Source organism: Myotis yumanensis, unplaced genomic scaffold, assembly GCF_028538775.1.
Source record: "Myotis yumanensis isolate MYYU_CA2020_CCGP unplaced genomic scaffold, mMyoYum1.0.hap1 SCAF_15, whole genome shotgun sequence".
Taxonomy (NCBI): Eukaryota; Metazoa; Chordata; class Mammalia; order Chiroptera; family Vespertilionidae; genus Myotis; species Myotis yumanensis.
Window position 1 is genome coordinate 4,667,863 of NW_027223766.1, and position 72,089 is coordinate 4,739,951.

General features: G+C 40.8%; 1 pseudogene; it reads left to right on the forward strand.

Moving 5' to 3' along the window:
* The first annotated feature begins 12,805 nt into the window (after positions 1-12,805).
* LOC138993467 (ATP-dependent RNA helicase DDX54 pseudogene) lies at positions 12,806-30,095 on the forward strand (annotated as a pseudogene).
* The last annotated feature ends 41,994 nt before the right edge of the window (positions 30,096-72,089 follow it).

The window sequence follows — 72,089 nt, forward strand, 5'->3', positions numbered from 1 at the left end:
GCATGGACATAGCTATTATAGCAATAAGATTTAAATCAAGTTATATTGATAAAACACTAAAAATTAGAGAGTATTGTTTAAATGAGATTACACTTAAAGACATCAAAGCAGAAGAAAGCCATTCAAGCAATTTAAAATATATTGGATGTAAACCGTAATGGTTGCTAAATTGTACTAAGTCATAATGCATGAGCAGCCTGAGAAATGATACCCGTGCTTCTGTGTTACTTTGAGTACCATCTACACTGTGCCTGTGCAGTATGGGTAAGAAGCTAAAGGAAAAGGGACCAGATGCCTCAGGTCTGTGCTGTTTTTGTTTTTGATTCTATTATCATGCCTAGTACTTATCTAGGCACTGTCTGTTTTTTCATATGTCTGGTAACTTATTTTTTTAAAATATATTTTAACTAGAGGCTTGGTGCAGGAATTCATGCATGGGTGGGGTCCCTTGGCCTGGCCAGCGATTGGAGCAATCAGGGTTGTCTCCCACCTTGATAAAGATCTGGGGCTGCTCAGGGTGAGCTGGCTGAGGGGAGGAAGGGGGTGCCTGTGGGAGTGCACTGACCACCAGGGGGCAGCTTCTGCATTGAACATCTGCCCCCTGGTGACCAATGCACATCATAGTGACTGGTCAACCAGTCGTTCAGTTGCTTAGGCTTTTATACATGTAGATTGATTTCAGAGAGGAAGGAGAGGGAAAGAGAAATAGAAATATCAATGATGAGAAAGAATCATTGATTGATTGCCTCCTACACAACCCACAAAGGTGATCAAGCCAGCAACCTGAGCATGTGCCCTGACCAGGAATTTAAACATGACCTCATGGCTCATAGGTGACTTGAACCACTGAGTCAACTCAGCCAGACTGATAACTTTATCTTTAAATGGAATTTTCATTTTGTCATGTGTCCATTATTTGGGGTGGGAAGAGGGCAGCATGGGGGGAGAAGTTAAACTCTCCCAGAGGGTGAACTTTGTACAGCCATCTTCACATCTGGTATTCAGTCCATGCCTGTGCCAAGAGCTGTGCTGCAGCCCCACTTGCAGATATACTCTCTCAGCAGGACTGATTCCAGGGCTGCAGACACTCATTTAACTGAGCATTTATTTTACTCTGTGGATCAATGCAGCCAAATACAGGGTTTAATTTCTTTTATTTTTTGCTGAATGAATCTTTGAATTGATAGCATTAAACATTTTTATCCACATTGAAAAGCCAGATATAGACTCAAAATCACTTAAATGAATATCCTATATAATAAAGAGGAAATATGCAAATTGCATAATGCCCTTGCACAAGATGGCCGTCCCCATGTGGTTACAAAATGGCCACCACACATGGCCACCAGCGGAGGGCAGTTGTGGGTAATCAGGCCAGCATTGGAGGGCAGTTAGGGGTGACCAGGCCTGCAGGGAAGGGCAGTTGGGGATGACCAGGCCTACAAGGGAGGGCAGTTGGGGCAACCAGGCTGGCAGGGGAGGGCAGTTAGCGGTGACCAAACTGGCAGGGGAGGGTAGTGCAATCGGGCTGGCAGGGGAGCATGTAGGTGTCGATCAGGCTTGCAGGGGAGTGTTTAGGGGGTGATTACGCTGGCAGGCAGAAGCGGTTAGGGCAATCAGACAGGCACACAGGTGAGCAGTTGGGAGCCAGCAGTCCCAGATTGTGAGAGGTATGTCCAACTGCCGGTTTAGGCCTGATCCCTCTGGGGCGACCGGGCCTGCAGGGGAGGGCAGTTAGGAGTGACCAGGCCAGCATGGGAGGGCAGTTGGGGTGACCAGGCTGTCAGACATCCCCTGATGGGTCCTAGATTGGAGAGGGTGCAGGCTGGGCTGAGGGATACCTCCCCCCCAGTCACAAATTTCATGCACTGAGCCTCTAGTTTTAAAATATGTTAGGTTAGGTTAATCAGATAACTTATGAACTGAATTTTAGACTATTTTTATTTACTGTTAGACACAAGTAAAAATAAGTAGAAAGACAATATATTCCCATGAGAGAACCAATGAATTCTCTACGTACACATTGGTTAAATTAAGACTAAAATATAAAGGTGGACACAACCAGACATAACCTGTCATTTTCTGAGGCACAATCTGATCAGCTCAGGAATGAAACTCTTAGCAACCATCGGGTCTCTCCTAAAAAAAAAAAAAGTTCATTTGTTTGAAGTGATAGTGCAAACCTGTCCTTCTGCCACTAAGAATTTTCTCTTCTCTTGAAAAGTTTTTGAGTATGACGCTCTAAATCATCATCGACAGATTCTGAGAAACAATAACAACAATATTTGGCAATATTTTATTTCAGTACCGTTGGTCCCAGCAGAGCCCAAGACAGGGCTTTATTTATTAATTCTCCTCCCATCTCAGACTGTCTCCCGTGTCTAGTTCCAGGAGTTGATTTATTGAAGAGCACGTTTTCTCCCCAGGTAATGCTAACACCACTTTCTATGACATCTAGTTTTTAAATTCCATCTTCACTATCTTGAAATTAAATTCACAATAATATAATCTAGCTACAAGTATACTTTACCAACAAGTATAACTGTAACACAAGGGAGAAATACAACAAGAGCAATTGGCAGTGAACTAATATGTATCCAGTATTTCAATGTTTGGGCAAAAATACACAATACACATAATGAGGTAGTCTGATGCTTGTATCTGTGTGCAGGTCACCACAGATGAGTTTTCAACAAATGTACAGAAATACAGGTTTGGTTAAATTAAGTTGGGTGTGTGTGTGTGTGTGTGTGTGTGTGTGCATGTGCGCTTGTGTTGATTGATTGGGAGGGGAAGCTGTTGGATAGTAAACATAAACAATTGAGAAAGACATATGTAGGCTTTCTTTTAAAAAATATTATATCTCCTGTGTAAATACAAATAACCAGTAGCTCCATGAAAATATTGACAAAAATGAGGAAATTGAAGAGTTCCAAGTTTGGTTTTACTTACCTTCTGATATGTACTACATGTAATGCTTTAACATATTAAATAAAATTTTAGATAAGATTAAATTTAAAAATCCAAAGTTAGTGTTTATTTCTTGCACCTGTTTGAACATAAACTTGTGTTTTCTGTAAGCCGTGTTTACTTAAGATAATGAGAGATGTCCTAACTTCTACTGTAATCTAGGCAACACTCTTCTGTTATGCTCACCATTTTTATGACAGTAACTGGGAGATCGGTATGTGATGGAAAGTTTGAGAGTTTGGCTGGCTGAGTCTCAGTTTCCAAATGGCTATACCCTTGTGGGGGGCGGGGGGGGGGGGGAGGTGTAAATGGTGTGGTGATGGAGCCAGAATGTCTTATATGAGCTCTTGATTTAATTCTCAATAGTACATCTAAATTGTGATCTCCAATAGGTGCTTTGATATATATATAGCGCCTTAGAAAATGACAGGTTATGTCTGGATGTATCCACCTTTATATTTTAGTCTTAATTTAACAAATGTGTACATTAGAGAATACATTGGTTCTCTCATGGGAATATATTGTCTTTCTATTTATTTTTACTTGTGTCTAACAGTAAATAAAAATAGTCTAAAATTCAGTTCATAAGTTATCTGATTAACCGAACATAACATATTTTAAAATATTCATTTCATTGATGTTGAGTCCATGACTGGCTTTTCAATGTGGATAAATCTGTTCAATGCTATCAATTCAAAGATTCATTCAGCAAAAAACAAAATAAATTAAACTCTGTATTCGGCTGCATTGGTCCACAGAGCGAAAACAATGCTCAGTTAGAGGGGTGGCCGCAGCCCTGGAATCCGTCCCGCTGAGAGTGTATCTGCAAGTGGGCGCAGCGCAGCGCTGGGCACAGGCGTGGCCGTCTCCGACATCCGCTACAGTTGCCCTCGCTCTGCTTAGTTGTCCTCACAGTATCTAAGTGGGATGTTTACCATGGCGTGTCCCACCCAGGGCGCCAGGCCCGGCAGTGGCAGGGCGGGGGCTGGAGAGAGGCCAGGGTGAGCCCGAAGGACAACAGTCTGAGGGCGCTGGGAAGGACCCTGGGCATTTTGAAGTGGCTCCTAACCCTTCTCCTTCGAAGGACTGGGAACGTTGCTACTGAGGGGGATTCCTTTCCCAGGTTCATCAGCCTTCCTTTCCAGACCTGCAGTCTCACAAGCCCCCGCTGCCAGTGCCCTGGCCGTCCGCGCATCCGAGGTTCGCTGTCCAGTGTCTGGGCACAGACTGGGCCCCGCGTGGGTCCAGCGAGGCCAGATCCATCTGAGCGCTCTCTCTGCCAGGCTGTCCCTGGGCAGCACTTCCTCTGCGCCCACCCCCAGCAGCTCAGCTGGATTTTAAATCCACCCACAGATTAACCTGGAGGAGTCTATCTTTTCTAGGGACTAGAACTCAACACAGTGCTTGGGAGAATGAGGTGAACCCAGGGCTCAGTCCTGTGTTCGAAACACGGAGACTTCATTCTCGTTTGCCCCTGGGTAGTTCAGAAGTTGTTTTATCAGGTTTTGCTGAATATACAATGTAACTGAGTGTTAAAATACACACACACACACACACACACACACACACACAGCAAATGGCTTTCTCTGAGCATGATTGCATGCGAATGCACCTGGTTTTTGAAGCACAAATATATTAATTAAATCTGTTAATATACTCTTCACATTTTATCCTCATACCAAGCCCCTCCCTCTAGTTCTGGGTAGAACAGACTGTTTCACTCCCAGTGCCACCAGGGCCATGGTCTGCAGAACTCAAGATTTTTGCTTGTGCATGTTTGTTTGTTTTTTCTTGAATTTGTTTTCCATTTTAATTGCATTGTATGTGGTTTGAAGTTGAAAAGAATCATAATAATTTAGATGCCTTGGAGGACAAACTTAATATACTCTACATTTATCAACGAAATTGTTCCAAATACATTTTTATAAATGCAGAATGAAGCCTTAGAAGTCAATTATGATTCCTTCAAAACAGAAGTTTTTAAGCCACTGTCCTTAGTTAAAGGGCAAACGGCCGTCCAGTTAACGTGCTATACTGCAGGGTGCTGTGCTTCAGAGAAACGGAGTGGATGGGTCATGGGTGGAGTCTACAGAAAACATCGCTCCATTTGCAGCCTCTTCCATAATCTAACATCACGCTTGTCTAGCTTTCTAGAGAATGCTCCGGGCCTTTGTTTCCACAGACATTCCATACGGGTCCCACATCCCATGCCCTCGCTATTTATAAAATGCAAACCAGCAGTGGCAGCTGCAGGGGCCCTTGCTCACACCTTCCTGTGCTCATGGGACTCACGCGTCAGCTGCCTGAGACGCTGCGTGCCGGCCACCAAACCACAAGTGAGTGTTCAGTGCTCACCGGTTTCCTCAGGCTGTTTGTAAAAGTGCTTGCATGTTCTGGTTGGCTTCTCTTCTCTTGGAGAAAATGAAAATATATCTCACTTTAAAAGTCCTTTTATTGATGACAGCAGGATGTGGACAGATACAGAAATCACTAGGCATGTCCAAAGTGCTGACATTTAAGCATTAATTAGAACCACTTTGGACAGAGCTTGTCATTTGGATTCACTTTTGGATGTAAAAATAGAACATTAAGGAATGCTAGAAATATAGAGAATTTGAGAATGGGTTTCTCAGGAAAGTGCCTGGAGTGCCTGAGGCTAAGGATGGCGGGGACTCCTTTTATCCACTCTGTTCTCCACTACAGAGAAACAAGCCAGTCGGTTCTCGTCACTGAATGACAATTTCCTTCACATTTCAACTTTCCTTTCATCAAAATAGATGCCACTGGAGTTCCGATGTTTATCCATGTGTTCGCCTGCTCACCAGAGGGGCATCTGCTTACACTGGCACTGTCCCTGCAGCACTGACCAGTGGGGTTTGGCAGTGGTTACGACGAATAGCTGACTCCAAAGCAGATGGATTCTGCTTAAATGGCCCTTCACATCTCAAAGAGGGTGCTGCTCAAGCTAAAATATAATCTCAACAAAAACAAGCCCATTTACATTTTCTACCCTATTACTTGGCTTGGAATAAACAGGCGAGCAGCCACCCTCACCGACACAGAATCCCGTAAACACACCCCGGATCACAGGCTGGTGCATCACTCGGCTGTGAAAATGCTGGCTCACTCCCTGCTTCCTCCTGGGAAGCGTGCAGCTCCGTCCTGGAACGCCACGAACACAGCAGACACACAAACAGTTCATGTAACTGGTTGGCACTTACTATAAACTTCAAATCCGCTTGTGTCTTCTTTTATCCACATCTACACGGTGCTTGGTTATGTTTCCAAGTGTGTTAATAACTAATGTGAAGCTGGAACACTGAGAAATCTTAAAGTAAGTGTTCTTCAAAGAGCCCAGTGGCACAGGTTCCCTTTAGACACAGGACGATTTAACTAAGGAAATCAGACTTAGGGACATGTGTGCTCTGGGGACTTGCTACAGGAAGTGCGGTTCCCTGAACAGGTACTGGATCACCCTGAAGGTTGTCAGCACAACCTCAGGCTGGTTGTTGTGCCTCCACAACCAGAGGGCATTTTCAGAAGGTCCCTGGATTATTCTAAAGCAGGTTCACATCAAGGGCATCCTGCTCTATCCAACACTTACGTATTTAGAATTCAAACCGAAATTCTACTTACCTCAAATCAATGTATTCTTTGTCCCCCGTTCAATGGTGTCTCTGTGTATTTAGAGAGAGAACAACAGAGGATTTTGTTTGTTTCTTTATTTTAGCATGGATTCTGGAAGCATGTCCTAGGTATGTTTTGTGGGGGCCCTGGCTGGTGTGGGTCATACAGACATGATGAGACTGCTCTACCGAGTAGGCGCCCCATGTCCAGGGCAAGAACAGGTGGAGAAAGGATTGCAGTGCTGTGTAGGTCCTACACTGTAGGAGGTGCTCCTTCTAACAACTCACAGGTGAGAAATTCACCTCCACATGGCCAAACTACTTTAAAAAGAGGTAGAAATAATTTGATAGACGGGCCTCCTTATAAATTGCCTCCTGAAGCTAAGTAAGTTTTCTTAACTAGTTGACAAAGATGATGCTTAGCAGATTGTACACTCAACTTCACATAGATACGTTTGTGTCTATATTTATATAGTTTAACCTATATGCAGTGGAAATACAAATAATATAGTGCACATATTTAGTAGATCCCAAACACACATTTTAAATTTAAATTTTACAGACAGTGTGATTAAGAACAAAAGGGTCAACTAATTACCCCAAGGTCACAGAAGGTGTAACAAATCAATTTGGAATTCACATTTTTTGAGAAGGAATTAGAGAGTGTTTAAGGAATTGACATTATCATAATTTACTTTCTTTTGCAACAGTTTGTGAGTTTGGTTATATTGGCAACAAAATCTTCGATTAAGGCATCACAGGGATGCTTTTCTGTCCATATATGTAACATAGATGGCCCAGGTATCTCATAGCAGACATTCCGTAAACATGACTTAGAACACCTGTTCCCGAAGGCATTTGCCTCAATGGAAATTGGTGGAAGAGAAAAAAGAGCTCAATTATGCATTTCACAATTATGTTAAAATATTTTAAAGGGTTTTAATTTTGTTTTTTAATTGTGATCTACCTTTAAAACATCAAAATTATGACTTCCTACCTGTTAGCTGTCCAGGGAGATCTTGCTTCATTGCCTCCAAGTGGCATAAACTGGAGCCACTGGGGCTCCAACCGAGCAGATGGCCTTCCTGAGGCTCTGAAGCCAGAAAGCAATGGACGGTGTTCAAACCCCGAATGCAGGAAACAGGCACGCTTTCTGGGGTTTGTTTGGTAAACTCTGTGACAGCTGGGCTTCTGGATATCATATAAAGGAAGCATTTTAAAACTCTCACTGAAACCTGTCCATGTGAATTAGCAGGCCCATTCTCTGTAATTAAGACTAAGTAGTGGGTGTCTGTCAGGAGCCAAATGAATAGAAATGAATTAGAAAACCGTAGAAGGGACATGGCAGGCTGATCTGTGTGGCCTGACCCTGAAGAGGGCATTTCGTTAGAGTAAGATTTCACTGTCAGAAAGACATGCCACTCCTGCAAATGCTGAGGACGGCAAGCAGGTTTTTCAGAGGGCACAGTGCTTATCAATTACATGCAAATGAGCATGTTCAGGGTACCATCTGAGAAATAAATGGCTGCTTCCAGAAAACCAAATGGTACCCTCTGGCATCAAAGTCATTCACTCGAGGGTGAGGACACTGTTTTGGAAGCCCAGTCTATTTATTTTGCAATCCTATTTGCTTCCTCTTTCATTTAAAGAATGGCACCGTGTGTCCTGGCTGGTTTGATTCAGTGGATAGAACATTGGCCTGCGGACCAACGGGACCCAGGTTCCATTCCGGTCAAAGGCACATACCTTGGTTGCAGGTTCCTCCCTGGCCTGGGCCTTGGTCAGGGCTCATGCAGGAGGCAACCAATCAATGTTTCTCTCACATTGATGTTTCTCTCTGTCTTTCCCTCTCTCTTCCACTCTCCCTAAAAGAAAGTCAATGGAAAAATATCCAAGGGTGAGGGTTAACAAAAATTAAAAATAAATAAGAAGATAAAGAACGGCATCGTGTGGTTAACATACCCAGTGGTATCAGGGTCATGAATGAAAGCTGGATTGTTGAGGACCCAGCGAACACCCCCGGTGTATTTTCAGCAGCACCTCATGGTACAGCCATGGGGGTGGCGAGCTACCAGAGGGACCCAGCGCTGATCAAACCAGTGATATCGCTGCACCGCAGTGTCTAGAGCTGCCCCATCGCCTCAGGGCAGAAGCTCCGGAAACTGTGGCGAACGATCCGACATCTGTTTAGCCCTGCAATTCTGGGCTTCGGGAGCCTGTTATTTTGTGCATGAAAATTTCAGTTCAGCTCCAACAATGTTAAAATCATACTAACGATTATTTTCTTATGAGAATGAGACAAAATTGTGAATTGGTTTCTATCCTTATAAAATCTGCCAAGAAATGTTAGCACAGGCTCCTCCACATCTACTGATTTTGGGCTCTAGACTTCGCTTATATGTTTTCCCATTTTTTTTCTTTCTCTTTAATTTGTGCCTTTTTATATACATATATTTTGAGTGTGTGTTTTTTAAATATAGTGATGGCTCTTAAATTTTTCCAGCTTTATGGAGATATTGATATGTAATAATATCAAGTTTAGGTGTACAATATGATAATTTAATACCTGTGTATGTGGAGGGGGAAAAAGACCACAATATGGTTACCGAACACATTCCTCCGTGCCCTCACATAATTTTCATTTTTTTTGTGTGTGTGACAATAATATTTAAGGTTTATTCTCTTAACAACATTCAAGTATATAATAAGCCATTGTTAATGTAGTCATCATGCTGTACAGAAGATTCTAGAACTTACTCATCTTACAACTGGAAGTCTGACACTTTGACCACCGTCTCTTCATCCCCCCCAACCCGGCCCTGGTAGCTACCCGTCTACTCTGTCTCTTTTTACATTCCACATATATGTGAGAACATGCAGCATGTGTCTGTCTCTGTCTGACTTATTTCACTGAGCATCATGCCATCTCGGCCCACGCCGGTGCAGATGACACAGTTTCCTTCTTTGCACTCCCATTCTGTGTTGTGTCAGTGTTTGTGTGTGTGTATGTGTGTGTGTGTGTGTGCTGGTGTTGTGTTTCTTTGCTGAAATTGGAGGTGCTGGGATGTTCCTGCAGCCTGGTATGTGGGAGTCCATTGGGAATCTGGGCCACAATGGCCTCCTGGAGTGGTGGAAGCTGGCAGGTGCCAAGATGGATTGGATTCCTGGTTAAGGGGGGCCTCTAGGAGCCTGGAGCTGAGGAAGCTCCTGAGCCACCAGGGGCTTCTGGAAGAGGCAGGTGCCCATTGGGGGCTGGGATCCTGGGTTCCCAGCATCCTCTGGAAGCCTGAAGCCAGGGGTGCTGCCTGGGTCTGCTGGGCCAGCAGGGACCAGGGTGAGCCAGGGACCTGCACTAACAGGATCCTGCTGGGATCCTGGTGGCAAAGCTTTATGTTACCTCTATCTCATTTTTCCCCTCTTTTCAACCTGTGATTGCATTTACTGCAGTTGATATTCCTAAGACCATCTTCCCTCTCTCACTCTCCTATCTTACTTCTACTCTTCTGTCTTCCATCGCATCCCCCTTTCCCTTGTCCTCTGCTTTTCTTTCTCTGTCCACTCCTCAGTGCTCCCCTTCTCCCTTCCTCTCCTTCCCACCCCTAGGTTATCCTCTCCATCTCCTCTCCTTCAGCCAGGATGACCCCGTCCCAACCACACTGTTTTCAGCATCTTGCCTGTGGGGGACTAGGAAGGCTTCCATGCCGTCTTGCCTGTCTGACTGTCTGAACCCAGGGCCCAGTCATAGATCTGCGATTCTTTTTGGTTGTTGCTGGTTCTAGTTAAGGGAAACTTATTATTGCTTCAAAATCATATGTTTTTATTTTATGTTGAACAAAGGATAAAAATAAACCTCCTGTTCATCCTTACATATGGGATATATATTCCCAGACAGTAAAGGCTGGTTTCTCAAAATTCTCTGATGACATATTCGGGAAAAAGATGGAAATCATGGAAGAAGGCAGTCATTCCAACTCATTTCTCTCCTTCTTCCTGAACTAGATCCTGATGAGTGGCAAAATGCAGATGGACCTTTAGAGACTATACTGCTGCTGAAACTCTGTGGTTTGAGTTTAGCCACATTTCCCTTAAAAAAAAGAGCATTTGTTTAATAACACAATCTTGAATGTTACTTTAAACAAATTTCAACACAATATATGGAAACTCAAATATAAGATAACCTTTTTAAGGATTGAATTTAGTCTTTGTTTCAACATGTCCTGAAGGTAATTAGTGCGCAGTTAGCTACACTGTTGTAATTAATTGCATTGTATGGTAGATGTAAATGATTGAGATAATTTCCTATTGAAATTCCATTGTAAGACAATTTAGGAGGTGAGTCCTAGTACCAAATTATTAACATTCACCAATTATTCCAAATGCTTTCTCCCTCCAGTCAAAACCTCCTTTGGCTTCATGACCATGAAATTATGTCAAAGACAAGGAATCTATGCCTGCTAGTTCCTTGGTGCAAGGGCCACGAGTGTTAATGAGTGCATATCGAGTTCAACCTGCAGACTTAGCAAATGTGAGAGTGACATTAGACATGAATGAAATAATAGTTGATGACGGGAGTTTAATGAGATATTGATTTTCCTACAGTTGTGAGATTTTATAGATTTTGGTTGACCTTCCAAATGGCAACGTTCAGTGACCACTACTTTTAGTAGCTAATTCATGCTTACGGGTTCCAATTCAAATCAGAGGAGGTCGACTCCGTGTGAGTGTACACTTATGATTTTGCATTTTGTCAGTTGCCTGCACCTGTGTGTGGACAAAATAGGCGTCTTTATAGATTAAAGGTGAATAGGGAGAAGTGTGAAATCAAAGGAAGTTTCAGAGACTCTGAAGGAAATTTGCTCGGGGAGTACTTTGGGGACACAAAAGGCAGCATAAAAAACATATCTTACTCTAAGTCAGTATTTTGGCTCTAAACCACTTGCTTTCCACTATTTTTTCCAAATGTCCTGGAACTCCTTTGGATATGTAACTTTGAATAACAACTAAATATATATTTAAAAATTAAAGAAAGGATTAAAGGTTATTATTAGTAAGAGAAGCACTGCTCATTCATAAATCCAAATTGGTTGATCTTTTTGTTTTGGAAAATTTTGAATGTGTTGTTTGAAAGCATCCTGCATCAGTGAAGCTTCTTTAGTTCATTTTATGAAGTGGAACAACAAACATTTGAAATTAAACCACATTACCTTTAATTGATCAATAGGTTTGTAAATTACATTAAAATATATATACCATCCAATTGAGTATTTCAACCCTGTTAAGTGTCCAGGGAATGCATCTGGGGAAGGAGGGGGCAGGCCTGGGCAGAGAGCAGCTGAGGGTAATTTAGTCTGGCCCCTGGCTAAGCAAGCCCACAGAGGCCTCGGGAGTTGTCCTGAGTCAGGGAGAAGGCCCGCCTTTATGTACCTGTGACAACTGGTAATCCTGCGAATGGGGTGGGACGATGGACCCGAGGAATCTCTTTGGCCCAATCTATTCCAATGTAACAGCTGAGGGCTGTCTGAGGGCAGCGACCCCCCAGCAGGAAAACAATGTTGGTCCTGAAAGGTCACCTGGGCAGCTGGTGGCAGAAACCCTTCCGTGAAATTCGCACCTGTTCTTGGTGCAGGCGGTTACCTCACAGGAAGCAGGTTAACCAGGGGGATTAGGGTTACACTACACAAGGAGCGCTTTCGTTTTATTAACTGCAGAATTAGCCATGTTACATTAGCGAAGGAAAAGTATGTAAAAGTGGGCACTTATTGACAGTTTATCTTGTAGTAACAATGATTTTGAGTAATTTGATGCTAAGAGCAACAAAGAAAATAAAAGCAGAAACAAATTTCTGGTGATTGATGGGGAAGCTCAGACCTCTTGCTGTGATCCAGCATTAATTCTGGCTAATATCTGCATTTAAATGTTTACAAGCCACTTAGTGGGAGGTAACTAGCGGTGAGATAGCTCCTAGAGATTTTTCTTTGTCCATCACTCTTTACCACCACCCCCCTCCACACACACACACACACACACACACACATTTTTGTGCGCTTTCTGGTACTAAAACTTCTGAGCGTCTCCTGCTGAGAAATGAAGGTAGGCACAGTGGTGCATCATGTTTTTGACAAGCTCAAGCTCTGCGACCCCTGAAGAATATACTCACCTGCCTCTTCCCCTCAACATCTTGACAAGGTCACTGTGCATTAGAGTCCAGCATGCGTTCAGGCTCTAACACTGTAGTGCTCACTTTTCCTGAAGAAAGTGTGCAGAAAGGTATAATTTTAACACATCGCCATCACTGCTGACTGCATGGTAGGCAGTTTTATTTATGGTAAGTGAACTTCTTGCATTAAAATACATCAATCAGAAAGCAAAGTGTTACCAGAAAAAGCCAGCTACATCTTTCAAAAATGCATTGGTTGACCTCTAAATATCATTGTGGCTTAAAACTAAACCAAGTGTTTTAAGCAAGTTGAGCCATTGAACCCTTTATTGAGCAAAGACTAGGAAGAGAGTTATCTATCATCTATCTATCTATCTATCTATCATCTATCTATCCATCTATCTATCTATCATCATCTAGATATAGGAGTATAGGAATGTTTTCCCTCCATCACCTCTCTCTTCCTCTCTCTCTCTCTCTGAAGGGCTTGGAGGCTAGCTTATTTCTCCCGCCATCCAAGCATAACTAAGACTTTAACCTTTGAGCACCCTAATATAATCTAGGGAAAATTTTGAAAACCTCTGTCAAATTTTAGAGTGTAAGGAAACTATATAATAGATATTTTTAAACAGAATGACACATTATGAACATCTATTTTAGCATTTAATGCCTATAAAAGGCTAGGTTATATTGTATACATTTTATCTACTTGCCTATATTTTGATTCAGGATTATGATTTTTTTAATATTCTATATCTTTTTTTACATTAACCTAATAAAAGTTTGGCACAGTTACATTGGATTGAACAGAACAAAATTTCATAAATATTTAACTTAATATGTCATAAACTTCTCCATAGAATACTATTTCTACATTAGTATCCCAGTTATACAATCCTAACACTAACATGGAAAGAATATGAGCCAAATACTGTAATGGCTACACATCAGAATCTTCTCTTGGTCTTTTACTCTTTTTCTCTTCCCCTGCAAAGCTTAATAATATCTGTATCATATCAAATACATAAAACACACACACATATATATATATATATATATATATATATATATATAGTAGAGGCCCAGTGCATGAAAATTCATGCACTGGAGCGGGGGGTCCCTCAGCCCGGCCTGCCCCCTCTCACAGTCTGGGAGCCCTCAGGGGTGGGAAGCAACCTGGCGATCAGGGGAAGGTGACGCCCCATCACACCTCTGCTGCTACCACTGCCTTCAGCACAAGCCTCGGCCAGCCCTGGTTACTTGAGCCTCAGGTGGCCCTGGGCAGCTGAAGGGCTGAGGGGACTGGGCACTGCCATCTTGTGGCTGTGGGTGCCACCATCTTTGAGGGTGGGGCAGCCAATTAGCATATTCCCTCCTTATTGACTGTGGGTACCACCATCTTTGTGGCAGCGTGATGGTCAATTAGCATATTCCCTCTTTATTAGATAGAAGGCCCAGTGCATGAATTCGTGCACCAGTGGGGTCCCTCAGCCTGGCCTGTGGGATCAGGCTGAAACTGGCTCTCTGACATCCCCCAAGAGGTCCCAGATTGCAATAGAGTACTGGCCAGGCCGAGGGACCTATGGGTGCACAATCAGGGCCGGGGAGGGATGTGGGAGTTTGGCCAGCTGGGGAGGAACCGTGGGAGGGCTCCAGGGTGAGTCCAGCCTGTCTGGCTCAGTCCCGATCAGCCGGACCCCAGCAGCAAGCTAACCTACCAGTTAGAGCATCTGCCCCATGGTGGTCAGTGCATGTCATAGCGAGTGGTTGAGCAGCCTTAGCATATCATTAGCATATTATGCTTTGATTGGTTGAATAGCTGATGGGTCGACTGGAAACTTAACATATTAGGCTTTTATTATATAGGATACATATACTAGAGGCCCGGTGCACGGATTCATGAACCAGTGAGGTCCCTCGGCCTGGACTGTGGGGAATGGGCCGAAACCGGCTCTCTTACAACCCCCAAGGGGTTCTGGATTGCGAGAGGGTGCAGGCCAGGCCGAGGGAACCCACCGGTGCATGATCAGGGCTGGGGAGGGTCTGCAGAAGGGCTTCAGGGCATATTCAGCCCATCTTGCCCAATCCTGATCAGCAGGAACCCATCAGTAAACTAACTTACCGGTCAAAGGCTCTGGCCCCTGGTGGTCAATGCTCATCATAGCGACTGTTCGACTACTCGAACACTTAGCATATTAGGCTTTTATTATATATTTAAATAATTAGGCTGATAACTGCAAAGATTTTAAACATTTGGGGGAAATCCCAAGTTTAATAAAGTTGTCAATGTCCTCTATTATGTTAATGAAAGACTTTGAACATTGGTACATGTAGACCCTGGCACACCACCACAGGCGCTTTGCAGCAAACCCTTCACATCCATGGCAGCACTCTGCTGATGCGTGTGCTCCATCCTCCTGGGGAGCTGCTGGCCCGGCAGAGGCTCAGGAGCCACAGGGCACTTGGGAGGATTCCATTCCCCCAGCAGCATTCATGAAGCACAGAACATTCCTAAACTTATGTGCAGAACATGGAAAAGATGATCGCAGGCTTCACTGGGACTCTGGTTAATAAGCTTTTCAAGGAAACTGAGCAGTGGGCACTGTGACCAAGTCCTCAGACCTGGAGCAGTTGGCTGCAGACTCATTTACATAGACTGGGAGCATATGTGTAACTTCATGCCAAGGAGTACAGTTAATGTGTGAAATCACACACTGAGTTGACACTAAAAACCCCATTGTTTTCAGATTTAAAAAAATAATTAATTAATTTATTAATTTCCTTTATATTGAATTGATGGGTGAAACTGGTTAACAAAATCATATGGGTTTCAGGTGTATAATTCTGTACACATCATCTGTGTATTGTATTGTGTGTTCACCACCCTGAGTCAAGTCTCCTTCCATCACTATTTATCACCCTTTACCCTCCTCCACCCCCCTACCTCCCCCAACACCCCGCACCTCTGCACCCTCTTCCCACCCCTCAGCAGTCACCACACTGTCGTCCGGTTAGATAGGTTAGATATTCTGTTTATTGCACTTTGTATTAAGGCTTTAAACTATTGGCAAACATTAAAAGCTTTTAAACTCAGTCTTTGCATTAAAAACAGACTGTTTTCTAAACAGTCTGTGACTTGGGAAATCTAATTTCTTTCTTAGAAATGAAAGAAAGAAAGAAAGAAAGAAAGAAAGAAAGAAAGAGAGAAAGAAAGAAAGATATTGGTTGTTGTTTATTTGTTTTTCAAAAATCAAGGTCGGCCTGACCGGCATGGCTCAGTGATTTATCCTCAACCTAGGAACCAGGAGGTCACGGTTTGATTCCTGGTCAGGACACACGCCCGGGTTGCTGTGTGGGGTGTGCAGTAGACAGCTGATCAATGATTCTCTCGTCATTGATGTTTCTATCTCGCTCTTCCTCTCCTTCCTCTCTGAAACCAGTAAAAATATATTAAAGAGTAAAAAAATTAAAAAAGAAATCGAGGACGAACTTGGTCAATATTGAAAAAAGTCCTACACGTTCATAAAAGCATGTGGTTTATATACCTGCTGACATCAACTCATTTGAATTTTAATATTCACAATTTAGTGATCTTGAAAAGTGAACTGTGCTTACTTCAACTTTTAACAAATTGAATTTGTCAATAAAGAATCAAAAACCAATCAGATAATTGGGACTTAACCTAATTTATTTCTTTTATTTTTAATGTTCAGTATCATGTATTTTCATATATATATATATATATATATATATATATATATTATATAGGTTTCAAGTGTACAATCCTATATACACCATCTGTGTGTTGTATTGTGTTTTCGCCGTCCCAAGTCAAGTCTCCTTCCTCATCCCCTTTTACCCTCTGCTACCTCTCCCCATCTCCCCATCTCCTTCTGAGGTTTTTCATTTTTTCTTTTTGCTTAATCCCTTCATCTTTTTCACCCAGCCTCCAAAACAGCTGTCCGTCTGATTTTTGTATCTATGAGTCTGTTTCTATCTTGTTTGTTTATTTTTGCTCTTATTTCTTTGCCTTTAAAATGACTTCAGGGCTGCCTCCTTAGGTGGTTCCGATTCTCTGAAGATGTCCCTGTGCTCACCGTCAGACACCGGCATGGACCTCCTCCGGCAGCGGCCTCCTTGGCACCAGGTGCTGACGCTGAGAGGCCTGGTGCCGAGGGATTCCAGTGGTAGGGAAAGGCAACGGGGAGGTGCCGAACGATGTTGCATTCCACTCTTGCAGCTTGAAAATGCAAATGTTGCCTTGAAGAGAAAACAAAAATCTAATTTAAAGACATTGAAAATATACCCTGTAGCAATTAGTAGCTGTGAATCCCAAGTCCACCTGAGAACATTCTTTCTGCTACTTAAATGTGCTCTTGAGAAGATATAATCTTTTCAGTACTCAGGACATTTTCTGCCGAAACAGGTAAACATTGAGCTGACAAGATCTAAGTTTTAATATGTAAAGAGAAATATTCTATCACAGCTCCCTGATGTTCATCCTCCGGGCTGCCCCAAGGAATGTTTACAAAAAGCTAAAGCCATCATCTCCCACGTTTCGTTCATATTCTTTAATTAGTTAACATAACAGAGTTGCTGGTTAGGTATCTGCTCATATGACCACTCGGAAATGGTACTTGTGGCTCTTGGGAGCGATGTGATGAGAAGACCCATGGCTGCGCCAGGATGAGCAGGAGAAGAGGTGCCTTTCTGCCTACTGACATCTGCTGCACAGAATGGAGCAGAAGCCTGCGGACTTTTAAGGCGTTCACCTGTGTTTGCCTCAGCTCTGCTCCCTTCCCTGGCCCATGGCCCTGGGAGGATTCTGGGTCTTCATGAGCCCTTACCTCTGTGACCTCACACCTTTCTCAAGCTCTTCCTTCTGCTTGGAATTCCGTGCTGTGCGTGAGCCAGGGTGACCAGCTTCTGCGTCTGGGAAGACTGGATATAGCCATCCTCTCTATGCTGAAATCTTCCCTGATTCATTCAAGTACTGAGAGTACCGCTCCCTCGGCGACTCTTTGCCTGGGCGCACAGCTTATTCCTGCACACTCCGTCATGGCCCCTTTCACTTAGCAGACATTACGCCAATGACGGTGTACACAGTCTATGCAATGAACTATTCAGGGACTTGCGTTTGGGTGGTAAACACACAATACAATCTACAGATGATACAACAGTGTGTGTGGTTGTGAATACTGTAGACATGCTTATATGAATATGATCATGCATTCTTATAAGCTTAGGGCCTCTGTTAAATATCCTAACTGTATTCAGGCACTTATTCTGTCTCCAAAATAAAAATATAAGCTCTTTGGAAAACTGATTAGAACATATGTTATTTGGATTCCTAGCATCTAGTACAGTGCCTGATATAATGCAGATGTGTAGAATGTTTTGACGGACTAAGTTGATTTAATAACACATTTGGATAGTGCCACTAATTATATTTATTTTCTTCCACTCAGTTATGCATGCCTAAATCACATACTTATATGATTTTTAGTATAGTAAAAGATCTGCAGTGGATCACACAGGGGAAATGAGAAAGGAGACGGCTCTGGTTGCTGAAATTCAATGCCATTTCCCGAGTGCTAAGTGCCAGAAGCAGCACAATATCGTAGCTCATTATATAACAACTAGCGGGTTAGCAATTCAAGTGTCTTCTCACTTGAAAGAATGACTTGAACATATTTTGAGGCAATTATTTTTAAACCCTTAGAAAGAAAAAACAATAAATAATGAGAAAACAGTATCCAGGGAGAGCTAGTAATATTAATTTACCCACAAAAGTCAGTGGAGACAATCCAACCCATCACTTCATAATATTGGTGATGTGATTTCAAAACACGGGAAAAACTCAGATATACTCTATCTGGTTATCTATCTAGAATCAGAGTAGATAAAAAGAAGGGTTCACTAAGCAATTCATTATTTTACATCTGCTTGTAACTAAATGCATACCATTGATTAATTTAGAGCTCTGCTTAAATAGATATCCAGCTTAATAGAATTGGGTCTGTCAAAATTAAACATCGCAAGACTTTGGGCTCTTAGTAGTTAACAGAGTTTTTACTAGCTTATACTTGTGTGGTTTTTTTATGATTTAGACTTAAACCTTTAAGATTTAAAATAAATCACTGTCCTTTAAAATACTATTTTTCTCACAGAAGGATTATTCTTTAACTTTAAAGTGCTTTATTATTTTATTTCATAGTAATTGTTTTTAATTAATGTGTGGGGAAATGTGTGCCTATCTATACTGTTTAAATGGCCAGGGCCAAGGAATTTTAGAAGCTGTATCTAAATAAAAATTAATGATGTTAAACCTTGGAATATTTGCTAATTGCTCTGGCAGGTGAAAAAACTTTAAAATGTAAACTATATCATCAATTACAAGGAGTTATTTTATAATTGTTAATGAACCTTGTTTATACTACTAAGAAGAGATATCAGACATAATTACAATGCCAGCTAGATAGATAACAGGATACTGGTATCGGGTGTGGGTGTAGGGGTAGGTATAGGTATAGATATGGATATAGATGCTGATATAATTACAGATGAGCAAGTGGGTATAGATATATGGAAAGATAGAAGGACAGGTATACAATGTTAACAAGCTTTCCCATTACACAAAAGTCTATGTGGTATCACAGGGTAATCACTTCTGCCAGAATTTAAAAATGCTCTGGCTAGGGCCCAAGGAAATGATGCAAACACTTTCTTAGAATGACTATTAACTGATCACCCTCACTAAATAAGGAAGTCAGTGGGAATACCTACAAAAAGCTTAAAGGAGAGTCATGATATTGTAGATATAATGTGTAAGAGGGAAACCCACCTTCTGACTATGGGTTTAGGATGGGATGGAGGAAACTATTTAATATTTCATCAAGGAATACACTGGTGAGGGGAATGAACACAAACACACACACACACACACACAGACCAAGCAAATATCCATATGTATCTATTGCACATAAGAAATGTAAGCTCCACAAGAGACAGATCTTTACTGTGTTTTCCTCACTACTGCATGTGAAGTACATAGAACGCTTCCTGGCCTACATTAAGCACCCAGCAAGTATTGGTAAAACGAACAATGCCTGTGGCTTGAATTTGCTTCTCTGTGATTATTATTCTCCTGTTCATGTTACTATTTGAAATCTCTCTCTCGGCACTTAAAGCCATACATTTGACCACTACTAGATATGTTCATTTAGAAATTTCACAAACTTTTCCTAAAGGACTTGTTTAAATGATCACCCATGGTCGAGGAATATGATAAAAACGCACTAATCTACTGGGAAAGCACGTAGCTTTTCAAGGGGCATATTTATTTATCTCAGTTACCTTTCCAAACTGTCTCCATGCAGTCTTCAATCTCATAGTTGTTTTCTTAATTTTGGTTCTCATATCTCTAATGGAAATGGACATGTTCTAGCTTTTCCATGTGCTCTCTGATTCAAACCTTTACTAGTATTAGTTGTTCTACAACAGAACCAAATTTTTAATATGCAAGTTTACTCTTCTAATTCTCCTGTTTAAAACCCACATCAACCTGAATTTTTTTTTATCTTGCTAAATCATTTTTCCCTGAAAATAGTATACACTCTGGTGGTATATTAGTTAGGATGGTTTTGGCTGCAAGAAACAGAATAACAACCAAATGCATGCTGGCCTTTGGTTCTTAGTCTTGTGTCCCCATACAAGGAAGATAGATGACAAATCTCCATAAAAATGTTCCAAGTGGGCAGAAAAGGGGGCAGGAAAACCATGGACCTTCCCTCATTTTATCAGGAAAAGTAATCTTTCCTAGTGGACACAGGTGGCTCCTTCCTCACATCTCATCACATGCCTGCATTCAGATAAGTCATGTGCAGTGGACAGCAGAATTCCTAACATGCTTAAATAGAGACTTTCAAAAAAAATTGTATCACAAATGTTAGAAGAAAATGTATTTTCCATCATGGGCTTCATGAAGAAATGCTTTACTGTTATATTATTGATACATCTAAGAGATTCTATAACATATATTATATATTATAATGTTGATGTAGGTATATTTATATAAATAGAATATATAGAATATATTATAATAGTGATAGTAGGCATATATAGAATATATGTTAACACAATATCTATATAACATAAAATATTACTAGTACAAAATAATTTATTATAATCTATATTAATATTATATTGCATATGACATATTACCTACGATGTAAATGATTATAATAAAGTTTTTATATATAAACTAGAGGCCCAGTGCACTCGGGGGGCATCCCTCAGCCCAGCCTGCCCCCTCTAACAGTCTGGGAGCCCTCACAGGATGTCCTACTGATGTCCCTGTGGGGAGGGGCCTAAGCCGCAGTCTGGCCTCCCTCTGTGGAAGGCAACTGGCCGATCAGGTATATAGATACTTTCTGAAGGCAGCACAGACTCCTCCCTTATTTCTTTCCTCTGTGGTTGGAGAATAGGGGGCTAAAAGGTGGAGACAGAACTGTGGCCGGGCCTGGGGCTCTTGTAGGCAGCAGAAAGAAGGAGAGGTCTGGGGAAAGTCTAGACACGGTTTTCTTCAATTGTCCTCCCTTCCTCCAGGCCCCTCACTCTGTTCTTTCCTTGTCGTGGTGGACACTAGGGCCTCGGACTGACAGGAGCCCAGCGATGGTGGAGTTCAGCCCTCTCACTTCTCAGCTGAACATTCCAAGTGAAGCTGTTTTCAAATGGCTAAAGTGCTGGCAATTCATGCCTCCCAGCCTTTCCCCTCTCAGGTTTCCTCCTTGGGTCAGTTGCAAACTTCACCGAGACACTGAAGCAACTCTGCCCTGGTACTTCTGCACCAGCCCCTGCACTCTTCCTTGAGGTCTCTGGGTCCACAGTCTGAGCTCAGGGAGGTCACCCAGAGCTCGTTCCCCTGGACAGGTGGGGCAGGGGGGCTAGCTTGAAGAGCTGGGGGAAGATGACAGAGTAAGAGTTAGTATGAACCAGCACCTGCTTAGCCAGACTTTCTAAGTTCCCCACCAGGCCCAGGCTGGGCCCCTTCCCCACACCAGGAGGATCCCAGCTGAGGTCCCCTCCCTGCACCCAGCACTCTCCTCCCTGTTCTACCACTGGGGGAAGGGAGCAGCTCACCTGCTCTGGACCCTGCCAACTTGGCAGGCTGAGGCACAGGTAGTGCAGCCTAGGGTGCTGGTGGCTGAGAGCCTTCCCCCCTCCTCGAAGCATGGGGCAGGGTTGCAGCAGCTCACAGCCACCCCTGGGCACCATGCATGGAGACACTGCTCTCCACTGAGCCACCATCCGCCCAGGACCTGTGGGGGATGGGGTGGCCTCAACAGGCTCCCACTGACCCCACTGAAGCCAGACTCGGCTTGGCTGCCACCCCTGCTGCCCAGGGCTGCGCATGCCCCACGGACCTCATTGCCCTCATGAATCGCCGTGGTCTGGCCGTCCCATCCCAGGAAGTGGCCATCACCATGGCTCACTCCCCGGTGCAGTTGGGCCTGCCCAGCAAGCATGTAGGCAGGAGCTGGGCCTCTGAGGGGAAGGAGGAGGCATGCGCGGGCCAGGGCAGAAGTGGGGAACTTGGTGGTGTAATTAGTCTGCTAATTTTGCTACATGCTGGTCATTATCCAATAAATTGTTTCAACAACTTGCTGAGTAAAGACTTGTACGTTTGCCAGTGGTGGGCAAAATCTGAATGAATTATTTCTATGATATCTCAACAAAATGGAAGTTTTTTGAATAATGTAGAAGGAAAAGGTTGACTGTTAGCTTACAAACAATTTTGTGGTGTCTATAGCACAAGCTACTTGCCTATACATATTCCTTTTCTGTGATTTCTTGACCTAATTACTATAATTATTTAAGGTCTAGAAGCACCCTTTCTATAAGAAGTTGTACTTAGTTACTACAAAATGGATTAACTGTCTGTCCCATGGTCTCCTGCATTAAATTTTCCTTTCCTTAAATGATCATGCTTGTGTGAAGCTTTGATGTAATTGTTAGACTGAGGTCATGCAATTCTTTTTTTCTTTCTTTTCTTATACTTGACTGTACACTTCTCATGGCTTCACGTATTATTTAATGATCTGTCCACTCACCTTCTAACAGAGTGTCTGGCATGTATATTTAACATGGATTCTGCATGACAGAATTTATAGATTTTGAGTAAACCTTCAACATGAAATTTGTAAATTTTCCATCATTTTACTGTGTTTATAGGGTACACTTTAATATATACAAAATTATCTTCTTTTATAATTTTAATGTGGATGAAATTTTGCCTTGCAAAGGGATGCACACCCACTTTTATATCTTTATGTACTAGTGAGTGAGTTGGTCATAGCAGCTCCTGCTAAAAACCTGATGACTGCAATGATTTAGCTGTAATTTTGGTGTCTCTCATCCTACATTTTTCTTACCTTGATGATGGCCTGTTTGTACAACAAGCACTACAGGGAAAGGACAAGTACAAAGTTATTAGTATTTTTATCATTAGATGTTTATAGAGTGTGAAGAATGACAGGATAGAGATATCTGGAAATGTTCTCAGTTCATCATTTGTTATATCAGAGACATCACAATCCCATATTACAAGCTCAACGCATTCTAATTCCAGTACACATTTATGAAATTAGCTTGTTTGTTTGTTAATTCAATAAAAACCTGAACAATCTACCAATTCTTGTATGTTGAAACCATTATATTTTTTTCTTGGAATTGTGGTATAGGTTTACTTTCTGAAATAATTTATATTTGACCTGTAATAGAAGTTTAATATACACATATATACATATACATGGAGAATTTTATATGGTGAAAATAATATGCTCTCAGATGTTGTAAGAAAGAATAATTAACTGGCATTTATGTTTGCATTTGAAGCTCTGAAAATGAAACAAATACCTCTGCCTTCAAAGTGTCCACACAACAGTTTTATTTTTTTAATTAGTTAAATCAAAGTTCATTAGAAAAATTCAAATGCCAGAGTACACCTTCCTACTTAAGCAATTTAGTGAGCTGAGGTTGATTGTGAAGAAATAAGTCTTCATTATACTCAGAATTTTCTAAAAAAAAACAAAAAATCAGGATTTAATGGTAGGTCAGTTTTGTTCAAAGATGGAAATTGAAATCATACTCTTTATTAGATGTTCTTTTTTTCGTGGATTTACTTTTTCTCACAAAGGGAATATGGACAAGAATCAACACTTTTTAAAAGGGTAACGTTCAGTCACTTTCTCCATTAGATATATTTTATATATCTGTTTTCTTCTTTAACACAATCAGTGTATTTTAAGTAAACAAGCTATAATTGCTAAAATATTCTCATAATAGTAAATAACAAAAAAGCACTTATTACATCTTTATGTTAAATCTCTATGTTGCATATAGATTCCTGTAGCAACAAGGTAAACTATATGACACTTCTAACCTCACAATAATTAATTATTATTTTCCTCATATTGAGCCAATAACATAGGATAATTGTTGCAGGGTTTTGGATTTCAAAAATAATGAGAAGACATTAGGGGATTGTGTGATGTAATCTATATATATAAAAGCCTAAGTGACCTTAATGACCATAACAACCTGTGTCTATGATGTGCAGTGACCACTAGAGGGCAGACACTCAATGCAAGAGCTGCCCCCTGGTGGTCAGTGTGCTCCCACAGCCAACCTCCCCTGGTTGGCCAACCTCCAGTGGTCCCTTCCCCGCAGCTGGCCAATCTCCCATGGTCCCTCCCTCCGCTGGCAGGCCCTGATCATCTGATTGAGGCTGGGCCCCAAGCTGGGATTGGGAACCAAGGGTGGGTGGTGGCTGACATGGCCCCTTTCCCAGGAGCCAGCTCCCTCCTTGGGGCTGGTGGCTAACCTCCGTGCTCCATTCTCCCCCTGGCCAGCAGGCCCTGATCAGCCTGATCAGCCTGCTGCCTGCCTGCTGAGGTGGTAGCATGGCAGCAAGAGAAGGAGGAGTGGGGGGAGGCAGGAAACCATCAGCATCATGCATCTGTTCATTCTGCACCTGGCCCAGTGACCATCGCCTCCTCTCCCGACCCCCTGGGGCCTTTGTGCCCCAATCAGCCTGGCACCAATTGGCCCTGATCGCCAGCCAGACTGAGGGACCCCACTCATGCATGAATTTCATGCACTGGGCCTCTAGTTGACAAAATTTTATTAGGTCAAAGTATCAAAAGCAAATCAAATAGGCAACTCAAAAGAAACAAAGAAGATAAAGCGGAGAAAGAGGAGAAGGAGGGAAAAGAAAAAGAGAAAGGGAAACACTGGCACACCAGCATGGGAGTGCAGGGCAAAGCATGTGTGACACTCTCGGTCCTTCGTTTTGGGGGAAGGGAGCTGCCTTTAGACAGTCCTGCTTGTTTGGAACTTTTGCTGAACAATGATGGAAAATATCATCTCTAAGGAGATAAAAGTTATTTAGGACTTTATAGACCTTAAATAAGTATTATTTTTTTCACAGTTCATAATAAATTAACTTCTTACTGTGAAACCTGCTGAAATAAACAGTAGTTTGTTTTATTAATTGGAACTGTAGATTATAAGATTTGGGGAGAATATATTTGTTGATACTTTATAGGGAAGAAGAGAAAGATACGGGTGGAATTTGGGAGAATCATGTATTTGGGGGATAAGAAATTAAGGAAGCACAAGCACTGAATCCAGAAACATCCCTCCCCAAGCCATACATGGGAGCAAGTGAGTCTGAGGAATTTTCGTTTCCTATTAAACACACTGGGAAGCCACCGGGAAGGGATTTGGGTGACTAACGCTTTCTCAGTAATGGAAAATAATGTCTAAAGAAGTCATGTTTGGAAATGAAAAGAGGTGATAATCATGTCAAGGAAAATGGGAAGATTAAAGATCAAGAACTCTTCTTATCTCCAGCATCACCAAGGGCAGAGTGTCCCTAAGATTTCTAAAGGTACTTCTCTTCTCCCTTCGTGCCTTACGTGGTGTTGCCACATTCAAGCAGGTTGAATGCTCATTGGAAAAGGCAAACTTATTTCATTTATAGCTGATCCTTGAACGTGATGCCCCCTGCCTAGTAAAATAAATTACTTTTTGTTGGCACAAAGTAATAACATTTTGAACACACCTGTGTGTTAGACACCTGGTATTATTTTTTACAATCACTCTCACAACTACTAAAATTGGAGTTAGTAGCAATACTTTACAGTTGGGAAATATAGGTCAGAAGATTGAAGTTACTGTTTAACAGAAACATGGTTGGTAGAAAAGCCATAAATTGAACCCACCTATTCTTTTTGTAATTGAATTTATTGGGTGACATTGGTTAATAAAATTATTTAGGTTTCAGGTGTGCAATTGTATAACACATCATCTGTATATTGTATTGTATGTTCACCACCCCGAGTCAAGTCTCCTTCCATCACTGTTTATCCACACTTCACGCTTTTTCCTTTCCCTCACCCCTCTTTCTCTCTTGTAATCGCCATACTGTTGTCTGTATCCATAAGTAGTTGTTGTTTTATTTTTAAAATATTTTTTTATTGATTTCAGAGAGGAAGGGAGAGGGAGAGAGAGATAGAAACATCAATGATGAGAGAGAGTCATCGATCAGCTGCCTCTTACACACACCCCCTCTGGGGATCAAGCCCACAACCTGGGCATATGCCCTGACCAGGAATCAAACCGTGACCTCAACCACAGAACCATGCCGACTGGGCTGTTTTATTTTTTTAAACCCACCTCTTTCTGATCCCAGTCTACTTTTTGTTTTAAATGACACTGGCTACCTTCCCACCCTATTTGTGACATTACATGCTGGCATCTTCTTATGAAAACACCATATTACTTGACAGTTAACAGTTTATTGTTTCTATGTTTGATAATTTTGACCTAAATAAATTGTGAATTTTCAGGAGGGAGAGTAGCATGTCATATATTTGTGCCTTTTCGTAGAGTCTCCTGTGGACTTAGACATGCAGTCACAGTCTGATGTGTATCTCTGGACCCGGATTGATTTCCTATGATTTTGGAAAGGCCAAAAAGAATGTGAAATACAATTGTGCTTAACCACAGACTCATTCTTTTTATTTCGGTAGCTGTAATGTCAAATAACCTTTTTGCCTAAGCTTTTTACTTAGAAACTAGTTATTTTTAGCAACTTTAAATACAATTTATAGAGTGAAAGGGGAAAAAACACAGATGGTAATTTACAATGAAAGCCATTTATCATTATGGGGTAATTAAAATTATGCAGCCTTTTCTCATTAGCCTTTTTCCTCAACTTAGTTCCTATTGATTTTTGTCTCAAATAATTGAGAGAAAATTATTACAAATTTTATGCACTCTTCAAAACTGATCCTAAACCAAAGCCTAATTGCTAACTGTTCGCACCTGTATTCATCAGGCTGCCTGTCCCGCCATTTGTTTTCGCTGTTGTGATTAGGCTCTGTCCGACATCATCAGCTCAGCGTGAAGCCTCCGGGGAAGCTCTTGGGCTCTGCTCAGCTCTCCATCAGAAAAGTGAAGGTAGCCTTAAAAACAAAATTCTAACTTAAGAAAACTGACACTGATCTAATATTTTGCACAAATAAAGGAAATCCATCAGCACTAAGGCTTGCACGTGTTATAAAATACTAACATTGCTAGGGCATGAAATGCCATCAATTCCACATCTATTTTATGGTTGCTAAGCTACCTTTGTTCTTAGCTGAACACTTCCAGTGGCTAAGAAAAAAGTGTTTCTAGAAAAGCTAATAACAGTTCATAGCATTACTAATATGGGACTTCCCAAATAAATGTAATTGTAATCATTGTTTTTACATTTTATGTTTCCCAATCTTATTTATGTGATATTTCATAAATAATCTGTACTAATAAGAGGGTAATATCCTAATTAGACCGAACATCTTCTGGGTGACCTTCCAGATGTCCTTCCAGACAAAGCCATGGTAACGGGGCTAAGGAAGGTGATTATGGGTGATCAGGCCAGCAGAGGAGAGCAGTTAGAGGGCTCAGGCCATCAGGGGAGAGCAGTTAGGGGGATCAGGCTGGCAGGCAGGTGAGCAGTTAGGAGCCAGGTATCCTGGATTGCAAGAGGGATGTCCAACTGCCAGTGAGGGATTGGGACTAAACCATCAGTCAGACAGACATCCCCCAAGGGGTCCCAGATTGGAGAGGGTGCAGGCCAGGCTGAGGGACCCCCCCATGCACGAATTTCATGCTCCAGGCTTCTAGTCCTATATAATAAAAGGCTAATATGCCAATTGACCAAACAGCAGAAGGACTGGTCACTATGACGCACACTGTAGTGGCCAACTGAAGATCTGGCCCACCCTCGGTTGCCCCCCCCACCCCTAAGCTCAGGCATTAAGCGTCTACCTCCCCCTGGCTGCTTAGTCTCCATGGGTTGAGGCTGCTCCAGTGGGTGAGCTGCACCCACATCTACAGCCAACCTGGCCAAGTTCAACCTGGCAAAGTTCACCCAGGGCAAGTGCTCCACCCTCATTGTGACTGACCTGGAACCCTGGGCCTGGACATCCAGCTGCTGGACATCATCAACTTCAGCTTCCATCCAAGGGCAAGCTCTTCCTGCACCAAATGGGTCATGTGGCCTGGGTTAGCTGAAGTGGCACAGGCTACTCCTTGGTGGCCCCAGATGAGGTCCCCTACCTGCTGGACCTGCACCTGTTACTGGGCCTTGCCATCACCCTTGTCCACACCCACAAGGAGCCCTCAGGTGTGGTCAGCATGGACAGCATGTTGGGTAGGGTGCCACAGAGCATGGTGGACGATGAGGAGGTGTGGCTGGAGCTGCAGGGTCTGGGATGCGTGGCCAACAACACCCAACAGCAGTACATGCACTTGAGGCCCGCACCCTCGCCAGAGTTCCATCAAATGGGCCAAGGAGCTGGACCTTGAGGAGCTGGGCCTGCACCCCCTCTTCAGCTCGAGCTTCGAGGAGGAGGAGCTGCAGCTGCTGAGGCTGGTGGACAGCATCAAGCAGTACCACTTGTGGGCAACCATCTTTGAGATCAATGCCTCCAGCTGGGACCTGAGCAGCCAGGTGATGCAGGCCAAGCAGCAGAAGGACTTCAAGGCCATTGCCAGCTTCCATCAGGGCTGGCAGGAGTGGCAGGAGGGCCTGGGAAGGAGGGGGAAGAGGAGGAGAAGAAGGAGGAGGAGGAGGAGGAGGAGGAGGAGGAGGAGGAGGAGGAGGGAAAGAGCATGGAGGACGTCTTTACAGAGGACATGGGCCAGAAACAGCAGCAGCCAGGACTTGAGTGGGGAACCAATCCCAGCCACTGGACCAGGATTTCTATGTCCCCTGTCAGCCCAAGATCTTCGACAGTGACCTGGAACTAGGTGTTGGTGGGGACAGGGGCACCTTTGAGCAGCAGGTGGCTGTCACTGTCCTGGACCTGATGGGGAACAAGGTCCAGAACCTGACCAGAGGCCGGCAGCAGCTCAAGTGGAACCAGAAGAAGAAGCAGTTTGTGGAACAGTCAGGACAGGAGGACAAGAAGAAGATCAAGACAGAAAGTGGTCACTACATCAGCAGCTCCTACAAGTGGGACCTCTACCAGAAGTGGAAGCAAAAACAGAAAATCGCCATATGCTCAACACCTGAGCCCCAGCAGGCTGCCAGCAGTCGGCCCTGTAAGCAGTTCTGTTTCAGCCCAATCTGGTCGGGGTATGTGCAGGAGGCAATCAATTGATGTGTCTTTCTCACATCCATGTCTCTCTCTGTCTCTCGCCTTCCCTTCTACTCTAAAAATCAATGAAAATGTCTTCAGGTGAGGATTAACAACAACAGCAAAAAATGCATACATACACACATATACAAAAATACATGAATATTGGGGGGCTGGGAGATGGGGCCCCACAGGGCACGAATTTTGTGCACTGGGCCTCTAGTTGTAATATAATTACATTAGTAACCTTCCTACTATCAGAATGTAAGATGGAAAGTGAGGTACAGCTATTTCCCACCTGATAAAGTGTCATAAAATGTACCCAGCCAATGTTTGCTTGTGTTTCCAAACATAAAAAGTTCCGTATATTACATAAAACCATGCTTGACTGGGTGGCAATTTGCTGGGTTTCCACAAACTCCCATGGATGGTTTAGGAGAGCCTGCAGTGACCTCTTCCCTTGCTCTTTAGAACGTCAAGCAAGAAGTTGAGTTTGTATCAATAGTACATACAGAAAACACGACCTAGCTTTCCCAACGTGGTGTGGAAACGATCTACAGGGTGGACTTAACTTTCATTTTCCTTTTTATCCTTCTTCCCTTTCCTCTTGCTTTTTTAGGGTGGACCGAAGGGGAGGAAGACACTGTGTAACTGAAATCTACAGTGGAGTTTCTGATGGGAAAAGAATCCTTACCCAACATTTAGAAAATGAGGGTATAACAGAAAGGTTCTTTTCAATCATGTTCTACAATCATTTTATATTGGCCATATACCGTGTTTTCTGTTTGAATGCTATTCATTTCAGAAGAAAATATGTCTCAGGTAGTTGTCCAGAAATGACTTGCAAATTTTGTGGGTAAAAATGAAAGAAACACTATTTTGGTTTGCTGAGGTACAAACTGACATGGATTTGGTAAAAATGCAGCTAGGGCAATTCAAATGTATGCATAGTTGTCATTGCTTACAATTTATCTTTTCAAAAATTCTACATGCAAAAGAAAAAGTCAAAAGAGGATATGAAATTTAGGCATTCGGTTTTATGATGCAAGGACAAGTACTACATAATGGTTTCCACAGAGTTGTATAGTGTTCAAGGCATTCTAACAGGATTATTGATAATCTGATCTTCCCCACTACACTAGGTAGTCTTTGAAAGTTAAAGTTTTGCTTTCTTTCATTACTATATCCTCTGCTTGGCCTATGGTCATCGATTAGAATAGAAATGAAGACTCAATACACTCAATACTCCTGAGTGACTGTTTATATAAATTGAGTTTTAAAATCTGTCATTTATTTGCCAGATTTGTAACATAAAAAGTTTAGCAATATATAACCATGTCATGTTCACATGTGTCACCTTTTAAAAACAATAATATTGTACATATTCCTCTAAGGAACAAGATAACATGAAAAATGATACTGTATTTAATTTTTAAGTTGCATTTTTCTGTGACATATCTTTAGTGTTCTTCACAGGAAATTCTGAAATCATAATTTCTCCCCCAAAGAGTGCATTTAGAAAAAACAAACAAACAAACAAAAAACAAACAAACAAAAAACCCAGAAAAACTAAAGAACCTTTATACAAATACTTATACAAATGAAAAGCAAGTCAACCTCACACAGCAAGACAACAATAATGGCTTGTAAACCACTTTGTAAACCACTTAATTTGAACATTTTCTCATATGAGGTCTTTATAAATACCAGGTAGAGAAATGCCCGACCCTGACTGAACATCATGTATCCAGGCTGTTGCTGACACTTTGATTACTAGAATTTGGGGAAACGATCAGGTTGATTGATGACACAGGAGAGTTAAGTGCATTTTTCTTTATGTTTTGCATATTCGTGATGGGTTGGAGATAGGAACCAAGGTGCCCAGCATTTGCTGCAAAGCAGGGAGACCTCGTTTTCCTCTGACATGAAAGCTGCCGCGGCAAACAAAGAGCCTCCGAGGCTTCCCTCCACTATTACATCCACTTTAAAAATTAAATTTCTTTTCAGAGCATGTTCAGGGAATACACAATTCAAAGAACTGAAAGTTCAGAGTTCCAAAACGCTAGTGCATCTTCCCAGGACTGACTAAAATGATGCTTCGTTTTGAATCACTGGTGACTGACAAGTATCTGGGGGTGGGACATTTCTAGAGTCACCTTGAACACCTAACATTTTAATCTGAAAATATAGTTTTTAGTCAATTAAGAGAATAGTCACCCAAATTATAACCTTTTTCTTTTGTTTTGTTTTATTTTGCTACAGAATAAAATACCATGCTAAATACACATGTGTTCTAAGTCAACCATGATTGGAGGGAGTTCTCAATGGTAATTCAGTGGCAGATCCACAGCTGTGTGGGTTACCCGGTTTTCTGCCATTGTCATTCTTTTCAGGCCTGTGACATTATCAGAAATTCATCCTAAAAACCTTAATGGCTGAGTTATGATATATTTGTTGATTCTTCTCTTGGCAATTAATTTCACAAAAGTTTCTGTAAGCTGTTTGTTTTTTCCCCCCTTGGCAACCCAGTTTTCTACAAAGTTTATCAGATATTTATGTGCTAAATATTTAATGAGACTGTTTAGCAACTATTTCCTAAGGATTTCTCCACTGAGCACTGAGCGGACCTTCCTGGAGGAAAGTGTGGTACCCACAGTGGTTAGATCTTTTCACTCGTCATTTCATGTTTAGGAAGCTTGTGCACATTAAGACTTCTAAAATGAATTCAACGATTTTCCCCATTAATCACGTCTACGCTCCATTTAAACTCATTATTTATGACTGCGGTTGTAGAGTTTTCTCAACAACCCTAAACATTTATTGTGAAACATGAAAGTAGATTTACTATTGGGATAATTAACTCTCTCCTCCTTCTAGCCACTAGTGAGAGATTTATTGTTTGTTAGAAAGCGTGTTTCCCTGTTACTCACCTCCCCAGGGTCAACATTCACATAGTTTCCCTGAGAATATTAGTTGATTTAACAGGGTGTTTTCAGGAAAATTCAACCCATTGTCTTCTGGGGACAATGATGCCTAATTCATAAAACATGTTAAGCAAGTTACACAGATCAGAGAAGACATCTGAGACCAAATTTTTATTACAGATTATGAAAAAAAGGCTTAATTCAACTGCTAATAAATTGTATGTCAGCAAGAAAACACTCACAAAACATTTAGCACATCTTAACAAGCTTAAACTGAATACATTAAAATATAGACTATCAGTAGGGGAGGGGAGGAGTTCTACTTCCTTGGATTTATTTAGTCATTTTAATTTTCATGGCTGGAGACAACTCAGAACTTGTGGTCCTCTCTCTGTTTTTGCTTTTCTGTTATGTTATTTTTGGTTAGGGTTGATTGGTTGGTTTTTAAGCTCAGGAACCGAGAGTTGTTAATCCCTCTCTTCATTCATGGGTGATTGTTCATTATTTGTTTTATAGGTTTACACAAGTTTTATTAATTATTTATCTCTTCTAATAAAACTCTTTCTTTCCTTTCACAAGCCCATATGATTTCTCAGATGGGTGTGTATTTATACCTGTGACGATACATCCTATCTAATAAAGAGGGAATATGCTAATTGACCCTCATGCCATCGCAAAGATGGTGGTGCCCACAGCCAATGAAGGAATATGCTAATTGACTTCCCCACCCTCAAAGATGGCGGCACCTACAGCCAATAAGGAGGGAATATGCTAATTGACTGCCATGCCCTCAAATATGGCAACACCCACAGCCACAAGATGGCCAGCAAGGGTGATCAGGCTGGCAGGCAGAAGCAGTTAGGGGCAATCAGGCAGGCAGGAGAGCGGTTGGGAACCAGCAGTCCTAGATTGTGAGCAGGATGACCAACTGTTGGTTTAGGCCCCATTGGACATAAACTGGCACTTGGACATCCCCTGAGGGGTCCCAGATTGGAGAGGGTGTAGGCTGGGCTGAGGGACACCTGCCTAGTGCACAAATTTTATGTACTGGGCCTCTAGTACATACATAATATATATACATGTAGATGCAGACAGGAGTGCAGTGAACTTCCTGGCATCAAAGGTTATTTAAAATTTCCAGTTAATTTCATGTAAGTAGTTTAATCTGCTGTGGAAACTGACATCTCTAGGAAGTATCAGAACCCAGCAATTCTCAAATAACCACACAGAGTCTGCCTTTGATCCTGAAATATGTAAAAGTTTATGTATGATTGGAAAACAAACAAAACACCATAATTCACATTTTTTTAAAAAAAGTTTGTAGCCCTGGCCAGGTAGCTCAGTTGGTTATTTGTAGGTTTGATCCCTAACCAGGCACATACAAGAAGCAACCAATGAGAGAATAAATAAGTGGAACAACAAATCCATGTTTCTCTCTCTCTCTCCTTCTTCATCTTCCTCTCTCTAAAATCAATCAATAAAAAATAAATAATTAAATTTGTTGAATTTTAAAGAAGACATATTACTATTGTGAAAAATAATGTAAAAAGAGCCACTTTAAAATAGAGTTGAATTGCCATCCCCAGGAACTGCCTTAGTGGTCTTGTTAAAACTTTGGAATGTTCAAATGGAGCAAGTTAACCTTTAGCCTGGGCCAAACTGACATTGTCTTAAAATTGTTTGTGAAATTAACAGGAAAGCATATGTCCTGACCACAAGGAATAAAGAAGATGGACACTCTTTCTGAAGACAGAATCAGTAGTCAGCCATGTCCAGCAAAAGAATAGCTCAACTTGTAAGCACCAATAGGAGTTTCTTTCCTCAATTCATGTCATCATTTCCTTTCCTTTCTTTATACAAACATCTGGCCTTCACCCCGGAATTGGAACACAATTTGGAAGCTTTGCCTCCAAATTACTGTGACCTCAAACTCTTCTTGTCTCTCTCTCTCTTTTTTTTTTTTAATGTTATTTACTTATTTATTTTTAGGTTGACATGTGTGTATTGAACAATCATATTCAATTGATTTTGGGTTTACTAGATATAGCTTATGTAGTGTTTTATAAATACACTAGAGACCCAGTGCACGAAATTCGTGCACTTGGGAGGGGCATCCCTCAGCCTGGCCTGTGCCCTCTGACAGTCCAGGAGCCCTGGGGGGGATGTCTTATCGATGGCTTAGTGGGCCTAAGCCTTCAGTCAGACATCCTTAGCATTGCCATGAAGGCGGGAAAGGCTCCCACCACTGCTGCTGTGCTCACCAGCTGTGAGCCCGGCTTCTGGGTGAGCAGCACTCCCCCTGTGGGAGCACACTGACCACCAGGGGGCAGCTCCTGCATTGAGGGTCTGCCCTCTGGTGGTCAGCGTGCATCATAGTGACCGGTCATTCCACCATTTGGTCATTTGCATATTAGCCTTTTTTATGTAGGATACACTGTAGATGAGGCCCCCTAGAACTATAAGAAAAGCAAAAAATTCACTGTTAACTCATTCTCGAATTTTCCCCACTTAAAATCAAGTTGCCCCCCCCATGGGGCATGTGTTGCACCTTGGGAACCATTTGGCTTAACACTTTTCCTCTCTGAGCTTCATTTCTGAATACATACACATATACCATAGGAATTGTAATCTCTTCTCTGCCTACCTCACTGGGTTGTCATGAGGAGGTTCTGAGCTAATAAACCTAGAATTGTTTCATCAAGTAAGTGAAGTCTACATGGGAAGGAATTGTTATTTTTAAACCCACAGGTACCCTCTCAGGTAGCAAGTGCTGATTAGGGGAGGAGGGCATGATTGTCTCCTGGGACTGTAGCTATGGAAGCTTTGCAGAGGGTTCTCCAGGCCTTGGAGAAGCAGGCTCTGTCCAGCAGCCCTGTAGTGGTGGTCATCCCTGGAGGCGCTGGCAGGGGGCAGGGCATTAGGGGGACACTATGGGGGTGGTGAGGCCAAAGGGGAAGTAACTGTCAAACTTTCCCACTTGGCACCATTCTTTAAATTGTATGTGGCTGTTTGGCAGCTGTACCTGCTCAGGGTGGGGCTCCAATCTCCTGGAATGGGGTGGGGACCGGGCCAGGGAGGAGTCAGGTGTGCTAGGAGGGTGGGTTTAGCTGCGCTCCCAGCGAGTTTCAGCAACCTTCAGCTGCAAAGATGGCACTGCCGCTGTCGGGGGGAAGGGTCTGACCCTGGATGGGTCACTCAGGCCTGCCTCCACCTGGGTCTGGAGTTTTAGGGAGGAGAATCAGGCCTGGCTCCAGAGGAGGGGGCCTGGCAGTGGCAGGCCACAGGCCCTGGGTGCCTTGGGGGTGTTGAGGGGTGGTCGCCAGCATGCTATTGTTGTGGGTGCCCCTGGTGGGGGTGACAGGGGAAGAGATTGGGAGTCGTAGGTGCGGGCTGCAGCTACCCCTGAGGCTGGGTCTTCTCCCAATCCAGTCAGCCTCCCCATCCCCCCAGGGGTGTGGAGGTTGGGGTAGAGTGTCCAGCTGTCCCCCTGGGGACATGGGGGCTGGGGTAGGGTGTCCGTCCATCCCCCTGGGGGTGCAGGGGCTGGGGTAGGGTGTCTGGCTGTTCCAACAGGGGTTCAGGGGCTGGGGTAGGGTGTCTGTGCAGGGGAATTGGAAGAGCTCCCCATGGCTGCTTCCTCTTCCTTCTTTGCAGTCTGGACTCCTGTCAGGCGCTCTCCTCAGACTCCCGGGAACTTGGCTCCGGCTGTCTGCCTCCTGCTGCATGTGCATCAATATGCAAACTGGTCATTATTGGGACACCATAATGGTCAATTAGCATATTACCTCTTTATATGTATAGATGTAGAAAACATTAAATCTAAGTATTTTTTCCCTGGGGGAGAGGGGTGCAATAATTTAGCAAATATCTAATTCAAAATCAGAGTGCTGAGATTTGAAGGCAAAGTGGATCATTCAGAAGAATATTTTTTAAAATGTCTTAAGCTTTTTTATAAGATTGTTTTGAATAAACTCTTCATAAATATTTTATGTAGAATGTTTATAGTTCTTCCAAGGATGAATAGAGTCATGCATGACCTCAAACCTTATTGAGTAAAGTTGAAAGAACAGTTTTATTTCCTTCTAAGAAAAATCATAGACATGAAAGTATATTCAACTAATGTTCAGAAGCAAGAATAAATTTTCAATCTTATCAGAAATGAGTTGAGATACATCAACTGGACTGTGTTGTATTGAGTCTATCAGAAAAATACAATAAATTTGAGCATTACACCATAATAACACCTCCAGCCATGACGCTGAATAGTATTAATCATGTGTAAAGTGTGGATAGTAAAACAAATGATGCTGATAGCTGAGATTCAGAACCAGATAAAGGGTATCATTATTGACAGTGCAAGAATAATTGAAGAAAAGCACAAAATTACATTTTTAACAAAGTCAGTGTGCAAAATAATTTTTCCATCTGTTTTATTTAAATGTAAGCAACAGAACAATGTGTAAGCTCTATGCAATAGAAAAATAGAGATTTAGGAATAAGGAGTTGAATATCTCAATTTCAATCACACTCTTTTCAAAATCAAAGACATGTTTACACAAATTAACTAATCAGAACTAACTTCTTGGAAGATATTGCTCAAAATACAACAGCCTAGCATGAGGAATAATGTGTTTAATTAATTCTCTCACAAATATAACTTAATAAGAAAATATTTCTACTCTTTATTAAATATCTATGAAATAAACAATCCATGACTTGAATAGTTTTATTTATTTATTTATTTATTTATTTATCCTCACCTGAGGATATTTTTCCATTGATTTTTAGGGAGAGTGGAAGAGAGGGAAAGACAGAGAGAAATATCAATGTGAGAGAAACACATCAATTGGTTGCCCCCTTCAAGAGCCCAGACAGGGCTGTGGCCGGGGAGAAGAATGCAACCTAGATCCATGCCCTTGACAGGAATTGAACCTGGGACCCTTTGTTCCACAGGCTGACACTCTGTCCACTGAGTCAAACTGGCTAGGTCTTGGACAGTTTTTTAAAGAAAATTTAAAATGCTATATATACTACAAATAAATGTGATATATTTGTGCTATAAGGCACATATACTGCGTAAATCCTGGGTAGTTTTTTTTTGTTTGTTTTTTTTTGGGGGTGGTTAGTTTTTCAAGGAACCAATCTGTGTTTGGACCAGACAGTCACTCCCACTGACTTTAAGTGAAGGTGCGAATGGGGGTGCGGAGGGGCTTAGCCTTTATTCCACTGCCACATACCAACCACCAAGACACTTCTTTTTTAAAAAAAATATTTTATTGATTTTTTACAGAGAGGAAGGGAGAGGGATAGAGAGTTAGAAACATTGATGAGAGAGAAACATCGATCAGCTGCCTCTTGCACACCCCCTTGACCGGAATCAAACCTGGGACCCTTGAGTCCACAGGCTGACGCTCTATCCACTGAGCAAAACTGGTTAGGGCCCAAGACACTTCTTACTGAAGGAACACGTTTTCCCCTTTTAAAAAGCAGTTCAAAAGGATGCATTCATCATTACTCTCTCTTCTTCACTGATAGTAAATAAATAACAATAAAAGCTAAAATTAGAATGATAAAAATAGAAACAGCCTCATGGAATGAAAAAATATATAGATTCAGAAGAAATAGATTATAGACCCCAGTTTCTCAATAGCCCCTCATATGACTTTGATCTACACAAATCCTCATATACTGAATATCCATATCTATAAAATGGAAATAAACTCTTCATAAATATTAGGAGACTTAGCATTTGAACTCCTATGGGGCTTCTGAGGGTTCAGGTTGAGCCTGCTGCCTCCCCCTTAATAATCCACTGAAAATGAAGACTGGAGGGGAAGGCGGGGTTTATGAATTTTGTCCCAGTGTTAGGAGCATTCCCTTGCTGAAGCTCCTGCGCAGGCTCAGCCCACTTCTGCTTTGATACTGCTTTGCATTAGGGGGTGGGGGGGGGGGGGTAGAGGGAGGGAGTCAGGGAAGGGAACACTGGAAGAGAAAATCAGGTGTTGGGGGGACTAACTCATGGCCAGTTTGCATTTGTGGGCTCATTTATGTACTGAATGTCTAGTATGGTTTTCTAGATGCAATAACAAAATTCCAGTATATTGTCTACAGGACCATATTATGTACCTTTAAAACATATTAATCTATACATTTAAAATATTTTAATTCATAGAAATTGTTAGTAGTAAAATCTTACTAAAAATAAATTTTAGATAAGTTAAAAAGCCAAACTCAGCTAATTAAATATATTTTAGAATATAATAACATACTGTTAGACTCAGAAATGTTAAATATAAAAGCATGGGTAAAACCTATTTGGAAAACAGGAAAATAAAGAAATAAAGTAAACAGAAACTAATTTCATTGTCAAAATTGAATAAATAAGCAAAATAACACAATGGGGAAACTATTTTTCATGAAATAACATTTTTCTTAAAGGTACACTGCTTTTTCACTACTCACCTGTGTAGAAAAAAATATATATATATATATATATATATATTAGACTGAACTCAGTATTGAAGAAAAATAAGATAAAATATATTTTTAAATTTTTAAATTTACTTCCGTATTAAATATTCCCATATTTGCATATCACATGAATTTCCTAAAGTTCAAAATATTATGTGGTCTGTTAGTTTCCTGCATTGGTCAACCATGTTTTTCACATGGATAATTTATTTTCTTTTTTTAAAAATTAAATTTATTGGGGTGAAATTGGTCCATATGAACATGTAGATTTCAGGTGTGGGTTTCTATGTTACAAGATCTGTACATATTGTACCATGTGCTCACCACCCAGTCAAATCTTCTCCTGTCACCGTATATAAGGAACCTCTTCTCCCCCCATCTCCTGTTCTCTGGCAATCACTACACTGCTGGATGTGTTCACAAAGCAGTGGATGAGGGCTCCCTTTTCTTCCACAACCCCTCCAACACTTGTTATTGCTTATACTGTTGATATTGTAGTTTTGATTTGCACTAAACATCAGACTTCCAATGTAGATGATGTAGAAAGAGCAAAGAGGACTTGGAACCTGACTTTAATTAGAGAGAAATGGCTGGGTGTTATATACGTGTTGTCTGTCTCACCAGATTTATGCAACCCAGACCCAATGCAGAAGTCACAGAGAGCAACAGCTGATGGGGCCATGTTAAAACCTGCAGTGGAAGTCTCAGTAAAGTTCTACATGGACTGATGGTCAGTGCCTTTGGCCTTCATCCACCCTCTCCCTACTGATATCTTGGTGCATGCCAGTTCCTATAACCTTGGCATAACCCCTGGTATAGGTGAGAATATCATAAGAATGAAAAGTAACTTTTTCCAATAGAGCATCAGAATGGGGATCTGGATTCAGATATTTTAAAGCATTGTTTACATTGGTAAAATTGAGAACAGCCCTAGATGGTTTGGCTCAGTGGATAGAGAGTCAGCCTGTGGACTGAAGGAGGCAGCCAATCAATGATTCTCTCTCATTATTGATGTCTCTCTCTCTCTCTCCCTCTCTCTCTCTCTTTCTCTCTCTCTCTTCCTCTCTGAAATCAATAAAAAATATACAAAAAGTATTGAGAACAATTTTAAAACCATATTCTGTTTCATTGTAAGCACTAAAAAAAAATTCTTAATAAATTATAGTTGATCTTCCTCATCATATTTGCATGTAACAAGCTATGTACTTATTTCTTGTTGAACTGAGGCCATATTATTAATGATAGTTGTGCTCTCCTGAATAATAACTAAATGGGTTAATGATGTATTAACCCACATGTTAAATAACAACCAAAGATCTTGAGTTTTTTTCTAGCTGTCCAATTTGTTACCCCTTTCTTCCTAACCTCTAAGTGAGTGACTTCCCTCTTCCTACTTAATGTTCATCTTCTTAGCTTTTTAGATTGGGAAACATGATAATTAACTATTTTGAGATTATTTTTAAATATAAACAGACTCTGAGTAATGGTCTGATAATGTATTCAGTGTATAACATTAATTAAATTTAGCAACTTTAACTGTGACCATTAGATAAATTTTCTGCTTTTACAAATGAAAATTGAGTGATTTTAGTTGGAGCCTAATAGGAGAATGCAGATATTTATTACTGAATGATGAAAAAATACATTTCTCTTCCATAAGGGTATCTGGTCTCCTTAGGAGCCAACATTGCATCGTGAAGAATAAATGACCCAATTTAGACAAGTTTCAATTTATCTCCCAGCTTTTTATTTGCTTGGCCCTAATCCATAGTGAGGGCAGAGATTTAGTTTCATGCTCTCAGGTTCTCCTACATCTGGCACCAGAATCAAATCAGTCATGTTTGCTTCTTATCTCCCTTTGTTAATGGCAGAAATTACTTATTTTTCTAGATCACTCTCAAGCAGAAATGTTACTATGTAAGATCCTACTTCCATGAGAGAAGAAGGCCCTGTCTCCAATGCCAGTCTTTGCACAGGACCATAGCTTTATATCCTGCTCCTCATGAGCCCTTTCTGGGAGATTTATTCTTTAATAATGGTGACTTGTCTAATTGCAGACAAACCAACTTGATGTACTGGACAAAAATTCAAAAATGTTGATTTGAAAGTGTTAGAGAGTTACCCAGGCAGCTAGCACGTAAGATCTAAGAGAGACACGGAATGTAGGAAGGGAACTTGACAACCTACAGCATCTTTCTTCTCTAGGAATTGCTTACTTTCAAGTGACTCAGGTAAAGAAACAGAGAAGACAAGCATTTTGTAGACGCTAGGTGGGTGTGTACTTCACTGAGTTCTCGTGATTATGGAATAAGAAAATGTATGACTGAGTTGTTTGCCAAGGCAGTCAGGATGGGAGCAGCCAAGATTCTGGAATGAAAGAATGCAACCAGAGTGGAGGAAAGCTGAGAGTCTAGAGACTGGGAGGGCCCATGCTCACTGCAGCATTATTTTCCATCAAGACATGGAAACCACCTAAGTGTCCATCATGGATGAATGGATAGATAAGATGTCATAGATACTAGCCAGTGGCATATCTTTCAGCCATAAAAAATAAAGGAATCCTGCCATTGGCGACCACATGGATGGACTTGGAGGGCACTATGCTAAGTGATATGTCAGACAGAGAAAAGTCAAAGGCTGTATGTCCTCGCTTATATATGGCATCTGAAAAATAAACAAAAATGAGCACATGAATACAGAGAACAGATTGGTGTTTGACAGAAGTGCGGGTTGCGGGGTGGAGGAAATGGGGACATTGGTCAAAAGTTACAATTTTCAGGTAGAAGATTAAAAGTCCTGGGGGTGTTATGAGTGGCCTGGTGATGAGAGTTAACGATACTGTACTGCATATTTGAACATTTCTAAGAGAGTATATCTTAAGAGTTCTCAACCAAAGAAAAAAGAAGAAAACTTGTGACTAATTGTGGTGATGGATTTTAATGTCTTTATTTTGAATAATACTTTAGCTAGGCATACAATTTTAATCTTAAATTTTTTTGTATTACTAATTTGAAGTTATTTTTCCACTGTATTCACATCCATAGGTTTTCATGAGATATATGTTGTATGTTTTTACTCTCTAATATCTGCTGTGGTTGTTTGAAAAAGTATTTATCCATGATATTTTTAGTTCCACTTGATGCTTCTAAAAGTGTAATTATCATGTGTAGTACTTTCCAAATTTAAGTTTTTTAGACATTTTAGGTACTATTATCATTTTTACATTGTTTCTCTGGCATTCACTATGTCTGCAATAAAAACAACAACAACATAATAATCTATGCCACTACTAAAAAACTAATTTTTCTGTGTTTGTTTCTAAATGAAGTGGTTTGCATTACGTTTTCTTTAGTAATACGTAGCACCTGACCAGTAAAATGATTACAACGTGGATTTTACTTGTTTCAGACCCTATATTTTTTAGGAGAACATCTACAGTGAGAAAATCAAAGTGATTCTTACCTGCTTCCAAGGATGTATGGTTGCTCTGTTTCAGAAGTTAAAACGGAAAGATGGGGGGCCGAGTTTAACATGTTTGATTTTAAATTCCATTTTTACCGATTAAAAAAATATATTGGGCCAGTTAACCCAAAATGTAGAGGCCAAGAGCTTAAGAGGCTGCAGGCTCAATTTCACACTCTTTAGGCCACGAGGGAAAACCTGTTTTAGTCACAGACCCTGTTCCAGCTCACGCATGGGAAGAGGACAGCCACGCTCCTGGGGACACAGCTCAGTGAGAAAACCCTTTGGTTAAAGCACCCTAGTCCATGGACCTGCAGATGTCCCCTGCAGGGTCCCTCAGGGCCCCACTTCCCTGCACTTCCCTTTTTATTTCTGACACAGAGTTCTGAATTTACTGGGCTCAGGTTCCCTCGGGACAGGGTGGGGATGGGGACACAGTGTTGGAGGTTCTCACTCATGTCAGTGAGTTCTAGCCCAGCAGCTCAGGCACATGAGGGAGGGTTGAACCCAATACAGAGGTGTTTTTTTTTTTATTTATTTTTATTTTTTTTCTGTAAAGATACTTTGTGGGGCAGGTGCTGTTAGGGCTGTGTGTATGTATGTGTGTGAGTGTGTGTATTTTTTTTTACGGTGGCTGTCTAAAATATTTTTACAGCATGTTTAATAACGAAGTGCTTTAAAAGCCGTGGTATCCTACAAAGTGGAAATTAAGGTCTAAGCCCAGAGTGTGAAGTGGAGGTCATGTTGCAATGCCACTGCCTATAGGTAAAATCTGGTCTGGGAAACACTGGGTGGCCTGGGGATGCCCGCCTTGGTGGAGGGAGCCAGTGGTGCCCGCGGGAGACTGGACCCATTGCTGTTGCGCAGCCTGCCTTTCATTTCTAATGGAATACAGTACTTTTTTAATAAGGAGCCATACTTTTTTTTTTTTAAGTTTGAGAAATGAATGTGATTTCTAATTGTATCAGACATTAATGTTTTAAAGCTATAACAAAGTTTCAAATTTCTACATTTTGTTTTTCATTTATTGTAACTATTCTTTTTATCTATTAAACTAGAGGACCAGTGCACAGATTCATGCACTGGTGGGATCCCATGATCTGGCCTGCAGGGATTGGGCCAAAACCAGATCTCCAACATCCCCCAAGGGTCCTGGACTGCAAGAGGGTGGTTCTCTGGTGACACACCCCAGAATCGGGCTCTATCCTCTCTGGTTCTGGGTGCATCACCCGAAAATTGCAGCTGCCAAGTCACTGCAGCTTGGCAGCTCCTGCGTTAAGCTTCTGCCCCCTTGTTAGTCAGTGAACATCATATCTACTGGTTGGATGGTCGAACAGTCGGATGGTCACTTAGGCTTTTATATATATATACTAGAGGCCCGGTGCACAAAAATTTGTGCACTCGGGGGGGAGAGGGGGTCCCTCAGCCCGGCCTGTGCCCTCTCGCAGCCTGGGACCCCTCAGGAGATAACGACCTGCTGGCTTAGGCCTGCTCCTGGGTGGCAGAGGGCAGGCCCAATCCCTAGGTACAGCCCCTGGTAGGGCTCAGAGCAGGGCTGATTGGGGAGTTGGGGCACCGCCCTGTCATGCACAGAGCAGGGCGAATTGGGAGGTTGTGATGCCACCCTCAGTCACGCTCAGGGTAGAGTCGATTGGGGGGTTGGGGCACCGCCCCCTGTCACACTCAAGGCGGGGTCGATGGGGAGGTTGCGGTGCCACCCCCTGTGACACACAGAGCAGGGCCAATCAGGGGGTTGGGGAGCTCCCCCCTGTCATGCACAGAGCAGGGCCCATCAGGGGGTTGAGGAGCTCCCCCCTGTTACTCACAGAGTAGGGCCGATAGGGGAGTTATGGCACCGCCCCCTGTCACACACAGAGCAGGGCGGATCAGGGGGTTGGGGCACCGCCACTGTCACACTCAGGGCAGGGCCGATGGGGAGGTTATGGCTCTACCCCATCACACACAAAGCAGGGCCCATGGGGGGGGTGGTTGGGGCGTCTCACCCTGTCACACACAGAGCCGCAGGGCAATCGGGGTTTGGGCGCTGCCCCCTGTCACGCTGATCCGGTGCCAGGAGGCCTCATGGCTACGCTGATCCCAGTGCTGGGAGGCATATTACCCTTTTACTATATAGGATAGAGGCCTGGGGGCCGGCTGGTTTGCCCTGAAGGGTGTCCTGGATCAGGGTGGGGGTCCCCACTGGGGTGCCTGGCCAGCCTGGATGAGGGGATGATGCCTGTTTGCAGCTGGTCACACACCCTTCAGGGTGCGGGTCCCCACTAGGGTGCCTGGCCAGTCTGGGTGAGGGGCTGAGGGCTGCTTTCAAGCTGGCAATTGACTGAAGCTCCCAACCACTCCTTTTTTTCTTTTTCTTTTTTTTTATTTTTTATTCTGGGCCAGCTTTAGCTCTGGCTCTAGCTCTGAGGCTTACGCTGCTATAATCAAAGCAATGTATAACTCTAGCTCTGAGATCCCGGCTGGCTGAAAGCTTTTTTCTGGGGTTTTGTTTAGCTTCTATATTTGCAACATAGTTTCTTAGAGTTGCAGCTCAGAGGCCGGCAAGTCAGGTGGGGAACGTTGCAGTCTGCAGTCACTTGAGCAAGCAAGCCTCATGTTCGCTTCCAACTGCCTGGCTGCCGGCCGCCATCTTGGCTGACAGTTAATTTGCATAAGGATATGCTGATTAGCCAATGGGAAGGGTAGTGGTCGTACACTAATTACCATGTTTCTCTTTTATTAGTATATATATATACTAATAAAAGAGAAACATGGTATATATATATTAAAGGCCCGGTTTATGAACTCATGCATGGGTGGGGTCTATCAAGGCCAAGCTGGCCTGAGGTGGGGGGGTGTGGGTACAGGTGGTTGGCTGGCTGGCTCTGTCCCCTATTGTGGTGGGGGGGCCAATTGTGGGTGGGGCTGGCTGGGGGGAGGTTGGGAGGCCGATCAGGGCCCTGATCAGGCTGGTTGTCAGCCACAGTGCGTATCATAGTGCCTGGTCATTCTGGTTGTTCTGGTTGTTCCATCGGTCCTGGTTGCTTGGCTTTTATATATATAGATTGTATGTGGATGGGGAAGTTCTGTTTCTCCTTTTAGCATTTGTTTCTATAACCAGAAATAAAGTTACATATTAAAGAAAAAAAAGTTAAAACAGTATAGTCAACAACTATATTTTCAATCTAATGCTATTAAGTTTCAGTAGTTATTAGAAAATACCCTCATATTTTAAAAATAAATGACTGTTTTAGTTTTCCATGTTGTGCTCAAATTTATATTCTATCTTCATAAGTACTTTATTGAAAAGACAACTGTGTCTGTCAGGGACTAGTAGTGGTATGTTTAAACTACATCAGTTATATTTTAAGGTGAAGGATAGAATTTAAAGAAACCAATCATACACAAGGAAGTTTAAGTCAACTAATTAGATTAATCTAATTAACCCTACATACTAGAGAGGGTGTTTGCATACAGGACAATAAAGCTGATTCATATATGGCAGCAAAACGTTACTGAATTTGACATTAAACCTGTGATGGGTCAATTTTACTGCAGTATTTTACAAATGCGAAAAAATAAAGAGAAAAATCATAAAAATTTTAGAGACCAAAAATAAAATATTTTGTCAATACAATTAGTAATAAGATAAATATTAATAAATCCTCAGTATTCAGTCTTGATTTTTAAGGTATATAACATTTTCTAATCATTGTTATAACCTATCCAGACATTCTGTGTGATAAATAAGATAATTCATTTCAGTTTATTCTAAGAAGATTAAGTTATTTGGAATTTGAATGTACTATAGTATGTTTTTTATGCTGTAAAGTTAAATGAAAGCTAAGACAAATTATTTTAATTAAAGCAGGTGTCACTAATGTGAATAAAATCAATTTTAGTCCATTAGACTGAAATGTCTAGTGAAAAGAAAAGGTTATTTTGGTTTATTCAAATGCAAGTTTCTTTAGAAAAAATGTAAAAAAAGAAAGAAATCCTTGAGAGGAAAATAATCTCTTGAGAGAAACAGGTCACCAGTCTGATCATTCAACTTCCCTTTGGCAAAGTATAAATCTGATTATAGTTGGTGATTGATAATAGTTATTTTCCTTGACACTTCGAAAGCAAGAGTAAAGTAAAACTAAAGCAAAATCAAAAACTAAACTAACTGGACTAAACAAATTATCATCCACATAAATCCAACATAAGTTGTTTTTGCTTTTGGTTTCTTTTTAAAATACTTAAAATATTTCAGTGAGCATCTCATTATTGATAGAAAGCTCTATTTAGCAGAAAATCATTCTTGCCCATAGAAATAACATTTCATTTCAGATTGGCGAAGAGAGTTTTATTAGTATACCGCTAATCACTGCCTTGGGAGTGACACCTGGGGAAAATGATTTAGGGGAGATTAGAACACTAAAAAATAACACCAAGAATGTCCAATTTATTTCCACTATAGTCAGTGAGATATATTTTAGTAAATAATGACACCTATAAACATTTAAATCAGCTAAGATTTAATTGACTTTTATTTATTAATGCTATTAGTTTAATTTTGTTTATTACATAAAATGACTTTAGTTAATTGATACATTGTTAAGTACACCATGATACAATAAATACAATTTTAAGATGTAACAGTATTGATTATCTATATACATATAAAAGCCTAAGCAACCGTTACGACCTAACGACTGGCTGCTATGACGTGCACTGACCACAAGGGGCCAGAACCTCAAGGCAGGAGCTGCCCCTGGTGGTCAGTGCGCTCCCACAGCCAACATCCTGTGACTGGCCAACCTCCTGCGGTCCCTCCCCCCGGCCAGCCAGCCCTGATTGGCCCTGATTGGGACTGGGTGAGACAGCCCTGATCAGCCCCCAATCACAGGCCAGGCAGAAGGAGCCCACCCATGCACCAGGCCTCTAGTTATGTAATAGTGAACACATAGAAATTCAGTTAATTTTGAAGTTGTTTTTTTTATTCCCACTTTCTTCTCCATATCTCTTTTCATTAGAGAAACATGCTATCATCTTATAAATTCAATTTTTCAAGGAGAATGTAAAATATAATTTTAAAATTGTGTCTCATTCTAGAGATATAGCCTATATTTATTTACTATAACGTTATTTTTATTTTATGATTTATTATTAAATTTTATCCACAAGTATTTATTTACTAATCTACTAGTATTCCAAGTTATTTGGCTTGGTAGTAATATGTGGAATAAAACAAGCAAAATTTCCTCACCCATATAAATTTTACTCACTCCTGAGAGAATCATCCATTGTTCAAGCATCCCCACAGACAAATTTAAATTTACGAAAGTGAGTACTGCTGTGCACTAGACATGCATAAGTCAATGCTATGAAAACTTAAGGGAATAAACAAATGTCTTATTTGAATTACATGTTGATGTACATTTTAATTTTTAAAAGTTTTGTCTACTTAAAAAATCATCAAAGATAGTCATGCTGTGTTGACTCTTTCTTCCTCTATCCTTACACCATGGAACCTGTAATCTGGGATCTAAAGGTCATGTTAATCTCTAAAATCATTATCGTTTTCAAGATCATCATTATTCAAAAGCACTTACTAAATAGTAAATGTCCCATGTTCCATGTTCTTAAATGCTTCACACACATTATATGTCAATCTATCAAACATGACATCAGTATTTACCACATTTATTTGAGAAAATAGAAGTTTGAAAAATTTAAATGTATTGATCAATATCCTATAAGAGGCATCCAAGATTAGATTTTCTCTATAATTTCTATTAATTGTTATCATTTATTATTATCATTATTATTGTTGTTGTACTTGTTAGTAACTGTGTTGAAAGTCGTACTAGCTGAAATAATGTTAGGATGAGAAGTGTTCTTGACAGTAATTATCTATCATCTATCTTATCTATCTGTAGCTATAAAGATGTTGCCATATACTAATTTAATTATATAATAATCTCATATTAATTTAATTGTAGTTTCTTAAAGAAATGTGGCCATAAAGTCGTCATTTTAAGCTGACATAATGTGCAAAAGGTAGAGGACAGATTGGGGATCGTTTAAATAATGAGAATCATATTTTCTATCTGAATAGTTGTAGTTGCATCTTCCAAGCTTCAGTGCTTAATGGATGTTAAACACAACTGTTCTTCTGACACAATTTGTCACTTTCCATTTCCATTCTTTCCTAATAGAATGGGAATGTCAGGAGCGGTGGGAAGGATAAGTGTAGAAAATAATGGTGGTGAAAATTCTGTTCTTTAAACTGTGGATATGTCACAGATCACAGTCATAAACTGGCTTTGCCATTGTGCGTGAGGAAGAAAATGCTTTATTAAGTCAGTAGGGGTAGACTGGATGCTTCACTTTGGAAAAGATCATGCCTGGTGTCCTGTAATTTACATAATACAAATATTTCAGCAGTTTTAAGATCAGGGGATTTTAAGCAACAGTGAAAAATACCAAAATTCTCTAAATATTAGGAGAAAAGAGGGGAGAGGACTTGATTATACTTATATAAAACTAGAGGCCCAGTGCACAAATTTGTGCACAGGTGGGGTCCCTGTGGGTGGCCTGTGGGGATCGGGCCAAACCCACAATCCAACACCGCCTGCAGCTCCTACCTGCTGCGCCCGTTCATCCTGGCCCCACTGTACCTGCTGCGGGCTCATGCCTAATCAGTCCCGACCGTGAGCCCTGCCTCTGGCGCCCTCCCAAGGGGAGTGGCCTGCAGGATCATGCCGAAACTGGCTCCTCAACATCCCCTGAGGGGTCCTGGATTGTGAAAGGGCATAGGCCAGGCCAAGGGACCCCACCAGTGCATGATCAGGGCCGGGGAGGGGCTGTGGAGGGACTGCTGGAGGGACCGCTGGAAGGCTCCAGGGCATGTATGGCCCTGTCTCGCCCAGTCCCGGTTGGGGCTGATCGGGGCCAGTAAGGGCCAGCCAGCCGAGGAGGGACGCAGGAGGTTGGCCAGAAGGGGAGGGACCACGAGATGGCTCTAGGGCATGTCCGGCCCATCTTGCTCAGTCCCAATTGGCTAGACCCCAGCAGCAAGCTAATCTATCGGTCAGAGTGTCTGGCCCCTGGTGGTCAGCATATGTCTTAGCAAGCAGTTGAGCAGCCTTAGCATATCATTAGCATATTACGCTTTGATTGGTTGAACAGTCGACTTGTCACTGGACAACCATACACTTAACATGTTAGGCTTTTATTATATAAGATAGAACACAGTTCTTGAGGTTTGAAGTTTGCTCTCTGATTAAACAATGAAAGCTAGATTAAATTCCGCATGCACCAGTAAGCCATGTTAAGTATATATTTTTAAAAAATGCTAAAATATATTTGTAATGTGGGTAAGTTGAATTTAAAAATGTAGTCTAAATAGGACACAAAATCACAAAAATTTCTATCTCATGTTTAATTTCTTTATGGAAGGAACCATAAATATGTATTTTTCTAAGTATATAATGTATATTCTGGTTTAATACTTTCTAAGTGCTATATACATGATGTAGTTTGCAATTACATATGAAATGGCTTATTAACTTTTTTCCCAACAAAACATGAACTGTGTTTTTTTCAATAAAAAGAACAATTTTATTGATATATATTTATATAAAATGTATTTATCAGTTAGAAAATTTTAAACCAGAATGTGTCAATAAGGGATGTTAATACTATCTCCAAGGAATTTTTTAGAAGTCTTGTAGGATATATTTTTTATAATGCCTGAATTATATTTTGTGCATGCATTCTCTAAACTTATTCTACCACAAAATATAATAATGCAAATACTAATTCATTTATACATGAGGAAAACAAAATTCTAATGGTCATGGTTTCATTTTGGATATAATTTTTAAATCATTTAAAAATTAATTTAGAATCCATGCAAAAATTTCAAGAAAGCTGACATACTAATATAGTCAAAGAAGAAGACATATAAATACTTAAATTGTATTAATTAATATTTAAATGAATATCCAGAATTTAATAACCTCCAATTCAATTAATCAGGAGAATATAAAGTACTGTGCCTATTAATATTTAACTGGATCCATTATGCTTGCGATAAAGGTCAGAGATTCATTTGCAGTAGCATTATCTCTTAAAAATGAAACTTTATATGAATTGACTGTTCTTAGCTGCTAGATGTTGCTACAGCAACCAGAAAGGCTGAAAACAAGGATCAATGCACTCAAAAGGAAGAAGGCTAAAGTCAAACCATGCTTTGTTAATAGATTTGCATTATTATTGCAAGACATATGAAATGGCCTACAAACTGTTTTTCAACAAAACATAAAATTTCTTTTTTGAAAATAACAATTTTATGATAAATTAATCAATTACTTAGATATGATTTTGATTTTAATGTATTTAATAATTATTCTTTGCCCTGTGAAATTAAATTAATTCATTTGCATGAGAATGATTTCACATTACTAAATTAGATAGCTACAAGGTTTGATCAATAAGCTGATGGGTATATTGAATTAAAAAACAACAACACGATACTTTGGTCATGTCCCAAAAATGTAAAATTAATTAGATATTAAATATATGCTTAATTAATTTCATTATTCTGGGGTGTTGTAACAATAATATGGGATTTATTTTAAGTTTAAGATGCATATTCTGTAACTTTACCCTGTACTTTTTGTTAGAATTAGATAATCATAGAAAGACAAAAAGTCAAATAGCTCAGAGATTCCCCTTTGGGTTCTGCCAATAGTTAGCTGCATTTAGAAATAGCGCGATGATATTCTGAGTCATAATTTTTTAATAAAATGTTATGTGAAAAATGTATTATAAACAATGCCATTTCAAGATAGATACATTTTTAAAAATATATATTTTATTGATTTTTTTACAGAGAGGAAGGGAGAGAGATAGAGAGTTAGAAACATCGATGAGAGAGAAACATCGATCAGCTGCCTCCTGCACACCTCTCACGGGGGATATGCCTGCAAACAAGGTACATGCCCTTGACTGGAATCGAACTCAGGACCCTTCAGTCCTAAGGCCGACATTCTATTCACTGAGCCAAACCGGTCAGGCAAGATAGATACATTTTATTTAAACCTGTGCATGCTTCATATGCTTATGAATAAATTACAATCATCCCGAATTCCCCAAAGTATCTTTATGTTATTAAGTAGACAAATAAATCAGCGAAGCCTATATTTGTTTTTCTGGGTGACTCCAGCTATCTATCACCTCTGAGCCTACTTTTATACAGCTTTCTTGAGCAATCATATGCACGGGTGTCGAGTGTAAATTTATCAATTTGGAGTGGAACTGTCACTATAATCATGAAAATTATTGTATTTATTGAACATAGGGGGACAGTTATCTCTGTGAGAGCCTGATTTCAATTATTTTGGATACATACCCAGAGGTAGGATTACTAGATCATATGACAATATTATTTTTACATTATTGAGGAACCTCCATACTGTTTTCCATGGGGACTGCACCCTTTCACATTCCCATGGACCTTTAACACATTGAAGCATATTTTTCAGGTATTGTGTAAAATGTCCCTTAGCTTGGCTTTGTCTGACATGCTCTTATGATTAGATTGGTGTTACAGATGTTTCATAACAACATCCCATAGCAGAAGCGCTGTTCGTCACATTCCATCAAGGGGTGCAGACTGTTTACACACCTTATCACTGGTCCTGTCAGCCTTGACCATCTGCGTCAGGCGGTGTCTGCCAGTTTCTCCAACATACAGTTCTCCCTTTATTTTCTGTGTCACATTTTGTCTGCCTTTGTTTTGAGTTTTTGCATTTCTTATTTGAGATCATTTTGTTTATCACATGTAAATGCTTTTTAAACAAGATTTAATCAAGTTTGGGCAATTATAATGATTTTATCTACTTCACGTTTGGTTATGGGAAGATTTTTTACCACCAGAAATGTTTCAAGTTTTTCTATTCTATCCATATATAATCTTTGCATAGTTACTGTTTTGTATTATTTTGAAATTGTATATTTTTGAAAATCTCCAATAACAGTTGCACTCAGACAACTGTGAGAATGTGAGGTTGCCTAAATTCTGTTCTTGGTTGAAGGCTTCCCTTTTTGTTGGTACAGTCGACTTTGTTCTTGCTTGGCTGCGATATGTGTACTGGGCCTCCTAATTTTCTTCACGTTTTTCCTTCTTTCTCTTTCCCTCAGTTTCCAATGGCCTTGTTTGAAAAGTGCACTCTTTGGGAAGTGCAAATTGTCCCACTTCCCAAAGAATGACACTCTGCCAGCCTCCCCTCTGCAATGTCATTACTAAGACAGTCCCAGCCCAAGCCCAGGTCGCCGGCATTAGCGCTGCTGAATTTAGGTTTATTTTTCTGCTCACAGGTATTTGAAACTTATAATGTTCCCTGTCTCATAGTTATGCCAAAAGTGTGGGTGTCTTTTGGTTGTTCTATGTGGTTTTATTGCAAAATGTCTGAGAAGATTCAGATTTAGAAGGCTGTTATTGTATGAACTCTTTACTTCTCATTCTTTCTTCTAACCAATAATAATAATAATAATTCCTTTGGATGCAAAATAACATTATATTAAAAAGAATAATGACATGTTCTGGATTTCCCAGTCAGTGATAATAAAAACAATGCTTTAAATGTAGGCTTTAAGGAACTGGCTTGAAGGGAAAAAAAGACATTTTCCATCTACTGAGTAAGTTTTGACTGTTTTTCACATTTCACATATATTTAAAACATTAATACAGAGTGGTGATACACTTCAGTCACTTTATCGATCATTATTTTTTGAAGTTTTGTGCCAGGATTGAAAGGAAAAAACTAAAACTGAAAATAAAAAAATGGAACACAAGCCTCACATTTTATGTTTTAGCTCATTACATCATCAAATACTTTTCAAATAGCATGATCTTACAAGATTATCACCTTTATCATAGCCTTGTCCACAGCATGGACAAGCTTGCCTATTCTGAGGAACATTTACATCAACAGAAGATATTATTCAGAGGAAAGCTATCTTCTTCTTTATTTAGCAGATATTTCTTCAGTTTTCACACCTGAATTTTAGAATTTAGTTTTTATATATCAAAATTCCCACAGAATAATTGTATGGCTTTGAGAGTCTTAATAAGAGAATACCAAAACCTGATACCCAATGCATAGAACAAACTATTTCAATAGCATTCGCTGCTTAGGATAATTATGATGGGTCCTGAAACTATCAATGTAAATTTTCAAAAGCACTCTATAACCTTGTTAGAGGATACTAAGTCACAGTTCATTGTTATCTGTATTAAATTTCCATTGTAAATATCCAAGTAAGGTTTACTGTTATTAAATCCTTTATAATTTATTCTGATATTTACTCAGCATTTGCTGTCTTTGGTTTAGCAAGTAATGAAGTTATGGTTCCAGGATCTAGGGTAGAAGTGAATACAGCTTTCTGGTGCAAGAAGGACTTAGAGCAGCATTCAATTGAGTCAGAAAAAAAGAAAACTTGTCCAGAAGCATCATTTATTTTACTCTCTGACTTTCCAACCTGTCACCAATGTGACATATAACTGCTACATTAGGAATGTTATAATGTAAGAAATGAATAGAAAGGAAAAAAAGAAGGAAGTTGTAATTGAATGATCTAATAAGAAACAAGTATGTGTAACAAGATGAAGCCAAAGAAGATATATACATAGCGTACAGATACAGACAACAGGGAAAGGAGGGTGGGAGCCGGGTGGAGTTGGATAAAGAGTGGGAAAGGAGCCCTAGCCTTTTTGCTCAGTGGATAGAGTGTCGGTCCATAGTCCAAAAGGTCCCTGTTTCAATTCCAGTCAAGGACACATACTTTGGATGCAGGTTCCTCTCCAGCCCTGGCCCTAGTTGGGGCTTGCGCAGGAGGCAACCAATTGATGTGTTTATCTCACGTCAGTGTTTCTCTCTGTCTTTCCCTCTCTCTTCCATTATCCCTAAAAATCAATGGAAAAATATCCTTGGGTGAGGATTAACAAAACAAACAAATAAAGAAAGGCGTGGGAAAGGAAATGGGGACATCTGTAACAGTGTTAATAATAAAAATAAAGTTAAAAAAAGAGACAGGTGTAGCAAAGATACTAAGAAGAATAATATCTTAGTCTTCTGGAAAAAAGAGTTATCAAATTTGGGATATGATCAACGAAAAGCAGGTATCCAGGCAACTTATGCAGAATAGAATAATGACACTAAAAAAAAAGGAAAGGGCAATTGGGGGTGAGATCAGGCCAGCAAGGAGGGCAGTTGGGGGTGAGATCAGGCTGGCAGGGCAGGGCAGTTAGGGGCAACCAGGCTGGCAGGAGAGGGCAGTTAGGAGCAACCAGGCCAGCAGGGAAGGGCAGTTGGGGGTGAGATCAGGCCAGCAAGGAGGGCAGTTAGGGGTGATCAGGCAGGCAGAGGCAGTTGGGGGTGAGATCAGGCAAGCAGGGGAGGGCCGTTGGGGTGAGATCTGGTGGCAGGAGAGGTCAGTTAGGGGCAATCAGGCCAGCAGGGGAGGGCAGTTGAGTAATAGATCAGACCATCAAGGAGGACAGTTAGGGGTGATCAGGCAGGCAGAGGCAGTTGGGAGTGAGATCAGGCCGGCAAGGGAGAGCAGTGGGGGATGAGATCAGGCCGGCAGGGGAGGGAAGTTAGAGGTGATCAGGCAGGTAGGCAGAGAGGGCTAGGGGCAATCAGGCAGGCAGGCAGAGGGGTTAGGGGCAATCAGGCAGGCAGGCAGAGGAAGTTAGGGGTGATCAGGAAGGCAGGCAGGTGAGTGGTTAGGAGCCAGTGGTCCCAGATTGCGAGAGGGATGTCTGACCACAGGGATGAAGCCTAAACCGGCGGTCAGACATCCCCCAAGGGGTCCCCAGTTGGAGATGATGCAGGCTGGGCTGAGGGAAGGCCCCCATACATGAATTTCGTTCACCGGGCCACTAGTATATATGTAAAGGCTAAGTGGCCAACTGTCTATCCGACCATCCGACTGACCAACCTGCTGGTACATATGATGCACACTGGCAATTTAAAAATAAACGTTTACCACACAAATCTTTCTTCTAATTAATTTCCTTTCAATGTGCACAAATCCATGCACCAGGCCACTAGTTATAACATAAAGATAAGTATATCTAGATTGGAACCTGAGAAGGAAAAAAAATAGTGACAAATACCATAACTCTCAGAGGCCATATTATCATCATAGGCATTATTCTGAGAGTGAGCAGGGTTTTGAGCAACAGAAACACAGAAAATCTATCATACTAATGTTTGAGAAAAACCAATTTGCCTAATTTATATAAAATAGATGAGAATGAACATGAGATTTAGAGAGAGAAATCTGTGTAACAATCCAGAGAGATATGATTATGCCATAGTCATATAAGACAATAAGATATAACCTTGAAATAAAGTATTACAGAAAGTAGGAACACTGCAATTAACTTTTTTTTAACATTTGTTTATCAATTAAGGTATTACATATCTGTCCTCCTCCCCCATTCCCCCCCACCCCCACCCCTCATGCCCTCACCCCCTGTTGTCCGTGTCCATTGGTTAGGCCTACATGCGTGCATACAAGTATTTTGGTTGATCTCTTCCCCTTACCCCCACCCTCCCCTACCTTCCCTCTGAGGTTTGACAGTCTGATGGATGCTTCTCTGTCTCTGGATCTGTTTTTGTTCATCAGTTTATGTTGTTCATTATATTCCACAAATGAGTGAGATCATGTGATATTTATCTTTCTCTGACTGGCTTATTTCACTTAGCATAATGCTCTCCAGTTCCATCCATGCTGCTGCAAATGGTAAGAATTCCTTCTTTTTTACCGCAGCATAGTATTCCAATTAAGAATTATTTGAAGTAGTATGGTCAATTTAGTTTTTATGACAGCAATTTAGCAAAAGTGACAGACATGGCTTAAAGCAGATGTGTGAGGAGGGAAAGGCATTCTGAGTGTCACAAGGATGCATGTTGCTCAAGTTGAGTTGTTCCAAAACTAAAATCCATACACTGGGTGATTTTATACTAATCAATTTTATATTGTGCATACACATAAGTTTAGGGTACTCAAAAGCTTACTTATACAAATACTTAGTGATCATTTTATTGTTTTATACCTAATGAAATAATCAACTAAATAAAAAGTAACACAATGAGAATGCCTACTTGAGTACGTCCCAAAGAAGAGTGTTTTAAAGAAGCCCTTTGAAACAGTCATTACTACCCGAGTGCCCCAAAGGATGAATAAAAGAATCAAACAAACAATGTTTATAAAACAAATACACTTATACCTTTGAGAAATCTCTTGAGCAGCATAAAATATATATATTCATATCAATTTAGAGATTTTCATTTTAGCAACATTTTCTCTGTTTCCAATTCTAATTTAAACATCTCAGAAAACAATTTTGTCATGCAATTTATAACCAGCTATAACTAATTCACTGGCCTTATGAAAACTGATCTCTTTCCCACCTCTCACTCTGCTTCTCTATTCCCATGATAGGTTAGCTTTCACCAGCTTCCTGAAGCAGGACACTGTTTTCCCGAGAGCTTACAAAACAATATAAAATATGTGGAGGATTGTATAAAAGAACACCTACGCAGTAATGAGGTGAAAGCAGACGGTCTGAATAAATCCAAACAAAGGACAACTTGTTCATCCTCCTCCTTAAATTATCAGGGAAAATAATACAGTACCTTGTTTTGTAAATGGCAATCTCCACAAATAATATTATTTTATTTTTGTTATTCTTTGAGATGTTTTTCTTAAAATAAATCTGACAGCGGAACACAATTAAGATTTTATAGGAAAGAGACTTTCATCTTGTAGCCTCTGTTTTTCCTTGGTAATTAATAATATGGCAAATAAAGGCTAGTAGTGAGCTTGAATTACATCACCTTAATTAAAACTCTTGGTTAATTTATTAAAAACAGTTTGTGTTTGCAATTGGTATTCTTTTTCTAGCACTTTGCCTTTATCCCTATCACACACATTTAAGCTAGACAGGAAATTTGCCCTGGCTTGAAATGTAAATAAGATGAAGAAAGCTTTTTATGTGCTTATCAAAATTAGGTAAAAAATTAATCAGAACGGGGTTATCAAAATATTCAAAGGAATAGGACTAAAGTGTAAAATTAATTTGATTTGCCAAATAAAATCATAAATTAAGGGATGTGAGTCATCCTATATAATGCAAGAATAAGATATGTTAAGGAATTTGAAAATAAAAGAAAAGCTCCATGGAATTGAAATGGACTGCAGAAACATAAAAGGAACCATAACTATAAAGGAGACACAAATTAAATCTATAATGAATGTACTTATCTGAGCAGGTTTCTCACTTAAATAAAGGAACATTCCATTTGATCTTTATGTTAGAAAAACACAAATGACCTTAAAACTGACCCCTCAGAAAACCTATCAAACTCGTAGCTATTTAATGATCTATATATGAAGCCAACAAGTATAATCCCTCATTAGATGCCACCTATCGATTCCTTGATTTTGTGATGACAATAATAGAGCTGAGAGAGGTTAAAAGATAAAAGTTCTGAATTAAAGAAAATGAGCATTTCAGAAGCATCACCACTATAAGGTCCTGAGGAATAAATTTGATATTGAGTTATTCAATTAACGCTGACATTTATTTTCTCCCATAAAATGCAAAGGATGGATATGTTGGTCATATTTATTGCAACCTCCTAACCAGGCCCATGGATATTTTGCATTTTCCTATCTCTAATAACCCTGTTCATATAATCCAGGTCCAATTAATGAGACCAATTAGTAGATGCTCTGCAAAAGGTGTCCACATTTAAAAAAAACATCTCAGAGGTATGCACACTGGACAATAAATTTGGTAAAGGCCAAGAAAGAGGGAGTCAGGGGAGGGAGGATGTGAGAAAAAGGAGGAAAGGGAACTCCTACAATAATGTCAGCATTAAATAATTTTTTTCTTTATATCTTCACTAGAGTCCCGGTGCACAGATTCATGCACCTGTGGGGTCCCTTGGCCTGGCCTGCGGGAATCGGCCGAAACCGGCAGTCCTACATCCCCCAAGGGATGTAGTAGTGCTGAAATGGCAGGCGGGCTGGGAGGAGCCTGAGCCTGGGCTGGGTGCCGCACTGCTCCCACTCATCCTGGCCTGCTGCACCTGCTGCCGCCACCACTCAGTAGGCGCGCTGTTGCTCTGCTGCGGTCTCCGTGCGCCCGTCCTAGGGCGATACTGGTGTGCCCATGACCAAGAAGTAGCTGTGGGCTCACACCCAATCAGTCCCAATGCCATTCCCAATCCTGGTCCTGGTGTGGATGGGGGAGGGACGCACAGGGGGAGTATCTGCAGGAGAGGCTTGTGTCGCCACAGCCGCAATTGCTAGCTATGAGCCTGGCGTCTAGTGCCCATTAGTCAGCTGATTGGTGCTTCCGCTGTGGGAGTGTGCTGACCACCAGGGGGCAGCTCCTGTGTTGAACGCCTGCCCCCTGGTGGCTACTGCATATCATAGCTACTGGTCCACTGGCCGCTTAGGCGTTTACATATATAGATTGTTGAGAGTATTAGAGATGCCTCTTTTCCCTCCCCTCCCATTACCCTCCTCCATCCAGATCCCACCCCACCCCAGGCCTTCACCACCCTATTATCTGTGTCCATAGGTAATGCATACATGCACATAAGTTCTTTGGTTAATCTCTTCCCATCCTCCTCACCCCTTCCCTCTGAGATTCATCAGGCTGTTTCATGTTTCCATGCTTCTGGTTCTATTTTATTCATCAGTTTATTTTTTTTCATTAGATTCCTTGTTCATTTATTTTTAGATTCAATTGTTGACAGATATGTATTCATTGCCATTTTATTATTCACATTTTTAATCTTTTTTTTTCTTCTTCTTCTTAAAAAAGACCTTTAACATTTCATGCAATACTGGTTTAGTGGTAGTGAACTCTTCAGCCTTTTCTTGTCTGGTAAGTTCTTTATCTGACATTCAATTCTAAATGATAACTTTGCTGGGTAGAGTAACCTTGGTTATAGGTCCTTGTTTTTCATCACTTTGAATATTTCTTGGCACTCCTTCTGGTCTCATAAGTTTCTGTTGAGAAATCAGTCATATGGATGCTCACTTGTAGATAACTAACTTCTTCTTTCTTGCTGCTTTTAAGATTCTCTCTTTATCTTTAACCTTTGGCATTTTAATTATCATGTGTCTTCATGTGGGCTTCTCTGGGTTCATCTTGTTTGGGACTCTCTCTGTGCTTCCTGGATATATATATATATATATATATATATATATATATATATACATTTCTTTCACTAAGTAGGGTAAGTTTTCTACTATTATTTCATCAAATAACTTTTCAATTTCTTGTTCCCTCTCTTTTCCTTCTGTCACCCCTGTGATGCAAATGTTGGTACTCTTGAAGTTGTCTTGGATTCTTTTTTCTTTTTGCTCTTCTGATTTGGTTGTTTTTGCTTCTTTATGTTCCAAATCACTGATTTGATTCGTGGCGTCTTCTACTCTACTGTTGATTCCCTGTAAATTATTCTTCATTTCAGTTAGTGTATCCTTCACTTCTGACTGGTCCTTTTACATGTCCTTGATGTTCTCACTAATATTCTTGAAATTATCATTAAGTTCCTTAACAATATCACTAAGATCATTGAAGCTCTCATTAAGTTCCTTATAAACATTGTTTTGAACTCTGTATCTAATAGTCTGCTTGTTTCCATTTCATTTAGTTCTTTTTCTGGAGATTTATTCTGTTCTTTCATGTGTGACATGTTTCTTTGTCTCCTCATTTTGGCTGGTTCCCTGTATTTGTTTCTATATATTAGGTAGAAATGCCATATCTACTAGAAATGATAGTGTGGTTTTGTGTAATAGGTGTCCTGTAGGGCCCAGTGGTTCAGCCTCTCCAATAACCAGAGCTGGGCATTCTAGGTGTGTGCCTGTGTGGGCTTTGTGCACTGACCTCCCATTGTAATTGAGCCTTGATTGCTGTTGGTCCATGGGACGAACTGACTCCCAGGCCAATTGGTTATGAGGACCAACCACGACTACAGCAGAAGAGCTGTTGTGCATCAGCTGACCCTATGGAGCAGGACTTACTTCAATGGGGTTGGGTGCTCACCGAGTTCACCCCTTGAGTGTATTGCTCATGATGTCGTCTGAAGCTGTCCACAGGGTGCACTGGCTCTGGGACCTCCTGGGAGGTGCAAAGTCAGCCATTGCCTGTGCCCTATGGGGCCTCCCTTCAGGAGCTGCAGAGTGATCTGAAGAGGCTCCTAATTGTGTTTGGCTGGGAGGTGCTCAGGAGAGGCCAAGCTGCTGCTAGTGCCAGGCCTGGGCCACTTATCAAGAGGCATAGGGCACACTGCTTATTTGAGAGATTTTAGGAGAGTCTGAAGCCTGAGCCAGAAGAGGCCATTCACGTGGGAAAGACAGTGCAAACAGCTTGGGTGGGGCTGCAAATTGGGTGGAGCAAGATCTCAAGGAATCACCAGGACAGGGCAAACAGTGTAGGCCAGGTTGATGGAGACTCATATATGGTGCCTTCCAGTAAGATCTGTGTGGGGAAGGTCCCAGTACTTTTTTCTGGGAGAAAGTTTGCCCCAAGTTCTTTCCCTGATGCCAGACAATTTAACTCCTCCTCATTTGTTCCTATATCTTTCTAAGCCACTTCCCTGGTGCTGGAGCTCAGAGGGAGTGAGTCTGAGTGAATCTTAGTAAGTCCATGTGCTGGAGCTTTAAGAGGAATTGCCTGGGACTCCAGAAGCCTCTGTCTTCCTCAGCCTCAACCCCCACTGGTTTTTATACCCTGAAGATATGGTGACTTCTTTTCCCAGATCTGGAATCCTGAGTTGAGGGCCTGTGTGGGGCTGGAACCCCTTGATCTGCATAGGTGGCCTCAGCAAAGATATCCCTTTGATTAAAAACACACCACACATGGGTGTTGGAGAGGCCTGTTCTCTGCCTCCCCCCTTCCTACCAGTCTCAATGTGGTTTCTTTTTTAATTCTCTAGTTGTAGGGCTTACATCCAGCCAGGTTTTAGGCAGTTCTGAATAATGGTTGTTTTGTATTTTAGTTGTAATTTTGATGTGATTGTGGGAGAATGTGAGTATCATCATTTACCTGCATTGTCATCTTGGTTCCTCTTCTAAATAACAATTTCTTAATGATAATAATAAGGAAAAACATCTCTGACATGATGTGCATGTTCTGTGGGGTGTGCCTTTACCCAGTGATCGGAACCTCTGGGAGAGGAGCTACCCCTGGAGAGTACCTAGAGTGAACCCAGACACACTGTGTATCCCTGTGGGCTTGCAGAAGTTAGTTTTTCAGATATAAGATCATAATAATCACCCTGGAACTTTCCAAATTTCATATTCCCATGTTCCTTTTTTGTTCTTTGATAGAGGTGACCTGAGAGGTGGCTCAGGAATGGAGTTTTCAAGTAGAGTCGAGCATTACATAACCACATTTTGGTCAAGGACAGACTACATAATACAATGTGCTTCCTTAAGATTAAAATGGAGTCAAAAAATTCCTATAGCCTATTAATGATATTTACATGGCCAATAAATGTATTTAGTGATGTCATAGTCATTGTTGCAATGTCCTAGCACAAAGCATTACCCGTGTGTTTGTGGTGATAAAAGTGTAAACAAACCCACTGTGCTGTCAGTCACATAAAAACAGAGCACATACAAGTTGATGATACTTGACAATAATAATAAACAAGTATGTTCCCGGTTTATGTGTCTGCTATACTATATTTTTATTGTTATTTTATTTTTTTAAATATATTTTTATTGATTTTTATATAGGAGAGGAAGAAAGACAGAAACATCAATGGTGAGAGAGAATCATTGATCGACTGCCTCCTGCACCTCCCACTCCCACTGGGGATGGAGCCCACAACATGTCCATGTGCCCTGACTGGGGAATGGAACCAGAGACCTCTTGGTCCATGGGGTGATGCTCAATCCACTGAGCCACACTGGCTGGCCTCTTATTGTTATTTTAGAGTTTACTCTTTCAACTTAGAAAGAAGTTTTCTGTAAGACAGTGTGCCCTATTCGACCAGGAGCAGCCTCATACATCTCATGCTAGCTTGTCTCTTGAAAGCATTTTTAATTTGTCTGTAGAACTAATTTATCAGTATAATAGGATATTATAGATATAAATTATATGATCTTAAAATATAGTCTAGAACAAAAGTAAGTTCCTATTTGTGAAAGTGCAGAAAATTACATTTAAATGGAAAAAATATTTACAATAATTAAAATATTTGGAAAGTCTGTTTAGACAATCTCCAGTAAAATAAATCTAATTAAAAGCACTAGTAAGAAGTACTAAAGTTATGAGTAGATAACTGCTGCATAGGTGAGTGTCCAGGAGGAAATTCATGACAATACAATGTATGTGCAATGATTGCCAGGTGGGTAAATTTATAGATATTGATAATATAGCAAAGAAATGATAGGTAGATAACAGTAATGAATTTCAAAACTAGCTTTTGAATTACTCAAGATGCATCATTTTCTTGTTTGTACTTAAAGTTACATGGGAGAGAGACAAAGAATATATGTGTTATCCTGAGTTCTTTAAGCACATAGCAGACAATGCCCACTTACCTGCCTATCTCTTCCATTAGAAGAAAGTGCATTTATATGTTACTCTTTCTGTTCTTGGAAGGAAGGGAAGAAGTGAATAAGAGTGTACAAAGGGGAAAGAAAATTCAGCAGGGAAATGGGAAGAAGACAAAAATGAGTGTATCTGACTATCTCTGAGTAGAAGGAATTGTAATATCAGCTGTGTAGTGACCTACAAATGAGCTTCGGGATAGAAATTGAGAAAAAATGGGAGTCGAAAGACAAAATTGCACTTCCATATTAGTATCTAGGGTCCTTAAATGATTTCCTCTGGTCTGTATTGCATTCATGATTCAGAAGCATCTATTCTGTTTCCCTGAATTAAGTGCAGCAGTCATGGATGCGGTCACAGTTTAAATGAGCAGAAGGCACTTCTCTGGGAAAACAATGTGCATATTTGTACTAAGATTTTCCTCTTAGGGAGTAAGTGCATTGAAGGCCAGAGTAAATATATAGTGTTTAATAACATATAACTACACAACAATAATTTCAGGGCTTTGATGTATTAAAAAGCAAACACAAAAAAGCGTGACTACTTCACCATCCTCTGCCTAATTCTACATTTTCAACTGTCAACATTTACAGGATTTGCTGACTCTTAGTTCACATTACACATGTATGAATCAAGCGGAGAATTTAGTTCACATAATCAGAAGCTATATGTGGAACTTCCACAAGTAAATGAATATGCAATGAATAATTAACGGGTTATAAACATTAATAACTATTTCTGCTTTGCAGTCCCTATGACCATGTGAGCCTTCAATAGACACAGCTGATGATCCTAGGCACTGATTTTTGTATTTGCTACAAGAATATTATAATGAGCATTTGTAAGACAAAAATTCCTAATTATAACATCTGGTGTTATAATGTCATTAAACTCCATTTGTGTGAATCTGGAAATTTCTCCTTAAATGTTTATTAGCATCCGGTTTAAGGAGTATCATTCAAATGTGTTAAAAAGACTGAGGCCCGTTTCTCACGTGAAGAGCTCATTAGGGCGAAATCGGTTTCTGCACATCAGGATCTTAAGCAGAGTAGAGCTTTCACACGTAATGTCTTCGCTAGTAATGAAATGGAATATAGAAACATGTCCACGGGTCTCGAGTGCTTTTTCACTCAGTACAAAGTAGAGAGGATGCGCAAGCACATTACTGCAGCTGTATCACAGCACGGAATAAACGAAATCGTATACGGAGAGATGAGAGTGCCTCTCCATAGCTTCCTCTGTCAGCATGTTAAGAGATTATTGATGGGAGAAATCTGAACGGAGCTTAGGACAGCGAAGGAACTGCAAGAGACAACCTGCACGGAAGAGAAAGCTGCCCCAGTTTGCTTCCCACAGATTGCTGAGCAATTGACAATATGTAAAAGTCTGGTTACACCCAGAAAGTAAATGAATCTTCTAAAATGAAAAAAAAGTAATATGTATGAAATGACAAATATTTTTCATACACATACTTTATACTAACTGAATCCATATATAACAACAGAATTCGCACCAGATTCAGCTCTACTCTAATAATCAAATGTTAGTGTATTAAACTAAAGGCTAGATATTTTGATAAGCAATGAGAAGATTAAAATATACAGACATTAGACAATTGGAGTTTTCTGATGAAAAAATACGTAGAAAGGAAACTGAATGGAGCAATATTTTCTGCAAAGTAATGAAGGTAACCTGCAGAGTGGCGATTTTAAGATTTTACAGTAAGATTTTGAGACCAATGAAAATGTTCCAAATATCATCCTATTATTCTATTTTAATAATATAAGTTTTGGTTATATTTATTTCCTCATGATTATTAGAGGAAATAAACTTGGTAAAAATTCTAGCCTAGGCTATATATTATAAATAGATATTTTGATATGTTAATTCCTGAAAATATATAACTAAGGTGAATTCTACTTAAAAAGTATATATACTTGTGAATGTTATTTTTAAAAAGAGAAGCTGAAATATGCTGGAGAAGATGAAATTTATTCTTAATTAAATGTATTAGGGTAACATTAGTGAGTAACATTATATGTTTCAAGTGTACAGTTCTATAAGACATCACTGAATGCTCACCACATTCCCACCAGTATGACAGGTGAAAATATTTCTTTATTGTTGAACTTTTAGGATGACTATGGTGATGATTAGGCATTTGTAGTTCCTTCTTTTATGATTGTCTGCTGGTAATCTTTGCCCATATTGTGTTATGAATTTGTATATTTGATTGAATAGTTATAAATGAATGTTGTACATATGTTGACTAGCATTTGGACTTTAATTAGAATTACTTTGTGGACTGAAATATAACAGAATTTCCTGTGTGTTTCTACTTTATATTTAAAGGTAAATACTATGTTCTCTAAATGTTTACAGCCATATTTTACATAATGTTTTTACTAAGTAGGACCAAAGATGATCTTTAAGGAAACTGTTGATGTTAGAACTCTTGGAGTAGTGAAAATGTAGACAGTTTTCTATTGGGAATGATAAAAGAAACAATGAAAACTAGGTAAGTTTCTAAGCTAGGGCTTAAGATTTGAATATACTCCCACGATTATGTTGTGTCTATGACACAACAGCAAAAACCTAGAAGAGAATGCATGGGAAAGTCTGTGTATATGGGCACAGACTGCCAAAAATGTGCAATATCTGAACTGATCAATAACATACAGATGGACAATCAATCAGCCATTGGGAAACTGATGGAGCCATAGTAAGAATCACCTGGAAGTGAGTTGGCATCTTCTGAGACAGGTAGTCTTCATGTTCTTCTAGAACAAGTCAGAGAAGTGTTGATTGATTGCTGATTGTGATGCTAACTCTAAGGGCTTTTCATTATCAAATAAAAGCGCCTGCACTGGAGAGAAAACAAACCACTGTGAGGAAAGGAGTCTACAAGGTTAGAAAAACTCTGCCCCAGGCCTGGTGCGTTTCCTGTGCGTCTTTACGGTAAAGGCACCGGCATTCTCTGACAGGGCCTCTCGGGGCAGATAGGACTATCATAAGTCCAGAAAATAAATCACACCCACACTTCCAAGAGCCCCAAGGAATTTTGAGCAACAAGATAGACTTTGTTTAATGGAGGGTAATGATACTGGCTTGGTGAGCCACTTTTCCCCTGAAATAAGTTCTGCGCTCCTGTGTCAGCCCTAAGCGATGTCCTCTCCTGAGTTTGTGACGATGGGAGGCTCGGCACATGCTGAGAACACCCTAGCAAGAGTCATGAGAGGTGAATGTTGGTGCTGCTAGAAATTGAAGCTTAACATCCACAAGTTTGGGATTGATTTAACTGAAGTATTTCTGCATTTCAGATAGAAATACAAGATAGAGGGAGAAAGAAACCTAAGGCGGGGAAAGCTGCCAGGAATGTGCAATAAAAATGTGAACAAGTTCATGGCAGAATCCAACCAATAATTATTACAAACATACAATCAACAGTCAAATTATTTATTTATGCACAAGAACTCTTTTAAAAATTAGTTAAATTGCCATGTGAGAATATTTTTCAGTGAGTTTCTGAATATTTGATCCTCTGCCAATAAAGAATGAAAAGCGACTTTAATAGTTCCTGAATTCTCACAAGCACACACAATTTTTTTTTTTTTACATTGGATTGCTTTGTATCTTACAAATCTTGAGCTAAATTATAGCTATCATTTCTCTTAAAGCTCATCCACAAAATAGAATTAAATTGCCTCAGATCTTTTTATTGTGAGTGCAAAATACACATTATTTTTCTCCACATCTTGTAGAGGGAGAAAAGGCAATGGGAAAAGGAAAATAATGTATTCAAAGATATTTGAATAAACCCACTTGTATCTTTATCTATTTAAACTGCGCTCAAACTGATGGAATTTCACTGTATGGAAATTTAATCTCTAGCTGATGATGCACAGAGGCGGCCGCATTCCGGTATGCTGTCTTCAGATTGGTGGAGAGACAGTCCACGGTGATCACAGAGTGAACAGTGGGAAGCCGCGCCTCCTCTCTGTCCAGGCGGTTTTAGGAGGCGGAGGCAGTTAAGCATAGTCAGTGCCGCCATGGAGCAGCTGCCGGCCGCCTTTGTGGGACACCATAAATTCAAACTAATTAATCCAAAGTGTATTACAAATTATTTTTGTAAACTACACATCGATCCTTAAGGGTTATTGAAACCGCCGAACTGATGGCATCTGCCCATCTGCCGCAGCAGCTGCTTGGTTCCAGTATGAATATTAAATGAATTTCAAAGGCAATTCCCATCATTGCAAGAAACATTTACAAAATGGAGAAAAGATGATGGCTTTTCTGATGATTGGGAATACTTTTTACATATTTTGTCACGAAAGATATTAAAAATATAAAGCATAACACACAAGAATGAAGTACCCCTCATGCCCAGAACCTTCCACATCACCCTTCCCCACAGAGCGCTTAAGCACTTTACCGCTGCACGTTAGTGTTCTCTGCTATTTTGATTGAATTTACTATCTTCTTTCTAAATGAACTATTTCAAGTTCATTACCAGTGTCACTTTGGGACTCATGCTTTTCTTTCGATTTTGACAAAACTGTTGGAGAAGACGGGGTTTGGCATACACTAATTTACAATCTATTTTCAGGGAGAACAAAGTCTCCTATCGCCCATAAGGGGTTCCGGGCAGTGATTTTAAATGGGGAGATGGAAGACACTGTGTGAACAAAAGCTCCAGAAAAAGTTACAAGGTGAATGCATTGAAGAAATCCATGTGACAACGGAAGATGATGTGACTTTGGGTGGTGGACACAGTACAATATACAGATCTTGTAACAGAAATCCACACCTGAAATCGGTATGATCATATTAACCACCATCACCCCAATAAATTTAATAAAAATATTTAAAAAGAGAGAAATGCACATGAAGAATGATTTCTGTGTGACAATAGGTTAAGGACCACGGGACAATTTGCCCCAGGTGAACAAGGAACTACAAGCACTGATGTTAAAGGCAGCCCTGAAGGTGGCTGGTGACTTCACAAGCTCTTCTGTCCCCAGAGGATGGTAGCCACCAGGTAGTAGATGAGCATTCAAAAGAATTGTGCAACATTTAAAGCAAAAGAATGGATGTAGGACAGCAACAGAGATAAAGCATTAAAATAATGTCTTTAGTGACAAGAGGTGAAAGCAGAATGTCAATTTCAATTGGTTAATTTTCATTCTCATTATAGTCATGTGTTGCTGCTACTATGCATTCTTGTATCATTGGATGCCAGAAAATTTTAATTTTATATTGTTTTTATGGGATGCAATTAAGACACTTGGAAACAGTTTGATTCCTTTGCATGTTGCTTTTAAAAGTAGTTAGACAGGACCAGGGCTGCTCAGCCTGGAGCTGGCTATTTCCACTGGGAGGCAAGAGCATGATGAGCAGCTCACACCTATGAGGCTCCCAGTCCTGCTGGTCTGCCCCCTGCCTATCAGCTGCTCCCTGGGCATGAGAGCAGCCCGCCTGCACCATAGAAGTCTTTACACCTCAAAAATGACCCGCCCAGGTCAACATTATAAGGGGAAATGGAACAACTTTGTGAAATAAAAGGTTTATGTGTTTGACTGAATCTGTGTGATATGCACAGTGTGTTATTATGGAATTAGGAGATTGTAAATTCAAATCTAAACCCAAGAAACAAATACATTTCTGCTTTGACTTCTCTAAACCTACATCTTCCAATCAGTAGGACCAGTATCCTGTATAATAAAAGCCTAATATGCTAAGTGTCCAGTCGATCGTTCAACCAATCAAAGCATAATATGCTAATGATATTCTAAGGCTGCTCAGCCACTCGCTATGACTTGCACTGACCACCAGAGGGGCAGACACTCTGACTGGTAGGTTAGCTTGCTGCTGAGGTCCAGCCAATCGGGACTGAGCGAGATGGGAAGGACCTGCCCTGGAGCCCTCCTGTGGTCCTTCCTCAGCTGGCCAACCTCCTGTGTCCTTCCTCAGCTCCAATCATGCACTGGTGGGGTCCCTCAGCCTGGCCTGAACCCTCTCACAATCTAGGACCCCTCAGGAGATGTTGGAGAGCCAGTTTCAGCCTGATCTCGCAGGCCAGGACAAGGGACCCCACTGGTGCACAAATCCGTGCACTGAGCCTCTAGTAATAGCATAATATCTTAAAAGGAAGATTTGAGAGTTAAAAGACCATTACATTGTAGGGCTCCAACAGTGTGATTCTGTATCATTCTTCATCACTCAGAGCACGATATGGATTTCATGCTATGTGGACTGAATGAGTGTAACGTGTGTGACAAGTTCTAGGTTGTCACAGATGGAAGTGGCTGCCCAGTGCTTGCATGCTCCACTGAACATCACGGCAACTCCTGCAATCCATAGGGTGTGTTTTTCCATGGCATCTCCCGGGCTTAATGTACTCACCAAGCTTGTAACTGTTGAAAAGAGCCCGTAGAATGATCCACTGCTGTTCATCTGGGACCAAGGGAAGGAGAATTCTTCTTCTCAGAGTCTTTTATACCTGGTTCCTGGCTACAATTTTTAGGAGGGCCTCTTTTAGGAATCCTCCCATCCCATTCTATTTCTCACTTTAAAGTACCTTTGTCTGAATGAACTCCAATAAAAGCATCACACCCTCATTTAAAAAATATATTGTCAAATATAGAGACAGGACTGAAGAAAACATACCAAGTTGTAGATATGAATCAGCTCTACATATATTAACAGAACAAAACAAAATATATGAGGTATGTGGACAAATCATTAATGCTGGAAACTTTTTAAAGAATAAAAATATTTTCCTTAAAGATCATCACTCCACATTAAAAAAAAAAATCGACCATCAAACCCAGAGGGAAGGTATGGGAGGGTTGGGGGGAGGATAAGAGATCAACCAAAGGACTATATGCATGCATGTAAGCATAACCAATGGACACAGACAGTAGTGGGTGAAGGCATGTGCTGAGGGGTGGGAGTGTCCAGAGAGAGGTCAATGAGGAAAAAGAAGACACATGTAATACTTTCAACAATAAAGAATTTAAATTTAAAAATTGAGTAATTCTAATATTCTCCACTAAATGTCTTTTGGCTGAGTGTTTACAATATGTAAGCAATTCTCTTTGAGTGCCTGGCTTGAGTGAACAAACATAAAATTTACTGAAAATAGCTCAATGAGACTCAGGTATTCTTTGGAAAAGGAATTCAATTGACTCCTTGGCTATTATCAAGATGAATAAGCACTGGGCTTCTCTTCCCAGCTTAGATTTTGGTGAATGTAAAGTCATTCATTTTTGGAGCATTTAACTCTAGCAAGTTAAAGGCTGTGCTATTCAGATTAAAGATACATATTACCTGTAAACTCAAATGTCATGCAGCAATTAAAGTGAAAAGAACCCTTTTATGTGTTGGCAATCTATTTCTCTTACCATTCTAGCTATCTGATTTTTCCCAGGAACTGCACAGAGCAAGATAGACTACACTTATGTGAAAAGAATATTAATGCTGCAATCCAAGCTTTGTGAAATATATTTTAAAGTGCATCTAAATTCATGACTAAGTCATGTATGAATGGCTTCTTTATAATATACTAGAAGCCTGGTGCACTAGAGGACCAATCGCTTAGGCTTTTATCTGTATACTAGAGGCCTGCTGCACAAAGAGATTCATGCAAAGCTTTCCCTTCCCCTGGCTCCCGGCACCAGTTTTCCTCTGGCACCCGGGACCCAGGCCTTCCCTCAGGCTGGAGCCACCTTTCGTCTTCGCTGCTGCTCTGGGCCAGAGCCGCCTTTGGTCTTCGCTCAGCAGCTTCATGCCTAAGTATGCAAATTAACCTGCATCTTTGTTGGCGGTTAATTTGCATATCACTCTGATTAGCCAATGGGAGGCATAGCGAAGATATGGTCAATTACCCTATTTGTCTATTATTAGATAGGACTAGTAGCCCTGCACACAAATCTGTGCGCTGGTAGGTCACTGCTGCCTTCCTTAGCTCTCCACCCTCTACCCTGCCCTCCTGTAGCTCTCCACTCATATCCCCGCCCTCCTGTAACTCTCCCCGCGCCCCCCTCATAGCTTGTTGCCCTGCCCTCTCCTGTAGCTCTCTGCCTCCCGCTTGCTTGCTGCCCTGCCCCGTGCTGTAGCTCTCTGCCACCTGCTTGTAGCCAGTAGGTCGCTGCCACCCTCCTGTAGCTCTCCACCTGCTGCCCCACCCTCCTGTAGCTCTCTTCCCACTGCCCCGTCCTTCCTCATAGCTTGCTGCCCTGACCCTCCTGTAGCTCTCCGCCTGCTGCCCCGCCTCCTGTGGCTCCCCCCTCCCCGACCCCCTCGCTCATAGCTTGCTGCCCTGACCCTCCTGTAGCTCTCCGCAGCCCGCTTGTACCTGGCTGGCCCACCCTTCTGCTGATCCGTGATTTGGTTGTCATGCTTGGATTTGGTTGTTACACCTCAGGGTATAATGGCTAATTAACATATTCCTCTCTTATTGTATAGGATATATATATTAGAGGCCCAATGCATGAAATTTGTGCAAGAGTAGGTCTTCCTTCCCCCAGCTGCCAGCACCAGTTTCCCTCTGTCACCTGGGACCCCAGACTTCACTCCAGCCCTGGCTTTGTCCAGAAGAATGTCCGGAATGACGTCCAGAATGATGTCTGGTCTGATTAGCATATTACCCTTTTATTATTATAGATAGGGTGTTCTCCAAAATGTTTACACACACTTTGAATAATTATAAAGGCAGTGCTTATACAAATACATTTCATTTTTAAAATTGAGCTAACAGCTGTTAAAGTGTGTATACATATTTTGGGATCCTGTATATTCAGATGTGAATGTTTTAATTCCTTTTGCCATGACATTTCCTAGCAAATAGTGAAATAAAGGGTGGCTAGACATCCAAGTGAGACTTTACCTGTTCACCTTCAAAAGAAATTTATAAAATCAATAATTAAAAAGCCCTACTGATAGGTTATATCAAATTATTAAGGAAGAGGACACAGAAAAACTACAAGCTATCTTTGGGAAGCCCACACAGAGCTCAGTGCTGTTTCCCTGTGTGGTCCCCTTAACCTTCACATCCTGTGCTAAGCCCCAAAGTTTAGCTTGAGGAACTTGCTCTCTCACCTTGACTTACACTCTCAGTCTTACAACACATGGAAAGGTGGA